Source organism: Camellia sinensis, chromosome 8 (assembly GCF_055761805.1).
Source record: "Camellia sinensis isolate YWXY chromosome 8, ASM5576180v1, whole genome shotgun sequence".
NCBI lineage: Eukaryota > Viridiplantae > Streptophyta > Magnoliopsida > Ericales > Theaceae > Camellia > Camellia sinensis.
The window spans coordinates 140,871,396-140,943,484 of NC_138968.1; the positions used below are offsets into that span (position 1 = coordinate 140,871,396).

At 36.3% G+C, this 72,089-nt stretch overlaps 4 protein-coding genes across 4 annotated transcripts in view; 2 read left to right on the plus strand and 2 right to left on the minus strand.

Annotated features, from left to right (window-relative positions):
- Positions 1-13,557: 13,557 nt before the first annotated feature.
- Positions 13,558-14,997, plus strand: LOC114319296 (uncharacterized). The gene is made up of 3 exons (XM_028266300.2): positions 13,558-13,930; positions 14,453-14,554; positions 14,670-14,997. The coding sequence occupies exons 1-3, from the start codon at positions 13,682-13,684 to the stop codon at positions 14,748-14,750; spliced, it is 432 nt and encodes a 143-aa protein (XP_028122101.1). The 5' UTR covers positions 13,558-13,681; the 3' UTR covers positions 14,751-14,997.
- Positions 14,998-20,104: 5,107 nt separating this feature from the next.
- Positions 20,105-24,188, minus strand: LOC114319297 (large ribosomal subunit protein uL5). The gene is made up of 5 exons (XM_028266301.2): positions 24,010-24,188; positions 23,815-23,922; positions 23,659-23,701; positions 21,933-22,128; positions 20,105-20,486 (listed from the first exon to the last, which is right to left on the minus strand). Exons 1-5 carry the CDS (start codon positions 24,010-24,012, stop codon positions 20,288-20,290), a joined length of 549 nt encoding a protein of 182 aa, XP_028122102.1. The 5' UTR covers positions 24,013-24,188; the 3' UTR covers positions 20,105-20,287.
- A 12,329-nt stretch (positions 24,189-36,517) lies between these two features.
- Positions 36,518-38,295, minus strand: LOC145797156 (uncharacterized). Its single transcript, XM_082883588.1, has 2 exons — positions 36,916-38,295; positions 36,518-36,637 (listed from the first exon to the last, which is right to left on the minus strand). The coding sequence occupies exons 1-2, from the start codon at positions 38,045-38,047 to the stop codon at positions 36,600-36,602; spliced, it is 1,170 nt and encodes a 389-aa protein (XP_082739714.1). The 5' UTR covers positions 38,048-38,295; the 3' UTR covers positions 36,518-36,599.
- A 32,964-nt stretch (positions 38,296-71,259) lies between these two features.
- The window catches only part of LOC114292182 (putative 2-oxoglutarate-dependent dioxygenase AOP1), a 3,995-nt gene continuing 3,165 nt past the window's right edge, over positions 71,260-72,089 (plus strand). The window contains exon 1 of the mRNA XM_028236090.2: positions 71,260-71,779. Within this exon, the coding sequence (XP_028091891.2) occupies positions 71,409-71,779 (371 nt within the window). The 5' untranslated portion in view covers positions 71,260-71,408. The remainder of the gene's footprint in view (positions 71,780-72,089) is intronic.

Consider the following 72,089-nt stretch of genomic DNA (forward strand, 5'->3'; position numbering starts at 1 on the left):
ATTGGCTGAGTGTCAAATAGCCGAAGCAGATTGGCAGCAGAGCAGGTTTGAGGAACTCATGCTCTTTGACGAGAGAAGACTGAAAGCACTGTACCATGTTCAAGGCTATCAGCGCAGAATTGCCCGGGCTTTCAACAAGAAAGTTAAGTCCAGGAATTTAAAGGAAGGAGATTTGGTGCTCAAGGACAACCGAGCTCCCATCTACGACCCAAGGGGCAAGTTCAGACCTAATTGGACTGGTCCCTGCATCATCAAAGCTATCTGGTCAGGTGGAGCTGTGGTTCTGATGGACCTAGATGGCCTGGAATTTTCCCAACCGATCAATATGGACAAGGTGAAGAAATATTACCCCTGAGAGGCTCGCTAGGCCGAAAACCCGAAAGGGCGACCTAGGCAAAAGTTAGAGCACAAAAAATTAGAAAATATAAAAACTGAGCTCGTAAGGTTGAAAACCCGCAAAGGGCGACCTTGGCAAAAGTTAGAGCGTAAAATGAGAGTGAAAATACTCGAGTGAACCTAAGCCTGAACTACGTAAGGCTTGATTCCCATCTTTGGGATACGTAGGCAACTTCATCCTGAAGTTCAGCCATAAACTTTTCCCCAATCAGCTTTGTCCATTTGATCATCTCGGTCATCTTTGTCTATTCAACATTCAAGAGTCCGGTTATGATCTCCGGTACAGTGTTTTTTAGACTAGGGGCAACTTTCCAGTTGCTGGGATCCGGGGTTGTGCATCTCAGTGACAGATTTCAGGCGTGTCCAGTTCTGATCCATATCGAAAATAGTTTTGAAAAGTTTTAATAAAAGTTGACTTTGTTCAAATTAATCTTTTTACAACTAAGACCATCTCTAGACCAAAACGGGAAATTTTCAGTACCATAACCTTCCAAATTCATTGATTTCAGTACAAAGTTCTTCCTACTCTTGAATATAAATTAAAGTTGTTGTTTATTACATTCATAAGGAAAACTTGAAAGTACTAATAAAGCGATAAATTCGGGGCATAGCCAAGTTAGGTGTTCCTGCGCCCCCTCCCAGAGCTAGTCGAAACCCTCGGTGCCAAGCTGGGCCCGATCTGTGCCTCCTCATTAAGCCAATTTATGCATTCATCAGACAAAATACAACTGAAAGTAGGAGCAAGGGCTAGGAGTTCTCTAGTCCTCCACGCTGCGGCCTGCTGAACAAGTTGCGCACCTCGAAATGGAAAGGCAGCTGGATATTCTATCCCCTCTGCGGGGCAAATCTGGTCGTGGCCGAACTGGCGCAGGAACCGGAACGGGAAATAGAACACACAGTGAGTAAAGCCAATCAACTGAATCCCAATCTATCGGGACATGCTGTAGCCCATTGCCGGTAGATTGAGCCAAGGGCACCGCCAAGCAATGCCGTCTGCGGACAGGCTGCACATCCAATCAAACCACCATCCCTCGTCAAGGGCGTTGACCAGACGTTGCCTGAAGAAGTAGTCGCGAGCTGAGTATGCTGGGCAAGAGTCCACAACCTGCAACTTGTCCATCAACCACACCTGGAAAGGGATGAAAAATGAGAGAATAAAGAATAGAGCGAAGTACGATGAGAGAAAAGTGAGAAAAGGGATTTTGTGAGAAAAAATCGAGTTTGAGGGCCGAGCGGTGTGAGCAATACATATGTAAGATTGGGTGGGAAACATTACCTGCAGCAGTAGTGGACTCCCCGCAAATCTGGTCGTCTCTCGATGATAAAAAGCGTCTAAGCCCATCAACGTCTCTGCCAGAGTCATGGCAATGCAGCTCTTGCCCTCCTTTAAGCCTAGGGCAACCTCGATCAATTGAACGCTAGATCCCCCGGAGCCTGAGGAAAATAGAAAATGAGATAGCATGCACAAACAGAGGGCATGTCGCTGGAAGCCTTGCCAATGATGGTCGCCGCGGTCACTAGTATCCGAAAACCGATGAATCAAACTCGGAATATCTAGCATTCCGTCACAAATCAGAGATCGAGCGCCATACATAGTGAGTCCACACATTCGCCCTAAGCTCTGAACATGACCAAAGTTAAGCTGGGGTAAGATCTCCTCGTCACGCTTGGATTCCATTAAAGCTTGAAAATCTTCGAAGGTAGGGCATACCTCTTACCCGCTAAAGCTAAAGACATGAGTCACCGGGTTCCAAAACCTCGTTGCGGCATGAAGAAACGGAAAGTGCAGCGGAGTGCAACTCAGAGTGAATAGTGCATTTATGCCGAAACCCCGGAAATTCAGCTTTTCCGACCCATCCAAGTTGTTAATCCAGGATGAGAGATTCTGGGCAAGGAATCCCTCCATTTCGAGCAAATCAGTGTTGAACTGAGTAGAACTACGAAGCTGAGGCCTTTTGTAGGGGATAAGATTGATTGGAGGGCAGGTGTCAACATTCTGGTGATTCTTTCATTAACGGCCGGACGGCCAAATATAGTGCCGACCGACCACCACTGTTGGCCGGTGACAAGTTATCATGGCCGATGGCCTCCGCCCCTAGCCGGTGGTCTTCCTCCTTGTTCTATGAACTGTTTATGCTGAGAATTTGGAGAATGCCACCACTTCCAAGGCCCTCCGATAATGGATTTTGCGGCGTCACGCCCATTTGCTTATCGAGTTATTGTAAATTTACTTATCGAGTTATATTTCACTCTTTTCAAGTCTTTGTTGCTTGTTGAGTTGTACTCACGCGTGACTAACTTATTGAGTTTCCTTGCTTTGCTTATCGAGTTGTTAGTTAGTTCACTACCTGATTATTACGATGCGAATGCTCAATTTTCAAACCGAGTTCAATTTCATTCACATTGTTATGTGATACCATGCGATGCGATGCATAGGAAGCACAAATGTAACATCATTTTGAATAAAATAGTTGTTTCATTTCCCTTATGTGTTTTGCAAAATACACATTTTCAAAAAGGTAAAACCTGCTTAAGGCAGTGCAATGTGTTTAAACTACTAGTAAAAAGGAAAGTAAAGTAAAAGAAGAGCAGGGCAGCAAGGTATCGGAATTGATGCCAGTAACCTCCCCTTATGAGCAATGCATCTCCCGCGCCCTTGTTCGGGTCAACTATGTGATTTGGCACCTTCATTACTTGAGACAGTGCAAGGAAGTACACTTTCAGAACATTAGTAGGCCTTCCAGTTGACCTCAAGCCGTGTCTTCTATGAGCGATGCTCGGTACGCGCGAGGAACGTCCCTTCCCGTATCCTTTTCGTATCTTGTGAATTCCACAAATCACTTCAATTATACCATGTTACAGTGGTTGGCATTTCAACATCATGAATGACGGGTCCTTACCATATTTCAAGTTTCTATACACATTGCATGCGTAGACCGCATGCTTAGACCGCATGCTTTACTTACATGTGTTCAAGTTCCTTTTATACACATTACATGCGTTGTTGCGTTATGCTTTACTTACATGTGTTCAAGTTCCTTTTATACACATTGCATGCGTAGACCGCATGCTTTACTTACATGTGTTCAAGTTCCTTTTATACACATTGCATGCGTTGTTGCGTTATGCTTTACTTACATGTGTTCAAGTTCCTTTTATACACATTGCATGCGTAGACCGCATGCTTTACTTACATGTGTTCAAGTTCCTTTTATACACATTGCATGCGTTGTTGCGTTATGCTTTACTTACTTGTGTTCAAGTTCCTTTTATACACATTGCATGCGTAGACTGCATGCTTTACTTACATGTGTTCAAGTTCCTTTTATACACATTGCATGCGTTGTTGCGTTATGTTTTACTTACATGCGTTCAAGTTCCTTTTATACACATTGCATGCGTTGTTGCGTTATGCTTTACTTACATGTGTTCAAGTTCCTTTTATACACATTGCATGCGTAGACCGCATGCTTTACTTACATGTGTTCAAGTTCCTTTTATACACATTACATACGTTGTTGCGTTATGCTTTACTTATATGTGTTCAAGTTCCTTTTATACACATTGCATGCGTTGTTGCGTTATGCTTTACTTACATGTGTTCAAGTTCCTTTTATACACATTGCATGCGTAGACCGCATGCTTTACTTACATGTGTTCAAGTTCCTTTTATACACATTGCATGCGTAGACCGCATGCTTTACTTACATGTGTTCAAGTTCCTTTTATACACATTGCATGCGTTGTTGTGTTATGCTTTACTTACATGTGTTCAAGTTCCTTTTATACACATTGCATGCGTTGTTGCGTTATACTTTACTTACATGTGTTCAATTTCAAGTTTCTATACACATTGCTTGTATAAACCGCATGCCTTACTTACATGTGTTCAATTTCAAGTCCCTTTTATACACATTGCATGCGTTGTTGCGTTATGCTTTACTTACATGTGTTCAAATTCCTTTTATACACATTGCATGCGTTGTTGCGTTATGCTTTACTTACATGTGTTCAATTTCAAGTTTCTATACACATTGTGTGCGTAGACCGCACGCTTTGTTTACATGTGTTCAAATTTCTTCATACACATTGTGCATGTTGTCACGTGTTCTTTACTTACATGTGTTTGTGCCTTCACAGCATTGTTATGTGCCCCACCCAACTTGCGTTGTTACGCACTTTCGATTGCATGTTATGCATATTGCTAACGATATCTGTACCTGTTAAGGTTTCGTTCTTTCAGGCACGATGTTGTGTGTACGGTTCATTTGAAACTGGTACAACCAGATGAACCGCGCAGGTATTGTATTCTCCAAGTAAGACGCATCGAGAATTACATAATTCTCTTACATCCTTTCTGCATTGTAGTGTAGTTTGGTATATTCTAGCTTAAAACTGTCACATGTTATGCTTCGTTACAGCTTTCTTTGCATGATCATAAGTTATGTTCGGCTTTGTGCATTGTCTTGCATTTTGCCCCTGCCCTCGGGCGCATATCTTGTCTGTCTTGCATGTTTGTCTAAGTCTTCGGCCTTGTCAAAAATGGGTCGTCTCTGGGCTTTGACATTCACTCCCGTCATTGTTATGACTTTCGAGTTCTGTCAAAGAGGGGCAACTGTAGATACCCCATTTTTGACCGTCCTCAAGACTTGGACGTCACAGCTTGAACACTCGGTGATCATCCATGTTTGTGTTCGTCTTGACTTCCCGGAGGCCTCGGCTGCACGCCTCGCCTCAGAATCTCTCGACTCGACTGCTTTGTGTCTGGTTTTGCACCAAGAGCTTGTGGATGTGTTCCTGAGGACAAGGGGGAGCTTGTCGACCAAGTCTCCTGCATACCGACCACCTAGATTTTCAATCAGCCAAATGTGATGGTCGGCCAGCCAATTTGACTGCCGATCGGCCACTTTGATGGCCGGCCAGCCAAATGTGGTTTTCAACAGATATTTCTGCAGACAGCTGGCAGCTGTCATTCCAGGCCATACCCCAGCCCATGCTTGGACGTGGGAGCTCTGAGGAGCTGCAGACTGATATATCTCTATATCAATCAAGCCTCTTGACAAAAGAGGAGGACAAGGAGAGAAAAAAAGAGAGATACAACTTGGAGAAAGAAATTTTCCTCTCTCTCTAAAAAATTTTTCAGCTCTCTCTTCCTATCTCTCTCCCAAACCCTTCAAATCCTAAGGTTCTTGCACCATTTACCCCACACCTCATAGCACAAGGCTTCCATCCTTCATTCCAGCACTTTGAGATTGTTTTGGAGAGGTTAAAGGCTCAAAAATTTGGTCCAAGGGCTGCTGGTTCATTGGTCTTCAAGGGTAAGTCCTCTTCTCCTCTTTTCTTGCCTTATTTTGCTTTGTATCTAAGCCATACTTGCTAGTTTTTTTGGGCTCCGAACAAAACTGACCAAAACTGTAAATGGTCATATTTTGAGCCCCTTTTCATGTTTGATCAAGGACCTCCTACTGTTTGAGGTCTCCGACTACCACTTGCCTCTTTGTCTCTCTTTTAGGCCAATTTTTGCATAGTATTTTAGGCTTACTTGTGAGCTGTTTTGGACTTTTCCATAAACTATGGAATAACTTTTTTTGATCCCCTCTTCAACATTGTTGAAGGGCTCTCCTCTGTTTGAGGCCTCCTGCTATCATTTGTCTCTTTACCCCTCTTTTAGGCCATTTCTTGCATGATAGTTTGTCCTTATTTTTGATTATTTTCGTGGCTTGATGTAAACTATAAAGTGCCTTTTTTTGAGCCCATCTTCAACTTTGTTGAAGGGCTCTTTGCCATCCGGGGCCAGATGCTGTCCCTTTGTGTTTAATCTCTCTTTTAGGGCCATTTTTGCATGATAGATTAGGCCTATTTGTGTTCATTTTTGAGACTTTTCATAAACTGGAAATATGCATGTTTTGGGACTGTCTTACATCTGTCTTCATGCCTTATGATCAAATAATGCATGCTTTGTATAGCTATAAGCCATCCCATGTGCCTAGTTTCAAGTTACGGGTTTCATCTCATGCATCGGGTGCCATTTTTTCATGTTTTGGGGCTGTTTGGCATCATACTTCAGTGCTGAAATTTGCATGTTCATATGCCATGTTTCATCATTTTCCATGCTTAGTTAGAGTTGCGTGTCGTGTCTTAGGATCGGTCCATGCATTGGACATGTTTGTGTGCATTTCGGTTGCCTCATTTCCATCTTATTGGCCATTGATGTGGGTGTGGCTGAGGTCCACTCACATTGGTATAAGTCCATCCTGCATTATGTATGCCATGTTTCAATGCGTTGTGCATGTTATGTTGTTAGCATTGTGTGTGCCATGTAGTTGCATTGCATGTTCATATGTTTGTTTGCATGCTTAGGTCGCATGTGTATCGTTGTGCATTCCCTTGCCTCTTGATCAACCATGATAGGGGTTGGGGCCCTTTGATGTGTTTCGTGCTTGCATTTCATTTGGTATCAAAGTTGCACACTTGGCTTTTGGGCCATCATGCATCGAAGTACGTGATTGATGGCCTGAGAGTCGAGGGCCATACTCCCTTGAGTCCATTGCATGATAGGGAGTGTATCCATGCTCACATTTGTTTGAATTTCCTTGCCATGCACTGTCTGCCCTCTGCTGCCGTCAAAAACAGGTTCTGCAGGAATATTTGGCCGGCCGGCCACTTATACTGCCGACCGGCTATTTATTATTTGCCGATGGATCCAAAAATGGCCGATAACCATCCGGACATGGCCGGTGAAAATTCCACTTGGTCGGTGATGCTCCCCAGTGTCCAGAGAGTGCACCTTGGGAGTTGCACAATTTTCGGAGGAGCAAGGCAGTGTAAACAGAGGCAACATTGGCATGGTACGGATTTTCGAGCAAGACGAGTCAAGCGTGCATCGTCTACGCATTTCGAGGCGGGGGCTGTGGCCACTTTAATTCTGCGTTTAATTTTTTAATTAATTAAAAATTCTGTAATAATTAATTTAGTATTATTTATTCGGACTGTAATATTTACTCGGACTCTCTGCGCGAGGGCAATGTTGTAATAAGTGTGCATGAGTGTGTGTATGTCTTCCAACCCCACGTCTTTCTTCCCTTTTATTTACCCGCTTATGATGGTAGACTAGGGCATATTTAAATTAGCATACCTTATGCTATGCATGCGTGCATTCATACATTTGTCTTGCATGCACCGGGCTCGGCGCATCATTCTAACTGCATTTGTATTTCAATTCCAAATTGAATACGTGTAAGTTATAGCATTTCACATGTCATTGTAGATTAGCCGAGCCTATCTTAGTTGCATTCTGCATGTGTTGCATTAACCATCTTAATATGAATTAGGATCATGCACATGATTACTAACTAGTTTTTGTTTTGGCTCGGAATACTCGGTAAGCATTTATGCTTTAGCATACCGCATGCGTGTGAATATTGCCATAACAGCATGATTACCATGAGGCTAGCTGCTTATGTGATATAAATGCTTGAATGCCTGTGGATGGAGGTTGAATTACCTAAATTGGAAAAATACATTAAAACTGTGAGTTTTAAGCCCACTAGATAGTGGCAAAACCATCTTTTCTAAAAGCCCACTTGAGGGTGGCAAAACCTACATTTCAGCCTACTTGCGAGTAGCAAACCATTTTCAAAACAAGCATAAATGTTTTGTTCCAATTTAGGCAATTTGGTCTATACGTGTTTGCTGTGCGCATAACATAGTAATTCTAGGCTAATAACCGGAATAAGAACACAAAACGTTTTCAAAAACGGATATCACGGTTAGTAGAGGCCTATCTTCGGATCGGGCGAGAGGGGGTGCTCATAGCTGACCTTCCCCAATCGTACCCAAGCTCCCGAGCAGAGGCAACTTTGGTGATGACGGACACGTGGCCTTTGGCACCGAGTTAGGGTTTCCTAAATTCCCCCATAAAAAAATATTTAGGTGGCGACTCTGTATCTGGCAAAGCAGTCCATATTTGGCACTTCTTTTCTAAAAATCTGTTTTTCAAAACAATTTTCCGGATTTGGACTCTTTGGTTCAGATCAAGAACCGTGACACAAATTGAGCCCGAACTGTAGCATAAAGGCCTCACGCGGGCGCGTCTACATATACTTGGCTTTTTCTTCTCAAAAATCGCTCTGAACTTAAACAGATTTACTATGATTTCTCTGCTATAGTCCGCACTCAGTTTTCTCGTACTATTAAGCTTTTTCGTTCTGATAATGCTAAGGAGTACTTGGATTCTGATTTTCTTTCTTTTCTTCGGGCTCATGGTACTTTCTCTTATCGATCTTGTGCAAGCACTTCCCAGCAAAATAGACGAGCCAAAAGAAAGCACTGTTATATTCTAGACACTACTCAGGCTCTTCTTCTCTCTTCTTCTTGTCTTGAACAATTTTGGGGAGAAGCTTCCCTCACTGCCATCCACACCATCAATCGAGGCCCTACCCCTGTAATAGCTAACACTTCTCCTTACGAGCGCTTGTATGGTTCTCCTCCTAATTATACCACTCTTAAAGTTTTTGGTTCTGCTTGTTTTGTTCTCCTTTAACCTCATGAACACACTAAACTTGAACCTCGTTCTCGTCTTTATTGTTTTCTGGGGTATGGTATAGAACATAAAGGGTATCGTTGTTGGGATCCTATCTCCAACGTCTTCGTATTTCCCGTCATGTGATTTTTTGGGAACACAAAATGTTCTCCACTCTTTCCAAGTTTCACCTACCACAGTCCACCCACTCACCGGTCTTTACTGATATTTCTATAGATCTATTTTCTTATTACTTTGATGCAGATTCTGGCCCCATGCTTCCACAGTTGCCTACACCTATCGTTCATCCTGAGGATTTTGTGTCTGCTGATGGCCCTACGCCTTCTCCAGATCCGGTGGAGGTTTCTCTAAAACCTACTTCCATTGAGGTTCCTCCTCCACGTGAACGTTATTCTACACGGGTAAGGCAACCTTCTGTTCTTCTCCGTGATTATATTGTTGGTTCCATTGCCTTTTGCTCTCATGAACCTACTTCTTATCGAGAAGCTTCTTCTAACCCTCTTTGGCAACAAGCTATGATTGATGAACTGCAGGCTTTCGATCAAACTCATACTTAGGATGTGGTTGATCTTCCTCCTGGAAAGCGTACTGTTAGTTGCAAATGAGTTTACAAGATCAAAACTCATTCTAATGGTTCCATTGAGTGTTACAAAGCTCGCCTTGTCGCCCGGGGATTTAGTCAAGAATATGGGATTGACTATGAGGAAACATTTGCTCTTGTTATCCCAGTTAGGCAACCCAAGAGTGGGGGTGAATTGGGTTATTAAAAATTTCACAATATTAAAAATAACACAATATTCAAAATTTGAATAAATAAAAAAAACAGAATAATAATTATCATTATAAAAGTAGGAAAGATAGGGAGAGAAAATCAAACACTGCGATTTATAGTGGTTCGGCACGCCAGGCCTACGTCCACTCCCCAAGGAACCTCCTTGAGAATTTCTTTGCTATCAATTGAATAAATACACCACCAAGCTTGTGGATTTGGCACAGGACTTACTCTTATCTATTGAGCCTCACTCAACAATAAATGCCTTACCCTTACAAAATCTCTCACAAAAATAAGTAATAAGAATAAGTGGTACTTGAACCCACTGTTACAATAATTCTCTCACAAAGAGTAGATATGAAAGTATAAGAACAAAGGCTAGACTTAGATCTGAAAGTTAAAGAACAGAATACTCAGAATTTTAGAGCTCACAGAAAATTTTTCTCTTCAAGTTCTTGATGTTTTTCTCCATACACAACACTTCTATTTATACACAAAAATATACCCGTTGGACGCTCCTTACTGACGTCATGGCTTACATAAGCACGCTCCTGACGTCATGGCTTACATAAGCACGCTCCTGACGTCATGGCTTACATAAGCACGCTCTTGATGTCATGGCTTACATAAGCGCACTCCTTGATTTGAAATAATCAGCAAATGTTAATAATTAAAAAGATAAAAGTAAGACTAATTTTTTCTTTTCCTTTTGTTATATTATTTTCAAACATGGAGCCACCGTTTTTGTAGACAATTTAATACAAAGTTCACAACTTTTAAACAAACAGATGATTTGCTCCATCTATATATATATATATATATATATAACTCCATCTTTTTTTTCTTGTTTGATTATAATATGATATAATTAATTTAGTGTAGTGTGATATGATATAATCAATATAGTGTAAAAAGTTTAATAGCGCACGCGATGTATTCTATTTATATTATATGCATTATATATATAATGTTCTAATAAAATATTTGCATACAGAAAAATCTCTTTAATAATATTTATGATGGATCTGAAAATATATGCCATCTTTAAAATATTGTATATGTTGTAGAAATTTTAAACTAAATATATCCTACCACTACACATTTGGATATATCACTTTTGTCAAAAGAAGACAACTCATTAATATCATATTTGTCAAGATAATACAACCAATCAATCATTTTAATCAATTTTAATTTTGTCAAAAAGTGAATAGTGATCAGCCTAAATTTTCAAAAAGTGAATAGTAAAGTTTTCAAAAATATTATTATTATAATATTTAACAAATATATATATATATATATATTTTTTTAAAAAGATAATATTTTGTGTCAAATAATATGTATATTAAAAAAATCCAAACTGTTACAAATAATATTTTAGATATCATCAAAATTAAATAATATGATTAAATGTGATTGTAGTTAGTTCAATGTGATTGTAGTTAGTTCAATGGTTCTTTTTTTTAAATGTGATTGTACTTAGTCAATGGTTCTTTTTTTCATTTATTTATTTATTTCATTATGGAAAAAATGTGATGTGATTGTAATTTGTTCAATGGTTCTTTTTTTAATGTGATTTAATCTTTTATTTACTATTTTAATGGTTTTTCTTTACAATTATTTATGAAAAAAATATGATTGTAGTTAGATAGAATAAAAATATTTATGATTTGATTTTATTTTTAAAGTATCAATTATTGATGATGATTAGATTGTATTTTGAAAAAAAAAATTTAATTGATTTTTTTTACTCATTGTGTTTTTTGAAAAAAAATTATTGTGTTTTTTTAACTATCAATTCACTTAATTTGTAATTTGATTTTTAACTCACTGTGTTTTTTGAAAAATAAAATGGATTGTACTCATTAGGGTCGCATAATATACCAATTATTGATGATGATTAGATTGTATTTTGACCCAAAAAAATTGTAATTGATCTTTTTAACTCACTATGTTTTTTGAAAAATAAATTATTGTATTTTTAATTATCAATTGATTTAATTTGTGATTGATTTTTTAAATTATTGATGATTATTAGATAGCATTAAAAAAATTGTGATTTGTATGATTGTAGTTATCTCATTTTCTAATTTTTTGATTTTTTTTAAAAAAAAATTAACCTCAGTATTTATTAACTTCTCTCAATCCACAAGATTTTTTGATTTCTCTCATAATTACTACAATACATTTTCCAAAACAAATAATTTGTATATTAAAAAAAACTTAAAACAAATATAAATATCTATATCTATATCTATCTATTTATCTATCTATCTATCTATATCTATATCTATACTATATATTAAGCAAAAGAGGATTTTTAATCCCAAGCCTTGTGAGAGCTCCAATTTCTCAATCTAAATTTCCTGATTTTTTGATTTAAAAAAAAAAAACCTTAACATTTATTAACTTCTCCCAACCCCCAAGTCTTACCCTCATAATAACACTTTAATGCATTAAAAACAAGTATAAAAAAAATTCTTTGAAATCCAACACATATGAATTCCTTGAAGAGTCCCAATACATATGATTATTATCCCTCATAATAACACTTTAATGCATTAAGAATAAGCATAAAAAAAATTCTTAAAAAGTCCAACACATATGATTGTTATCAAAATATTAAACTTTAATATAATATAATTAAAAAAAAGGCATTTAATTTCTTGAAAAGTCTAATACATATGATTATTATCAAAATATTAAACTTTAATATAATATAAAAAGGAAAAAAAGAAGGCATTTAAAAAAAAAATTTAAAAATCACAATTCACATATATAGATAATTGTAAATATATAAAGGAAAATGGAGTTTCTAAATCCCGAGCCTTACTGGAGCTCCAATCTCTCAATCTTAATTTTCTAAATTTTTGATTTAAAAAAAAAAATCTCTGCATTTATTGATTTGGTCAAAATCCCTTGATCAGCATTTATTAACTTTTTCCAATCAATATGCCTGCATTTATTGATTTAGTCAAAATCCCTGATTAACATTTAAAATTCCCTCATACAAATAATTATAGATACAGCCCGTGCATAGTTACTGCAGTAGCCTTTTTAATTTCTCCTGTACACTATGATTAATGATAAGATTGCTAAATTATTTCTATAAAAAATCTTAAAAAACATAATTTATATATTAAAAAAATTAAAACAAATATAAATATCTATAATTATCTCGTGCATAGTACGGGTGATAGGCTAGTACTATATATTAAGCAAAAGGGGGTTTTTAACCCCAAGGCCTGTGGGAGCTTCAATATCCCAATCTGAATTTTTTAAATTTTTTATTTAAAAAAAAAACTCAGCATTTATTGATTTGGTCAAAATCTCCTGATCAGCATTTATTAACTTTTTTCAATCCATATGTCTTTCCACATGCCTGCATTTATTGATTTGGTTAAAATCTCTTGATTAACATTTAAAATCCCCTCATACAAATAATTATAAATACAACCCTATGTATAGTTATTGCAATACCCTTTTTAACTTCTCTCATACACTATGATTAGTGATAAGATTGTTAAATTATTTTTATAAAAAATCTTGAAAAATAAAATTTATATATTAAAAAAATCTAAAATAAATATAAATATCTATAATTATTTCGTACATAGCACGAGTGATAGACTAGTATATATATAAATATATATATATATATTTTTTAAGTACATATCAAACACATACTTAATTTTTAACTATGGCCTCATTTGGGAACAGACTATTTTAATAATTTTTTGACTTTTTACGAAAAGATATGAAAAAAATAGAGAGATAATATAACTAATTTTAATTGACTTTTTGACTAAAATAATCAGTCCCCAAATGATGCCTATGTTTCCGAATTAGGAAAACGTGTGCACTCTTCACAGTTCGGACCCCCCCCCCCCCTCTTCTCTCTCTCTCTCTCTCTCTGTGTTGACTAAAAAGCCCTAAAACCCTCACTTTCTCTGTCAAACCCCCAAATTCCAATGTCGAGCGATCGCGCCGGCGACGGTGACGACAATGACAAGGATACGGCGGCGGTGGCGAAGACGGCGGGGTTGGTGGTGTTTTCCGGCATCGCAATGAGCATCCTCAAAGCCCTTGTTAACCCTCTTAGCAAACCCAACCTCCACACCAACCACAACTACAACGACAATGAGACCAAACCATTTGGTGAGTCAGCTCAGGCTGTTCAGCAACACCACTCTGTCTCTCCCCAAGAACCCATCATCAAGGTACTTCCAATATTTCTCACACACCCATCATCATCATCATCATCTAAGATACTGCCTAATCCTTTATCAAATTTTAAAATTTGGTGAAAATAAGACCGATCCATTCGTCAAATCAGGTATGAATCAAAATTTTCACCAATTTCCAACAACCCTTTTTGACTTAAGTTTGATGAAATTCTTCAAAAGATGGAAGTTTTGGAAATGGTTTTTTTTTTTTTTAAACTTGAATTGATGAAATGATGTTTTTGGGATAGGTTAATTATTTTTAAAAAGATTTGATGAAAATTTTGATTTGGAGTGAGCTTAAATCAAGTATTTGGTATAAATTCTAGAACAAATTTGATTAAATTTAAAAATAAATAAATAAATAAAAATGGGGTGAAGGGCTGGAGATGCTTATGTTGTTGGATTTGGGTTGTTTGTTTGTTCTGATACGTATGTGTGGGTAATAAATGTATGTAGAGAGTCTATAGACTCACCCATATATGTTGTTGGATTTGGATTATTTGTTTGTTTTGATAGAAACCCATCACTTCTGTGGAGCAAACTGTGCCAGAATCTTCTACGACAACGATAGAGATTGTAAGGGGAGATACCCTTTGGGGTCTTTCTAGAAAATATGGGGTATAATTCATATTTACTTGCATTCATTTCTTTCTACATTTTTATAGATTTCCTGTTTTAATGTTTGATTTTGGGTACTGTTTTGAATGTTGTTTTCATTTTGATTTGAGTGTAGGTTTCTATTGAGGAAATTAAAGAGGCTAATGGGCTTACTGGGGACACCATCTATGCTGGCAAGAAACTTATTATTCCCTGATATGATATATCATCTTGCACTTGATATTTGTCTGTAATTTTATCTTGGCTTTAGGCTGTAACAAATGTGTCTTATGAGAAAGAAAAAAAATTGGTCCCAGAAGTAGTGTTCTTGGTTGATCCACCTGTTTTCAAACTCATATGATGTAGCAAATGGTGATTTTTGAAGTAACACAGATTATCCACAGGATGTCTTGTTGTATATCTTGTGTGATAACATAAATCAAATACATTCATATATTTAACAATCTGAATTTCATGCTGGAAATTATACATAGATAGAATAGAAATTCATAAAAAATAAAATTGCAGAATAAAACAAATCGAAGCCTGCACTAGACACTATCCTTAAAACAGATTCGTCGCCTCATTGGTTGGGTGTTGGAGATTGTTCGACTTCTGTCTCCTAAGATATGACGGTTGGACCAGCTATGCAATGCACCAACTGAATAGTTTTGGCGAACAGAATTTTACAGCACTCTCTCACAAGAAAAATATAAAATAAACTGGAAAACTTTCTAGTGTAGAAAGCTGAAGGAGAGGGTCTCCTTTTATACACATGGAGAGAGAGGAAGAGGCTTCCCTGCAACAAATGCAGGAATTAATTCTGCATTAACCATAATTAATTCTGCAAAACTGATGGGTTTAATTTATCATCAATAGAGGAGACTAGGGTTTGTGTGCATATTTCTGTAGTCCACACATTTGACTTGGCCCAAAAAGATTAAGATGGGTGGGCCAAGCCCAACCTCCACACTCAGTCCATTCGAGCAAGCCCAAGCCCAAGCGCCATGATCCATGGATTAGGGACCAGGCCCCGGTCTGGTCCATTCGGGGACGGGCAACACGCGCACTTGTGACAATTTTTGCATAACTAACTTGGATCATAGTCTTGGCCCAGGTCCATTCTTAAAGCATCTATAACTCCCTTCTTTCAAAAAATTTGGATGCCCCAAAGGGCTTGCACCTTTATGCAAAAAATGAATTTTAAATACCCATCAATGTTCTCCTCTACAATCAATGTGGGATAGAGGTTTTACACATTTTCCAACACTTCTTTCATGAGGCAAATTTAGTGAGTCAATTTCTTATTCAAACCTTAATGATTTTTGGTCATTTTTTTTGTGGTGTAAAGATTTTACTACAAAGAATCTAAACCCGCTTTACTCCACCTCAATTGAGGATTGACACATGCTTTAATATTGCATTAAAGTCACCAAAAAATCATTATTTTTTCAACAAGTTTTAAATTGAGAAGTTAAGGCATTGGTTATGCCATTTGAGATAGGGGATTGAGATGAGTCTACATCATGTCTCACATTAAACAAATTCTTTTTTTTCTTGGCAACAAAGACCTGTTTAGTTTGTATTATTGATATCAGATACTTCAAGAGTGGAAATGAAAGTGCTTGTTATTAGTCTTGTGAAATCTTTTACAAGTAGGAATGGCAACGGGCCGGGGCTGGGCTGGGGATCACACTACCCCATCCCTGATCCCTGATGATGAAAATTTTCCCGTCCTCGACCCCGATCCCCGATAGGGAACCTATTACCAACCCCGTCCCCGTCCCCGCCCCCGCTCCCTAACGGGGATTGGGTTTCTCCGACCCCGAAAATTCCCTCGCTCAAGAAGCTCAATTCCAATTCAAAAACATCAAATGCAACCAAACCCAGTTCAAAAACCTCAAATTCAAACAAACTCAGTTCAAATCCTCCCAAGAAATCCTTAACTGAATGATTTATGGATTTCTTCTCCATTTACAGTCAAAACCCCCAATAAAAAAACAAAAAAAAAAACATACATACATACAGATCCAAAACCAGAGATACAAACTTCATCAAAAAAATGAAAAACGAAGGAACCCAAAAAAGTGTACCTACATACAGATGTACACAACAAATCCAAAACATATATGCATGCCTACATACAAAAAAATGTACGTATGTATACAACAGATCCAAAACCAGAGATAGAGAGTAGTGGCAAGATCTCACGGTGGCGAGGGGTAGCACGGTGGTAGTGGCGTCGGAGGAGGCAACGACATTGGAGGACGTGATGACTTCGGATGCAAGAGAGAGAGAGAGAAAGATCCACACCATAGATCGTGAGAGAGAGATTGTCGCTGTTAGAGAGAGAGGACGCACATCACCACAGTGGTTCATCTCTTTGACATTAGAGAGAGAGAGAGGAGACGAAGAGAAGAGAGAATTGGGCTTGTGAGAGAGAGAGAGAGATGGGTTTGTATCAGCCGTCCCGTGAGTGAAGTGAATAGACACACACACACACACATATATATATATATATATATATATACGGGGCTGTTCGGGGATGATTCGGGGTCGGGGCTGAAGAACCTATACTTGTCCCTGGCCCGAAAATCATTGGGGATTAATTTTTCAATACCATCCCCGGCTCTATGGGAGTGATTTTCGGGAAAACCCAATTTATCAGTGCACTCTAGTTTTGAGTGCCTATTTTGTGTTTTCTTTTGTCATGTTGCCATGCAAGAGGCGTTTGGAATTTTTGATTTTATGTGTGATGGGATAGCTCTTTTTGTTTCTGAATCTGTTCATGGAGAACTAGTTTTGGGATCGATGTTGACCTGTTTGATCCCCATAGTTTCTTCATAGTGGATATTCAAACCTGTCAACCTTGTTATTAGGACCTATATATATATATATATGGCTGTTAATCTTCTTCGATTTCTCAAGGTTCTCCTGTCAGTTTTTGTTGGGGGTTTTCGGAAAGATTAGAGAAAATGGTTTTCTGGTAATCCTATTATTAAATATTATTAAAAGTTGCACTGACTACGTGCCTATATGGAAAGGGAGATAATGATCAAGAGCATGCAAATTAGCATTTCTGGTGTTTCTTTTTATTTGTATTGTAATTTGTAATACCATATTGCACTAATTTTACTTGCTATAAGTTTTCATGGCTCAGTAGAGGAAATGTTGGTTTGCTAATGTCATTCTATCAGTCCATGCAGCATACAGTCTAGCTATTTGTACATCCCTATGACTTTTTGTAGGTGTTGCTTTTTTAGAATAAAGCTTGGTAGCTCGAGATTATCGCAGTTGGATTGCCCCGAATTGCAAAACGACGTCGTTTTGCTTTTTTTTTTCTTCTCCTTTTTCCTTCTTCAAACTAATTTCAGAGAAAGAGGAACAAAGAAGCGAGAGAAAGAGAGGAGGAAGAGAGGAGGAGCAAAAAAGAGAGGGGGAAGCTTGATCTTCGGAGAGGGGGAAGCTTGTTTTGATTTTGATTCTCTCATATCCAACTCTCCTCTCTCCTCTCTCTCTCTCTCTCTCAAACAACGATTGCCACACCACCACCAACAACGATCTAACCACCATCACCAATGATCGACTCTTTCTCCCCGATGTTAACCCTCATCCTACTCACCTTCTCCAGATCTAGTTCATGATTTGGGTGGGCAACGGTTGAGATTCTTCTTCTTTTCTTGCAATATACTTGGCAGAAATTCTTCAAAGAACATGTGTACAAATTTCAATTTTGGGTGATTTATGAGGTGGGTTTATGAAATTTTGGATATTTAAAGTGTTGAAATTGAAACTACCAGCATGAAGAAAAGCAATATTTTCAAATACATGGACCATGTTTGGACCCACACCATTTCCAACCTTCAGCTTTCTCTTTGCTCTCTCCCCTGTTACTCCACTTTTCTTTGCTTTAATGACTCTACCATACTCACAAAGCCATTAAAAAAGTTTCAGACTTCTTATTTTGTTTTATTTTTTTTCTGGGTTTGTGATGATATGCTTGGAATGTTAAGAAACTTGATTTTGATTTGGTTTCAGAAAGAACAAGAAAGAACAGAGGGAGAAAAGGAAGGAAATAGAGAAAGGGGAGGAAAACAAAAAAAAAAAAAAAAAAGAAGTGTCAAAACGACGTTGTTTTGACACTTCGAGCCATTCGGAGCAGAGATAATTCGAGTTACCTAGCAGCTCTGGCTTTTTTAAGTTTCTTCTATATCTAGAGGAGTAGTTTTGATAAATCAAATCAAATCAAATCAAACTAAGTCTTAAATCTCATCAAATAGGGTCGGCTAAAGTTATAGTTTTGATATTATAAGAAATTAGTAATTAATTGATTTTTTTTTTGTGTCAATCTCTCTACTTTTTAGAGAGATTTGAAATAAGGATTGTAAGAGAAACAAGTCTATTTATTCTCATGTCACTCTAGTTCTCCCCTCTTAACTAATCCAAACAAGCGATATAAATCAACATGAATGTGTTTCTTTCTAAATCACCCAATCCAAACAGGTTGTTAGCCGGGTATGATCCGTTCGTGGGAACAGGGTCTGATCCTACAGGTAATGTCTGTTGATGGGAAGACCAGTTGGTTTGTCTGTGGAATTTGGGTAGTTATTTAGACATGTTTATTTTGCCTGGTATTTAGACATGTTTATTCTGCCTGTCGCGCAATGCAACTTTTCCTTCACCTTGTTCTGGCCTCCAACTGATTGTAAAAATATATTCGAAGACAATTTTTGTTAAATGCTGCCAAGTTTTGTGAAATAGGATTTACATTTATATTAACTAGTGATAATAGGACTTCAGCTGAACAACATATTGCTGGAACTGGAGTCATCTGCCTCCATTTATTTATGGTCTGAAACTGAGAATGTTATGGACTCAACCACAACCAACTTCTTTTTCTTTCCTTCATTTTTTTCCCCCCAGAATCTGACTAAATTTTTTTTTCTTTTTTTTTTTTAATTATTATTATATATATAAATGTCCATCAACATTGTGTGTAGCTTTATAGGATTGACAAGCATACTTTCTTTGCAAAAATTCAAAATTGCATTAATAGCTTATGAAACTGTTTTTAGCATGGCATTGTACTCCTGAGCAACAACGTGCACTAACACTCTTTTTAGATCGTACAATGAGAAAAAGAAAAGTAATAATTGAGATCTCTCATCTAGGTGGAAAAGGAAAATAAATAACCATATATAGATGAGTAAAAACAATAAATCATGTGAACGAGAAATACGAGTAAAAATTCTTTTTCTTTTTGATATTAATATTATAAATATTTTATAACCAATTAATTTATTTCTTACCAAATCTCACAACTTTGATAAGAAATAAAATAAACCAAATGAAATAGTTCACTTTCTCACTATTTCTCACCCACCTTGTGAACCAAACATGGAAAAAAAAATTCTCTTTCTCATCATTTCTCACTCAATCACCCCACGTAAAGCTCAAACAAAATTGTGGCTGGCTCTTGGGGAGAAGCAGTTGGCGAATGAGACATTTTCATCATTTTAGTAAATATCTGATTGTTCATACTAGAAAGATTTCAAACATCATTAGCATCCATTCTCAAAACAATACCAATTGGATTCAACATTTGAACAAACATAATAGTACCAACTGAAACAGATCTCTTGAAAATGGCAAAATATATCATGTAGTCTACAGAAAAACATACCCACAACTTCCAAAAACTTAAAACTAGGTTACTTCAAAACTTAGAACTCAACTGATGCCACATGTTTAAGACTAACCCCCAATATTCTGGGACTTGTTGAGGATCACACCCTCATATTTGACCTGGAACCACTTCATGGCATCGTCCTTTGTGACCCTGTGCTGAATTCCAACACGAGACTTGCACCTACGGCGACGCCCAACACGATAGCCCGGGCGTTCTAAGACAACATAGAAATCCATTCCATAAATGCCAGTGGAAGGATCATACCTGGAAAATAAAATTTCGAACTCAAACAAAGAAAGAGAATGCAAAGAAAAATAATAATAACAATAACAGAGAGGTACCAAAGTTCCAATGCCGCATCCCTATTTATGAATAAAAAATGAAAACTTATTTGAAGAAGAACCCTAACTGAATTAAGTGCATAAATACTGACAAGCAAAAAGCATACTAATTTGCAAGACAGAACTAGATGAATGCCTCTAAAATCATAGTCGGATTGAAGAATTCTGTACATTCGCTGCCGTTAATGTGGCAATAATAACAAAATAGTGAGAATATCAATGCACTTCTCATATTCCCATACACATTTACATATTCCATATCTTCACACATTTCTATAGCTTTTTTACTTGGCTTTTTCCTTCAAAAACATATCACCTATGTCATGGTCTATTCCGTCCTTGAGGTTGTCAAGGGTGGCAAGAGATATCACATAAAGCTAACATCTTGTGGTAACGTGGACTCGGAGATTAAATGAACTAGTTTTGTTGACAAGGTATAACTGCATCAGAAACAAAAGGATAAGATAACAAAAACTTTAGCAAATTTTAAAGATCACTACTCATATAAAACATTTCCAAGGAGACATAGTAGTTAGGATAGGTAGAAGTCAGAAGTTTGAATGATTCTACTAGAAAACCTAACTTAAATATTTTTTTTCTTCTAAAACACAACCTGTATTACCCTTTTAAGTGATTGACTGAAACAACTAAAATATAAGCTCTTTTTTTTTATTGTTTTTTTTTTTCCCTTCTATTTTCCTTCCCTCAACAAATACCCTCTCAAATCCTTGATCCAAACATGGGCTAAAAGAAAAAGAACTCCCTATGCATCAGTCCAAATCCAAATAATTAGAAGCGATTAAATTCATCTTCTAGATCATATACACCACAGCTCTACCAAACAAATCCCAAAGTACAAACAAGATTTCTCATTAGTGCACTAATATGAAAACCAAATCAATGCATGAGTACATCATGTACAGCATGGTATGGAGAACACACTACACACATGATCTTATCATTCATAACTTCACTAAAGCCTTCAGTCTTCAACAATTCAATATGAAAATATCAACTGGCAAATCAGACAGTGAGAAAACCATGTAATGAACTTAGTATCTTTCCAATATCTTGCATATGAATAATCGTGGAATATATAGTCAAGTGAAAAGAAAGTAATATATGCCATAAGTTGTATAGTCAAGAATAGATAATAAGACTATAAGACCTTGTCAAGCCTGTCTATTAGTCTGGCACCATCACCTTGTACACCAAATCAATCCAAATACTATATGCTCAGAATCTCAGATATAACTATCAACTACATAACGAGATAACTATGTTTAAATACTTATTCTACGTAGAGAATGACTACAACAAATATTGCTTTATACAGAGAAAATGAAGTTATATAAATATATCGGCTTACTTAATTCCGAGATCAATGTGCTCCTGAATACCAAAGCCAAAACAGCCAGTTTCACTGAAGTTCCTTCGCAGCAGCTCATATTCCTTCACCTTCAATCCACTCTCCAGAAGTTGCATTGCCTTCTCACCTCTGACTGTGACATAGCAAGCAATCTTCTCATTACGCCTGATCCCAAAGGACCTTACAGTATATCTCGCTGTCAACCAGAATAAACCAGATAAGAAAATCACACAACAAATCACATAGCCCACTTATTAGTAGCCAAAAAAATTGAAACATCAATTTCCAGTTTGTTCAATTTAAATAAAATAAACCAATTGAACTGAGTCAAATGCTTTGCTTTAAGCTCTATTAGCAAAGGCTACTAATTTTCATTTCAGATTTGATTAATTTACACATTCAAAAACAAAACAAACAATCAAGTCTTTCTAATTATTATTATTATTATTATTATTATTATTATTATTATTTTCCCTTGGCAATCAAACATATGGTAGAAGCCTAAAGGTGTTATTTAGCTAACCACAATATGAACAAGTTGAAGATTACATTTCATTAGCAAGCAATTAGAAGATAAGCTTAAACTTGTATATTTTATCTAGCTAACCAAATCACGAAAGAGTTCGCCAATTACAGTATAGAAAGCAAGTCCAACAAAAATTGTGCATTTAGTTTTTTAGGTTTCAAATAGTGAAAAAGAAATATAACAAACCATTTTGTAAACTACGTCAGAAACAAAATGATAAGAATATGGTTTCTCACCAAGGTGAAATGATTGGGGTTTCTCACCATTGTGTTTGGATGAACAACAAATAAAATGGACAACTATTTAAAATATAGGTATTTTGATATTATACAGCAACTTCCCTCACCAATTATAGTGAAAAACAAAACACAAGTTTCAGGAGAGTTCTATTTCTCACAATTTCTCTCCATTTCTCATCTATCTGATCATCCAAACAAGTAATCTCTTTCTCTCTATTTATTTTCTTTTTTCACCAAACCCCTCAATTCAAATGGCGGTTAACCATCTCCAATCCTTCACCTTTTCTTTCATCAAATTTAAATTTGATGAAAAAGTGCTTAAAAATCATCTCCAAGCCTTTCATCAAATGTTCATCATATCAAGGGAGGATCATTTTTTTTCATCAAATTGAGAACTAATCAAATTTGATTTTGACAAAAATTTAAAAACATGAAGCATTGGTTGGATATGATTTTTTTTTTTTTTTTGATAAATAAAGCATTGGATATGATTTGTTTCATCAAATTTGATATAAAGTGAAATTTGGGATGAGAAGGTAATTTTTTAAAAGATTTTGATCAAAATTTGACGAATGGATTGGAGTAGTTCATATCATATCAAGTTTTTTACTCAAATTTAAAATCAAATTAGATGAAAATTTTAATGAATAATTGGAGATGGTCTAAGGAGGCTTTTTCTTAAGAACCAAATAAATAATAACTTCTACTTCCCTAAATTTCCTCAGCATATTGCCACAAATAAAAATAAAATCATGCACCAAATCAGAATTGCTAATAACCAATGAAAATAACAAAAGTAAGTAAAAGATGGAAACTAATGCATAACTTTGTCTCCCTCAAGGAAGCCAAACAGATGTATTACGAATCAGACTGGTGGATGTTAACTAAAATCACTTATAAATAAAACGTCAAAATTTTCTTGGCAGCCAAACAAACATAAATTGAAATTTTAGAAGTTCACCTTTGGAGAAAACAGGGGCTTGCCCACTAAGTTGCTCCAACACCTGTAGAGAATGATTAATACGGAATTGAAATTTAAAAAAAAAAATTAAAAAAAAAAAATAAGGTTTCAATCCGCAATTCGAGTCAGCACTGGGAGTGATGAGAATAAAAGTACCTTGGCGGCTCTGGTGAGGCGATCTCCACTTTCGCCAACGGAGATGTTGAGGACGAGCTTCTGAACCTTGATCTCCCTCATCGGGTTCGATAGCTTCCTCTCCGAAGCCTGCTTTTACAAATACATATATCCATACATATGAATGAATAAGAGTGATGTAACAGACAAATAAGAGAGAGAGAGAGAGAGAGAGACCATGGCTTGAGGTTGAGGTTGCAGAGGCAGATGTGGGTAATGCGACGGGGTGAGGCAAAATGAGGAAGAAACCCTAATATGGGATAGAGGGAGTGAACTAGGGTTAGGGTTTTGATCCTCTTGGGTTTCAAAATTACAACAATGCCCTTTTGATGTTGTAATTTAAATATATTCATTTCACATTTTTTTTTATAAGAGTTATGTTGACGATTACATAATAAAATGTCAATAAGAGATATATTATATATTAGGCTAAAAATGATAATTTCAATGTAGCATTTTTCACTTTATTTTTATATATTTTAACACGTTTTTGGAAAATATTTTGTAGTTCGAAACATTTTCTCCCAAATGGCCCGATTTTCGGAAACGACGTCGTTTTGATTTTGATTTTTTTTTTCTTCTTTTCATTCCACTTCTCGTTTCTCTCTTAAAGGTTGAACCAAATCCAGAAAGAAAGAGAGAAATAGAGAAGGAAGAAGAAAGGAAGAGGAGGAAGAAGACGATGATGGCGGAGGAGAAAGATGTTAATGGCGATGATGATGTATTGATAGTGATGATGTTGTTGTTGATGAAGATGTTCGCCGATGATGATGTGTTGATGGTGATGATGTTGATAAAGATGTTGATTATTATTATTATTTCAATTTTTTTTTTTTTGAAAATCAGCACAAAAAAAAACAGATCTGATCTGTTCATCGTCATCAGATTTGTTCCTCATCTTGTTGATCTGTTCATCATCTTGCTTCAATTTTGTGGTGAGTTTGGTAATTTTTAGAGAGAGAAAATAGAGGAAGAAGATGAAGGAGGTTCTGGTTTTGTTTGTTAGAATGAGTTCTTAAATGTTGAGAGAAAAGAGAGGAACGAAAAAAAAAAAAATTGAAAATGACGCCGTTTTTCATATTCGAGCCATTCGAGGTAGCCAAGTTTCGAGTTACCTAGCAGAACCGTACATTTTTTATGAGGTTTTATAACAAATATCTTAGTACATACAAAAAAGACAATATATTATTATAAAATAGATATTTTTACTAATTTTAAAACAAATATCTAAGAACAAATTATTGCTTGGTTAGGTTTTTCAAAAAATACTTTTCAGAAAATTCTACATTTTTATTTTTCATGTTTTTTGTTTTTACTAATTTTTTAAAAATATTTTGACAAGTTTTTTTTAACTTTTTAGACATACCTAACATAAATATACTCAAAAAGTAAAAAAATTGTGAAAAAAACCTTTTAAAAATTCACAAAATGCCAAAAATACAAAAAATATAAGAATTCAGTACATTTTTTTATATTTTTATGTATTTATTAATTTTTTTAAATATTTTTTTATAAATTTTTTACTTTTTGGATACATCTAAGTAAGGTACATATAAAAAAGTAAAAAAAATGTTTAAAATTTTAAAAATATTCACTAAAAACAAAAAAAAAGACAAAAACCAAAAAACTTAATTTTTTAAAAATTTAATCCAAAAAACTCAAACCAATTACACTATTTGCCTATTTTATGTATTAATTGATAATTAATATTATGGAGGGCAAAATTTTCTCATATTTTATAGAGAACAAAATGAGCCTTAAGCTTGAAAATCCTGTAACAACAGTACAATCGCAAGGGCTGCTCCATCGTAGGTTTTCGATCTAGAGACCAATTTGCCGAAAGCAAAAAAAGAAAAAACAAAGCAAGTGTGTTTTTTGTGTAGAGATTAGTGCATACCCCTGTTAGAAATGGTAGAAAAATTTTGAATAAAATCAGAATTTTTTCTCAAGTTTGGTATATTTTTTAGGTGGGTTCCGAGCATCGATTTACTCGAGTCAAAGTGGTAACGCGTTCTATGCCGCGTTGTGATTCACGTGGTATATTTAGTTGCTCAAAACCATTACCGAGTGAATGGGAAATTGAAGTCAAAGTGTGCTACATGGAAATAGAGTTATGGTAGAAATTGCTTAAAGTTGTAAATTGGCTTGTCCCACATTGGTTTGGTGGGAAGTTTTGAAAGGGTTTATAAGGCTTAGGGTGAGATACTTGGGGTGTGCCTCAAGGGGTACCCAAGTGTTTTAGAGGAAGAGGTTATGGGCAAAATGGGCTAGACCCATTGGATCCAAAAATCACCACACGCGCACCGCCGCCGTCCGGTCGGGTGGCCTGGGCGCGGGTGTGTGGTTGGGCTTCTAATTTTTTGGGCAAAAAACATTTGAATTTAATTTTATTATTATTATTTTTTTGGTAAAATAAAATCCAGAATTCAAATTAAACTGATTTGGATTTTCTGTACATCCAAACAGGGCCCTTCCCGTTTTCAAACAGAAATAAACTAGTTTGGAATTAGTGCACACCCAAACAGGGCCCTTCTCGTTTTTTGCTATCTGTTTGAATTATTAACAGATTCAAATCTGTTTGAATTCAAAATCAACAGGTATCATACTTATTCAATTTAAAACCAAGAGTCACCTTTACATCTATAAATAGGACAACCCTCATTTGATGTTAAAAATTCAGAAATTTCATATTTCACCTCTGCTAATTATATTCTTCATCTTGCTGTATTTTATTTCTGAAAGAAAGAGTGTAAACACTTAGTGTGTTCGTAAGGCAAACAATTTGTAGTGCTGCTATTGTTTGTGGTAAGATCATTTCATCCTGGGAGATAGACGTCCAAATTCTGAAAGCACCGTGGAGAGGACGAATCTGCCTTAAGGACACAGTGTCAAACATTGGACTTGATCATAAAATAATTCGAAGAAATTAAATCAAGTAAGTTGTTTAATTTATTTTCAGTATTGTTTTTATTTATTTAAATCAGATTTTAATTTTATTTTTGTAACAAAATAAAATCTGTTTTTATTTATTTATTTATTATTTCGAGTTTGATTTTTGTAATCAAACAAATTCTCTCTTTTTCTTTATTTCTTTAAATTCTAATTGTTGTTGTGTACACAATAGAATTAAATCTTTTAAATACAGTGAAGATTGTCCTACAATCTTAAGACAGACTCCTTTTTGGTATCTTCATTGTATTTAATTTTCTGTGTTTTCAAACTAATATTCTGGTTGAAAAAACAAATAGTGATTTATGCTATTTGACAGATAGTAGTAATATACTGTCTCTTTTCTTTGACAACTAGTAGTAATATACTGGTGTCATTAACAATTGCAGAATATTATTTGGTGTTACAGAAAATTATTTTGGTATTTTATTTTTCTAGTTTTAGTAACAAGGAAAATAAAATTATATTATTTTCTAGTTTTAGTAACAAAGAAAATAAAATTATTTTGTGTTTTAATTTATTTTCTGATTTTGGTAACTAGAAAATTATATTGTGTTTGTTCTGATTTTTGTAATCAGATAGTTTTGTGGTATTTTATTTTCAAGTTTCAGTAACAAGGAAAACAAAATTACAGTATTTTCTAGTTTTAGTAACAAGAAAAATAAAATGATTTTGTGTTATAATTTATTTTCTGGTTTAAGTAACTAGAAAATTAAATTGTGGTTTGGTTTTCTGATTTTTGTAATCAGATATTATTTCGGTATTTTATTTTACTAGTTTTAGTATCAAGGAAAATAAAATTATTTTGTATTGTAATTTATTTTCTGGTTTTAGTAACTGGAAAATTAATTTTGTTAATCAATCATGTAACTTTGTGACTCGGTCACAATCTGTTAATTTTGTAAGTAGCTTATGGTTTCGTTTGGTAGACCATTTTTTTTTTTGAACCCTTTGTGAAAATGTGTTAATTATTTTGACTTTATCATAGTTTATCGTGAGTATACATGGAAGAATTTGTTTCTAGAGTAAAATATTAGTTTTACAAACTAATTTTATTTTTATTACAATGTGGATTCATAGTCTTAAATTGTTTCTGCACTTGAGTCGGAAAATATATATATATATATATATATATATTCACAAGAACATTTTAATGCATATTTAATTTATTTATTTATGTACAAATCAAACTTATTAAATGAAGGTATGTTTTGTCATTTTGAAGTTTAAAGTTTAAATGCGTTGGATTTTATTTATGAGTTGAGAATCCTTTTATTTCATGATGCAAGTGATGGGATCATGCATGATTAATTTATTTTGTTAATTCATTATTTTTAGTTGATGCGCTTGATATGCATGTATGATATCAACTCAAGTTATTTCTTAACAATAATTTCAAGTGATTTGGAATGATAAATTGTTATGTCGACTTAGGACATAAGCAGGTTAATTTGAATATTTCTAATCAATTTTGAATGGGTGTTTAAACACCAGAGAAATTTAAACATGAAGATGTATGTAGTTATATCGTTCCATTTAATTGGGAAGTAATTTAAGAAATCTTTTATGTTGATTATTGAATTATGTGACATGAGATGTCATTAATAATTATTTTACTTACGTAGTAGAATTTGTTAAACCATGAACCATTTTATTAATATGGGGGTGTATTTCTTGCATTGTTTGAGATAATTTAATTTTCTTCTGTCACAAATATTTTTATAACAGTGACATTTATTTGTTATTGAGTTGCAAGAATGTATACAATCAAATGGGTTTTTGAATTGTTTGATTCTTAGGCAAATTTTTTTATGAGGATATGATTTTGTCAAAACATTAATTCTGACTTGAGTAGTCATAATTATTTTGGTTTTTTCTTGAATTTGTTTTAAAATACATTGATTTATATTAGAAGTGATAGGGGTGGTGAATATGATGCACCATTAAATGAATTTTGTGCATAACATGGCATTATTCACCAAACTACAGCCCCTTATTCTCCACAGCAAAATGGAATTGCTGAAAGGAAGAATAAAACCCTAAAAGAAATAATGAATGACATGTTACTAAGTTCAGGTTTACCACAGAACTTGTGGGGGGAAACAATATTGTCTGCTAATTATGTTCTTAATAGAATACTCCACAAGAAAACCAACAGCACTTCTCATGAATTGTGGAAAGGTCGACCGCCTTCCTACAAATACTTAAAAGTGTGGAGGTGTTTGGCAAAAGTTGAAGTTCCTGTTCCTGTTCCTAAAAAGACTAAGATTGAACCAAAAACAGTAGACTGTGTGTTTATTGGTTATTCTCAGAATAGTAGTGCATATCGGTTTCTGACTTATAAATCAGAAATACCTGATATAAATGTGAACACTATTATAGAGTCAAGGAATGCTATGTTTTTTGAACATGTCTTTCCTTACAAGAAATGACGGGAATTAAGTTCACAGAAAAGAACTTATGATTGTACACAAAGTCAAGAGACTAATGACAATCAAACACAAGAGACTAGTAATAGTCTCGTCCAACAGGATTTACCTAATGATGAACCAAGACGAAGTAAAAGAGCGAGAACATCAAAATCCTTTGGTCCAGATTTTCTGACATACTTGTTAGAAAATGAACCTCAAAGCTTTAAGGCAGCAATGACAGGTCCTGAAGCACCTTTGTGGAAAGAGGCTGTTAATAATGAAATTGAATCCATTATGCAAAATCATACTTGGGAATTGGTGAATCTTCCACCAGGTTCTAAACCTCTTGGATATAAATGGATATTCAAGAGAAAAATGAAAGCAGATGGTTCAATTGACAAGTATAAAGCAAGACTTGTAGTTAAAGGTTACAGACAAAAAGAAGGTCTGGATTATTTTGACACATATTCTCCTATGACAAGAATAACATCCATCCGCATGTTTATTGCTATAGCAGCGTTGTTTAATTTAGAAATACATCAAATGGATGTTAAGACAGCTTTCTTAAGCAGTGATCTAAATAAAGAGATCTATATGGAACAACCCGAAGGGTTTGTAGTATCAGGGTAAGAAAAGAAAGTTTGTCGACTTGTAAAATCCCTTTATGGATTAAAACAAGCACCTAAGCAATGGCATGAAAAATTTGATCATGCAATGCTTACTAATGGGTTTAAGATAAACGAATGTGACAAATGCGTCTATGTTAAAAACACTGACCAAGGATATGTCATAGTTTGTCTTTATGTGGATGACATGCTTATCATTGGAAGCAGTCAAAACATGATCAAATCAACTAAGCAGATGCTTAACAAAAGATTTGATATGAAAGATATGGGGTCGCAGATGTTATACTAGGAATGGAAATTACTAAAACATCTGACGGATATGCATTATCTCAATCTCATTATATTGAGAAAATTCTTGATAAATTTATCAAGGATGATTTGAATTTAGTTAGAACACCTGTAGACATCAGTCTTTATTTATCAAAAAATAAAGGTGATGCAGTGTCTCAGTTAAAATACTCCCAAATCATTGGAAGCCTAATGTACCTAATGAATTGTACTCGTCCTGATATAGCTTATGCTATCAGTAAATTGAGTAGGTACACTAGTAACCCTGGAGAAGACCATTGGAAAGCGATCATTCGGGTTCTTAGATATCTAAGATTTACTTGTGATCATGGTTTGAACTTTACTCGATATCCAGCAGTACTCGAAGGTTATTGTGATGCCAATTGGATATCGGATACTAAAGATTCAAAATCCACTAGTGGATATGTCTTTACTCTAGGAGGCGCTGCTGTTTCTTGGAAGTCCACGAAACAAACTTGCATCGCACGATCCACAATGGAATCCGAGTTCATTACTTTAGACAAAGCAGGTGAAGAAGCAGAATGGCTTCATCACTTCTTAGAAGACATTCCAATGTGGCCAAAACCTGTGCCAGCTATTTGCATTCATTGTGATAGTCAATCTGCAATAGGCAGGGCACAGAATCACATGTATAACGGTAAGTCATGACATATTCGTCGTCGACATAATACCGTAAGGCAATTGTTGTCAAACGGAATAATCTCAATAGATTATATAAAATCTAAAGAGAATATTGCGGATCCGTTAACAAAAGGTTTGACAAAAAAGCTAGTGTATAGTTCATCGAAGGGGATGGAATTAAAGCCTATTACATAAGAGTCGTCATAATGGTAACCGTACTTATATGACTGGAGATCCCAAGAACTAAGTTCAAAGGGACAACTAAGTTATGTATGGCACACCAGAAATCATCAAGGGATTAAAAATTCCCTACCCATTCCTATGGTGAGAGTGATATCTGCAACATATGTTGTATGCAGGGATATAAGGATAAGTTTTGCTTTTAATGATTACTTATATCTTGATTAAGGTATAAAATCAAGACGAGTATAAGGAGATACTCACAATAAGAATCACCTATATGAGTGTTGAACTGGGGCCGGTTCTATGAGAATGAAAGGGCTAAATTCTCTAGAAACACTTATGAAAATCAGGCGCGTTCAAGGCCAAAATGAACACAACAGTGAGAACCACAATGTGTTAGAAGATATTTTGTGTGAAATCTATTGTCTTGGCTTACACAAACGGCTAACAATTCAAGGCATCGCGTCCATTGGTAAAATAAAATCTGTTGTCATCAAATTCCATTCATGTGGGGGATTGTTGGAAATGGTAGAAAAATTATGGGTAAAACCAGAATTTTTTCTCAAGTTTGGTCTATTTTTTAGGTGGACCCCGAGCATCGATTTACTCGGGTCAAAGTGGTAACGCGTTCTATACCGCGTTGTGATTCACGTGGTATATTTGGTTGCTCAAAACCATTACCGAGTGAATGGGAAATTGAAGCCAAAGTGTGCTCCATGGAAATGGAGTTATGGTGGAAATTCCTTAAAGTTGTAAATTGGCTTGTCCCACATTGATTTGGTGGGAAGTTTTGAAAGGGTTTATAAAGGGGTACTCAAGTGTTTTAGAGGGAGAGGTTATGGGCAAAATGGGCTAGACCCATTGGACCAAAAAATCACCACACGCGCGCGCGCGCCGCCGCCGTCCGTCCGGTCGGGCGGGCTGGGCCTGGGCGCGGGTGCGTGGTGTGTGGTTGGGTTGGGCTTCTAATCTTTTTGGGCCAAAAATATTTGAATTTAATTTATTTTTTATTTTTATTTTTTTTGGTAAAATAAAATCCAGAATTCAAATTAAACTGATTTGGATTTTCTGTACATCCAAATAGGGCCCTTCCCGTTTTCAAACAGAAATAAACTAGTTTGGAATTAGTGTACACCCAAATAGGACCCTTCCCGTTTTTTGCTATCTGTTTGAATTATTAACAGATTCAAATCTGTTTGAATTCAAAACCAACAGGTATCATACCTGTTCAATTTAAAACTAAGAGTCAGCTTTACATCTATAAATAGGACCACCCTCATTTGATGTTAAAAATTCAGAAATTTCGTATTTCACCTCTGCTAATTATATTCTTCATTTTGCTGCATTTTATTTCTGAAAGAAAGAGTGTAAACACTTAGTGTGTTCGTAAGGCAAACAATTTGTAGTGCTGCTATTGTTTGTGGTAAGATCATTTCATCCTGGGAGATAGACATCCAAATTCTGAAAGCACCGTGGAGAGGACGAATCTGTCTTAAGGACACAGTGTTAAACACTGGACTTGATCAGAAAATAATTCGAAGAAATTAAATCAAGTAAGTTGTTTAATTTATTTTCAGTGTTGTTTTTATTTATTTAAATCAGATTTTAATTTTGTTTTTGTAACAAAATAAAATCTGTTTTTATTTATTTATTTATTATTTTGAGTTTAATTTTTGTAATCAAACAAATTCTCTCTTTTTCTTTATTTCTTTAAATTCTAATTGTTTTTGTGTACACAATAGAATTAAATCTTTTAAATACAGTGAAAATTGTCCTACAACCCCCCGCCCTTTTTCTTTTCTTTTTTTTATATAATTTTTTTATAATTTTGTTGGATATGATCATTAGCTATCATCCTTCCACTTACTCTCAATGTTGAAATAGCGATCTAGTTGTGACTGCATAGTGTTACTTTGTCGATCGTTACTTTATTTGATTCAATCGATGCTATGTCTTTCCTTTCTTGAATATTAGCTCCCTTTGATCGGGAAAATGATATTTTCCTTCGGAAGAGCTTTGTGTTGCACCATTTCCATTCCAAAGTTGGCGCTGGTTAGACTTTTTGTTGTAAACCCTCTATTTGGACCCATTTGGGCATAGTTTAGTCCAAGTAGTTTTTTGTTTTTTTTTTTTTGGCCCCCCACAAATATTAGTGAGAATATTTAAGCAATCATTATTATCATTTTCTTCCAATAATATATATTTAGTTGAATAATTAAATTATTTTTTATTTTTTTAATACATGCAACAGTTAATTATGTTAATAGGGAAAGTGGAATGGTGATAGCGAGCTTATAATCTCCATTGAGAGGAGGCCAAATAGGCACTTTGATTGTTAGTGTAGTGATATTAAGTTGAATATGTAAAATAAATAGTATTTATTTGTATACAATCGTGGTGGTAGTAATTTATTGAGATTAAATATATAAATTTATGTAAAAATCTTCACTAAATATAATGTGATTTTATTCTTTTGTAAAATAGGTGTACAAGGATATTATCATCTTTAATCGCATGAGATTAGATTTTGAATACTACTAATTCCCTGTGATAAACAAATATTGAAAGACAAATTATAAATTGAGAGAGTAATATTGAAAGAGAATTGTAATGTAAATTCTCAGTTATGAATTCAGTCTGCGAGGCTCCTTAATATAGGAGTTTGTTACAAACATGATGATGATACCTTTGAATATAATAAGGAAAAAAGTGGCCGAAAGATGGCGCACCACCGAAAGGGCCGAAAGGGAATCCTATGCTGTCATTATAATATATTACTAACTTATATTGTAATTATATACAATTATATTTATATATTAACAGCCCCCCTCAAACTCAAGGAGGACAAACATCAACCAACTGGAGTTTGGAGACAAGTTCAACGAAGCGGCCAGGAGAATGGGCTTTGGTGAAGATATCAGCAGGTTGATCAGCAGAGGAGATGGGATGGAGATGGACAGTACCATGAGTAACGTGTTGACGAACAAAATGGCAGTCAATCTCAATATGCTTGGTGCGATCATGAAAAACATCATTGTGAGCAATTTGAAGAGCACTGTGATTGTCACAAAAGAGGGCAGTAGCACCAGAGGGAGAAGCACCCATGTCAGCAAGAAGCCAACGAAGCCAGAGAAGTTCCTGAGTAGTATCAGCAAGAGCACGATATTCAGCCTCAGTACTGGAGCGAGCAGTAAGAGACTGTTTCTTACTGCGCCAAGAAATAAGAGAATCACCCAAGAAAAAGCAGAACCCGGTAGTAGAGCGCCGGTCAGTAGGATCCCCAGCCCAATCAGCATCAGAAAAAGCACGAAGCTGGAGAGAGGAGCGGGCGGAATAATGAAGTCCATGAAACAAGGTACCTTTGAGATAACGAAGGATACGAACTAATGCAGCATAATGAGGGGTCCGAGGAGCGGACATAAACTGGCTGACAATATGAACGGCATAGGCAATATCAGGACGAGTAACAGTGAGATAGACAAGGCTGCCAACCAGCTGACGATATAGGGTAGCATCAGAGAGAAGAGTGCCATCAAGAGGAGTAAGACGACTCTGAGGCTCCAGGGGAGTGGAGGCAGTCTTGCAATCCGTAAGACCAGCGCGGGTGAGAAGATCAGAGGTATACTTAGCCTGAGAGAGAAAAGACCCCGTGGAATCATGGAAGATTTCAAGACCCAGGAAATAGCTGAGAGGACCAAGGTCTTTCATCTCGAAATGATGGCTAAGAAACTGTTTAAGGCAGACAATACCATTCAGATCGTCACCGGTGATAATCATATCATCCACATAAAGGAGAAGCAAGGTGGTCCCTTGAGCAGTTTTCCGGATAAAAAGAGCAGTATCATAAGGACTGGAGGTGAAACCACAGTCATGAATAGTAGAGCTGAACTTGGCAAACCAAGCGCGCGGAGCTTGTTTGAGACCATATAGAGCACGCTGAAGTTTGCAAACTTTATGAGGTGGACAAGTAGACCCAGGGGGAGGTTGCATGTAGACTTCCTCAAGAAGAACACCATTAAGAAAAGCATTTTTCACGTCCATTTGATAAAGATCCCAGTGTCGGGTGGTAGCAACCGCAATCAGGCTGCGAACAGAGGTGAGACGAGCAACAGGAGCAAATGTCTCCTCATAGTCAATACCATATTCTTGGTTGAAGCCTTTTGCAACAAGGCGGGCTTTGTAGCGTTCAATAGTACCATCAGAACAAGTTTTGATTTTGTAGACCCATTTGCAACCAATGGCAGTTTTGCCAGGAGGAAGATCAACAATGTCCCAAGTGTGAGTTTTGTCTAAAGCCTGCAATTCATCAGTCATAGCTTGCTGCCAAAGAGGATTAGAGCGAGCCTCACGATAGGAGGTTGGTTCATAAGTAGAAAAAGCAGTAGAACCAACAATAAAGTCACGAAGACGAGTGGAAGGTTGTATTACCCGGTGTGGTCGAGTAGAGGCAGGAGGAGCCAGAGGGAGAGACTCACCAGGAGGAGAGGATCCCGAGGGAGCAAGAGCAGGACCATCAGAGGGAGCAGGTGCATGGGACAGACCAGAAGGCACGGCAGTCGTGAGAGGTGGTGGAGTAAGCTCAACAGAGGACTCGAGAGGGGCCGGCAAGGGCGGTGAAGTAAGCTCATCTGAGAACAGATCCGTGGAGGGGTCAGTAAAAAACAGAGAAGGTGAGGGAACGGACAATCGGAAGAGAGAGAGAGAGGAAAACATTTTGTGTTCCCAAAAGATGACATGACGAGAGATACGGAGGCGCTGGGAGAGAGGATCCCAACAACGATACCCCTTGTGTTCAATACCATACCCTAAGAAGCAACAAAGGCGAGAATGGGGTTCAAGTTTGGTACGTTCATGAGGTTGAAGAAGAACAAAACAGGCAGATCCAAAGACCCTAAGGTTGGTGTAAGGGGGACGGGTGCCATGCAGACGTTCATAAGGAGTGTGATTATGAATGACGGGGGAAGGAATACAATTGATAGTGTAAGCAGCAGTGAGAGCTGCCTCTCCCCAAAAATGTTCCGGACAAGAGGAAGACAAAAGGAGAGCTCGAGTAGTGTCAAGAATATGTCGATGTTTCCGTTCAGCACGTCCATTTTGTTGAGACGTACCGGGACAGGAACGATGAGGTTGAGTACCATGACTCTGAAGAAAGGAAAGAAAGTCAAAATCTTTATATTCCATGGCATTGTCGGAGCGAAAAAGTTTAATGGTTTTAGAAAATTGTGTTTTAACCATTGTAGCAAAATTATAATAAAGTTGTTTGAGCTCAGAGCGATTTTTCATAAGAAACAACCAGGTAAAACGGGAAAAATCATCTATAAAAACAACAAAATAGCGTGCACCTCCCATAGTAGGAGTAGGAGAAGGTCCCCAAATATCAGAATGAATGAGATCAAATGGTGCAAGAGAAACAGATTCACTTTTATTAAACGACAAAGCAGGTTGTTTGGCAAGTTGACAAGACACACAATCTAAAACATCAGAACTTACATGACCTAAATGACCACTGGAAATTAGAGATTTTAAACGACCAACAGAAAGATGGCCTAAACGACAATGCCAAAGCTGAAAAGGAGATAATGGAGGAGCAGTGGTAGCAGTGGTAGGAGCTGTGATCTGAGAGGAATCTGGAACATGAAGATGGATGAGTTCGTAGAGACGTCCATGCTTACGGCCTATCCCAAGAGTTTTCCCCGTCCGAGGGTCCTGCACCAAACAACCAGTACGGGAAAAGGTAACAGTTAGACCATGCTCACATAATTGACTAATGGAGATAAGATTTAAAGTAAGAGCAGGCATAAGATAGACATGGGATAAAGATAAGTGAGAGGTGGAAACAGAACCAACATGACTGACAGACAGAAGAGACCCATCAGCAGTATGGATAGAAGGAATATGAGGCGTAGAAGAAAGAGGAGTAAAAATAGTAGGGTCAAAGGTCATGTGATTACAACAAGCGGAGTCAAAGTACCAAGAAGTGTTACCTGCGGTGACAGATAAAGCAGTAGATGGAGGAGTACCGGAATTCTGCCAAAAATGTTGAAACATGGCTGCGACGTCAGTTTGAGAGAAAACTGGAGTGGAAGGGTCTATAGGGACAGATGAAGGTAAATCCTCCGAGGCAGCAGCAGCAGTGCGTTGGGCAGGCATTGGTTTAAACGGAGTCCCAGAACGGTGAGAGTGGCTGCGAGAAAAATTCCCAGTGGAAGGTCCATTGCGAGAGGCACGGGCTGGATTGCGGAAGCAATCTTGCTGGAGATGACCAGGGCCAGTCTTGTTGCAAAACCGACAAAGACGAACTGGACAATTAACCAGAAGATGAGTCGACGGAAGATTGCGGTTGTGACAGTAATTGCAGGCATTGGACCTCTGTGGTGATGGTGAGGAAGGAGAACTTCGAATCTGGGGAGTGGCAAGAACAGAGTCCACAGGGTGTGGATGGAGAGTACCAAATCTGGTTTCCTCGGACAAGAGTTCAGAAATTGCTTGCTCAAGAGTGGGTAAAGGAGTGCGATGAAGGAGAGATGCGCGGACTGGCTCAAATCGGGGAGTGAGAGCCATGAGAAACTGAACTAAGCGCTGTTGGTCACGGTAGGCAGTAAACAAGGTAGCATCCTTAGTACAATCCCACGAAGGTTCAGAAAGAGCGAGCTGATCCCAAGCATAATACATTTGAGAGAGAAAATCATTAATGGTTTGAGTTGTTTCTTGACGCATACCGTGAAGATGACTCAGAAGCTGATATTGGTGAGCAAGGCTAGTAGTCCGATAGCGTTCTTGTAAAAAATCCCAGATGGCTTTGGCAGGAGAGGAAGCAGAGTCAAGTTGGAACCGACCAAACTGAAGGCTGATAGATGTAATAGAAGTGTTGCGAAACCAAGTGATGATCTGATAGTTTTTACTATCCCAATCTTCCAGTCGATCGACATATTTGGCAGCAGAGTCCGTGGTAGCAGAATCTATGGTCCCTTGAACGGGTTTGCACACATCCCCAGTGATGATGCGCCAAAGTTTCTTTCCTTTGAGGAAGCCAGACATAGCTTGTGCCCATAAGACATAATTAGTCCCGTCAAGAATAACAGAAATAGGTTGGGTAGAGGAGTCCAAGCGATCCATGAGCGAAAAATAGCACAAATGAGGGAGAATCGGAAAAAACCGAGAGTACCAGTGAATTCAGAGGGTCAAAATTAGTCAGAAAATGAGTGAACGGACCAAAAATATGACCAGAAAGGCTGAAAATGGAGTAGTCAACGCTGCTGGTCAAACAGGATGGCGCGGCGCACGTTAGCAGAGAGTGGCGCGGCGCACGTTAGCAGGTGAAGACACACGGCGCACGGAAGCAGTCAGGGCTGACGTCAGCTGACGTCAGAACACGCGGCTCACAATAGCACAGGACAGTGTAGGAAGCGCGTGGAGCGCGTCTGGAACGATTAGGCGCGTGGCCGAATGTTCTGGTGGCGCGTTAGGGCGCGTGTGACGTCAAATGAGGATGAATCTGGTGGCGTTGGCTTCGTCGTGGAGAGACGAAGGTGTTGGTACTCTCCAATCTGTGTATGAGGTAAGGGAGATGTACGCAGCAATCTGCCACGAAAGATGTGATGTAGAGACTTAGGAAAAATACCTATGCTCTGATACCATGATAAACAAATATTGAAAGACAAATTATAAATTGAGAGAGTAATATTGAAAGAGAATTGTAATGTAAATTCTCAGTTATGAATTCAGTCTGCGAGGCTCCTTAATATAGGAGTTTGTTACAAACATGATGATGATACCTTTGAATATAATAAGGAAAAAAGTGGCCGAAAGATGGCGCACCACCGAAAGGGCCGAAAGGGAATCCTATGCTGTTATTATAATATATTACTAACTTATATTGTAATTATATACAATTATATTTATATATTAACATACGATTGCTAATCACCCCTTTGGGGGATTTGTAGTCCTATGAGAATTTTTAATCTCAAAGCATGTTTTTGCAAATAAACATGATTTATGTAGACTTACAGGATTACAAATAAAATCCCGCTACCTAGAGTGAAACAAACATAGTCATAGTGTGATGGTATTTTTTTTGGTTTAGAGGAATTGGTAGTGTGATGGTATTAATTAGTTAAAATTAAATTCATAAAATTTTATAAAAACTTTCATTATATAAAATATGAATTTGTTATTTTGGTAACGTACGGGGCAAAAATAATATTAGCCTATTTTAAGAAATGGATTACAAGTCACTTTTCTCTCTCACAAAAATACTAAAAAAAACCTAAAAAACAGCTTTAAATAGTCTATTGTACATCCAAACAAGTCTGGCCCTGGGAGTAGGCAGCCACCTACGCAACAAACTGCCTTTTTTTTTTTTTAATTGAACTGAGGCAACTGCCCCCCCCCCATTTTGTGTCACAACAAGGGCCCCCAATTCAGTAAGCCTTCATAGTATTAGAAAAAAAAAGGGCCCAATCTAATTACTAATTGAGCCCAACCTAACTACTTAAGTATTTAAAAAAAAAAAAATTGTATATAAGTCTATTTTTTAGATTCATTTTTTAAATTTAATGATGTATAAGTGATATAAGCGATTAACGATTGAGAAGATATCAGAAAGAGTGTTGAATAATTATATTTTCACCCAAATAATAATTTAGTACGCTCAATTAAAATTTTTAAATTTTAATTCTTATTATATCCTATCATAAATTTACTAATAATGACCATATACATTAAATTCTAAAATAAAATATTATTTTTTTTCTTATGGTATACCCAAATCACTTATACATATTTTTCATATTCAACTATTTTTATCTTCTTCTCCACGTTTCAATTTTTCTTTTTTCATCTTCTTCCTCATTCCAAAATTCTAATTCACCCTACTAAAATTCACTATTATTATTAATATCATTGTTTCTTATTATGCTATTATTTGTAAATAAAAAAAAAAATTGAGAAAATTAAACAATGAATAAAAAAAATAATATATATATATATATGTATATTTTGGTTAGAATGATAATGAAGATATTATATACAGTCGAAGCACAATACATAGCACCACCCTCACTCCTTAGAGGACCTAACAATCACGAACGAGGGACACTCTCCTCAGTACAACACCCACTTCCATTAATCCCAAACTTAGCCATCAAATGAGCAACCTTATTCCGATCCCTGCTGCCATAGCACACATGGTACTCTGCGAACAACATTCCTAATTGAAGCTGTGTGGGTGATTTTCTGACCACACTGCCAACTTAGTACTCAATTGGAGAACACCGGCAGAATAGATTAAGCCCGAACGACCTGCAACAGAAAGATGAGAATCCCGCGGTGGCTCGTCCACCCGGGGGCACTCCGACGATCAAGTCAGTACTCAATATCTCTCAAAGATAACCAATAGTGCTTAACTCATTAGACAGAATATCAAAAACATAAAAGACATACCTTAAACCCATGAGGGTGCCTCTCTTTTATAGCCAACATAATCCTAGTCCCAATAGAAGCCTAGCTCCAATGGACTTAGGATTACTGCTAATCTTGGACTCCCAGTTGAATTAGGATAAACTCTCTAAGAGTCTCATCTTTACCCAAACTGAAGTCTTCTCTCATTTTAGGACTCTTGTCCCTTATCCGCTTTATCTCAGATTCCGACATCTTCACAGATAACCTCAGTTTAGCCGAGATCATCTCGGCATCATAACCATGGCACGTGGCACGTGGCACCTCGGCCGGCACTCCGGTGACACCTCGGCCACGTGTCGTCATTCAAAAAATATGTCCCCACAACTGCCCTCTAGGTTCTATTACCTCGGCATCCTGAGGTGATGGAACATATATCATTCCTTCCTTTAATCATGACCCCGGTTTAACTTCAACTTGTAAACTTTTCTCAAGTTTCAACAAGTGTTAAACATCATCTCGAGTATTAAACATAATCTCGGTTTAACTTCAACATGTAAATTGTCCACAAATTTCAACAAGTGTTAAACAATGATTTCGGTTTAACTTCAACTTGTAAATTGTCCACAAATTTCAACAAGTGTTAAACAATGATCTCGGTTTAACTTCCACTTGTAAATTGTCCACAAATTTCAATAAGTGTTAAACATAATCTTGGCAAGCTCTTTTCTTCTCGGACTTAATCATCTTAGGCCGAGATCTTGTCTTCTGGGATCTCGGATCCGAGATCTGGAATCTGAGATCGGCTTACTTGGGCTGAGCTCTTGTCTGCTCATATCCAGTGTTATCTCAGCTTGACAGGTAAGGTCACCTCGGCATCTTGTCGCTTTCTCTGGAGGTAATCCCTCAGATCCTCCTTGGTTCATCCAGGAGCTCGGCTATCTCCGGATTTCAGCCTCTTTGGTGCACTACTTCTTGTGTCATTGCGAGTCCTTTTGGACCTCCCTCCATTGGTCGCGTTGAAACAGAGGTCCTTCCCCTGAACATGCCGATGTTCTTTAGAGTCAGCTTCCTTGGTGCGACGTGTCCTCTGTGAATCTCCCCATCTTGATCCTCTTTGTCTGACCTCCCTTGAAGGCCGGTGAGAATGTTCCTTGGTCCTATCGTGCTGAGGAGTCGTAGGAGTTGTCTTCTGCCCCTCTGCTTGGGCATCTTTCTTGGCTGCTGGAATCAGCGTATCTTGAGACAGGAACGGTGGCTGGAGGTCGTCCTCGTTATAATACTTGCTTCGGTCTGATTTCTTCGGCACGTCGCCCTCCTGGCCGACGTCTTCTTCTCCATGATTCTTATCACGAGTTTCTTTGTTGTAATTGTTTTCTTTGACGCCAAGGTCAATATGTTTCCCACTTTCAGTAGGGGCGTCGTCCCCAACCTTCTCTTTCGGTCTGTCGTTGGCCATCTATTCTCCTTTCGTTCCCACAGACGGCGCCAAATTGTGTGGGTGATTTTCTGACCACACTGCCAACTTAGTACTCAAGTGAAGAACACCGGCAGAATAGATTAAGCCCGAACGACCTACAACAGAAAGATGAGAATCCCGCGGTGGCTCGTCCACCCGGGGGCACTCCAACGATCAAGTCAGTACTCAATATCTCTCAAAGATAACCGATAGTGCTTAACTCACTAGACAGAATATCAAAAGCATAAAAGACATACCTTAGACCCATGAGGGTGCCTCTCTTTTATAGCCAACATAATCCTAGTCCCAATAGAAGCCTAGCTCCAATGGACTTAGGATTACTGCTAATCTTGGACTCCCGATTGAATTAGGATAAACTCTCTAAGAGTCTCATCTTTACCTAAATTGAAGTCTTCTCTCATTCTAAGACTCTTGTCCCTTATCCACTTTATCTCGGATTCCGGCATCTTCGCAGATTACCTCGACTTAGCCGAGATCATCTCGGCATCATGACCATGACATGTGGCACCTCGGCTGGCACTCCGGTGACACCTTGGCCACGTGTCGTCATTCAAAAAATATGTCCCCACAGAAGCAAATCATGAATAAGCATACCCATACTCTGCTCCACCTCCTTGACCCCATTTACCATATCTACAGTTAATATTATTAATTGATATTGACATAATAGGGGCACCGTGCTTTTAAAGTGGTGTAATTTAAGATTTTTGTTTTGTTTATTATTTGGATGTAATTTAAAAAATAATTTGAAAAAAGACATAAGGTGTATTAAGAGTAAATTATAATCTTAAATAATTTAATAGAGTGTATTAAGAAATGAGGCATACTTTTAATAATTTTTTAAGTACAAATATAATCACCTTAAATATTCTAATCGATTATCACATCATTGAATTTAAAAATTAGGTCTAATATTTGGACTTATATAGCAATGTCAAAAAAAAAAAAGCCCAAAAGTTACTTAGTGCAGCCGAATCTGATTTTGTATGAATTAAAGCCCCCAATTTGTTTTTGTATAATTTAAAAACCCAACAAATCAAAATATTAAGGTTTAAATATACAATATTCAAAATTTATTGAGAAAATTTGTGATAAATCCAATCTAAGGAGAGTATAAGACATTAGGTCTAGTGGATATTTTTTATTGGTGAGAGATCTACACTTTATGAAATAATTTCATGAGAATTCCTGAAAGATATTTTGTTTATAATTTTATCCCTTGATTTTTTTATTTGTTTGACTTTTTGTTGACTCTCTGTTCAAATTTATGTCTATCTGTTCATTTTTTTATTATCTTTTCAATTTTTCCCTAAATTCTATCTATTTGTTCAATTTTTTCCTTAAATTCTATCTATCTATTAAATTTTTTTTGCATGTTAAAATAACAATTTCTTATTTATTCACTACAAGAAAAAATACATTTTGCGACTAAATTTTTAGTCGCCAAAAGTCAATTTTTAGTCGCCAAAAGTCGGTTTTTAAGTTTTCTCGACTAAATTTTTTAGTCGCCGGTTTGGTCGCCGGAAGACGGTCGGTAAAGGTATTGGTGACTAAAAAACTTTTAGTCGTCAAAAAGCAAGTCTTTACCGACCAAAACTTGGTCGCCAATAGTCAATTATATTTTTTAAAATTATACATTTACCGACCAATGTTTTAGTCGCTAATACTCAAGGAATCGGTAACCAAACCTTTTAGAAAAATACACTCACTAGCTTCTCATCTGCTCTTGTGAAGATTCGAACCATCAACCTCCCACACCATAAACCTTATACAACACACTCTTTCGACTGCACCTCTATAACACTATATGATTATATATGTAACATATATTATTTATATAGTACATAGACCCGTATTAATATAAAAGTATATATATAAAGATAATTATTTTTTATTGAACATAATTTATGTAAAAATAAATTATTTACTAGAAAAAAAAGACCACTTTTGGCGACTAAACGTAATTTTAGTCGCCAATTCTGTACTTTTGGCTACTACTTATTTTTTAGTCGTTAAAAAATTTAATTCCCGTGCTAAAATTACCACTTTGGGCTCTAGGATTTGAGAAAAGAAGATTGTGAGGTGATGGAGAGATCCAAATCTGTAGAGAGAGAAGAGAGAAGATAAATGAAAAGATGTTGTCGGAATGAGAGCCGGCGGCAGTGATGAAGTGATCGTTGGAGTGGAAAAAGGCAGAGGTGGCAGTGTGGGAGAGTGAAGAGATGGTGGATTTGGGTTTTTGGGTTTTTGGGTTTTAGAAGTGAGAAATCAGAGAGATTGATGAGAGAAGAGAGAGACCTGAATATATATAGAGAGATAAGAGGGAACAGTGAGGGTAAAGTTGGCATTTTTTTAATAAAATAGAAAACAAATGATGTAAGGGACCTTATCTAACATAAAAAAATTATGGACCTCTTCGACTATCCAAATTATAGAGGAATGTTAGATAAATTGTCCCTATAATTTATGCCCCCTCCAAAAAAAAAAAAAAAAATGACAACTAACGACCATCTTTATAAAGTTTGTTCATTAATGAATGATTTAAAAAATAATCAGTTTGTTTGGTTTCATAACTTAAGATTAACTTTTTAGAAAATTAATAATTTTTTTTTGTTTTTTGTATTTTTTTTGTCCTTACTGATTTTTTTTAATATTCTAAGTAATTTTTAAAATTTTTAGATACACCTAACATAAATATACTTAAAAAGTATAATATTTGTAAAAAAAATCTTTAAAAAATTCACTAAATACAAAAAATATATAAAAAAATATAAAAATTCAATATATTTTTCATATTCTTGTGTATGTAAAAAAAATTAATTTTTTTTACAAATATTTTACTTTTTAAAAACATCTAAGTAGGGAGTATTTAAAATTTTAAAAATATTTACTAAGAAAAATATAAAAAATAATAAACATAATTTTTAAAAAATTAAACACAAAAAATTAAAAGAATGGTAACATGTTTTCAGTTTTCTGTTTATATTTACAAAAATTTAAAAAACTCAAATAAAAACTTGTTTGGTAAATTTTTTATTTATAAATCAGTGGTCTCAGTTTATAAATTTGGCTAAAAAATGTAAACTCAAAAAATGTGTTTCTGTTTTGAGTTTTGAGTTTTTTTTTTTACCACCCAACACTAGCCACCACCCGCTACCATTTTTCACCACCGTCTTCCGCCACCACCCCCCGCCACCACCTGCCACCACCACTCACTACCCACCTGCCACCACTACCCGCCACCACCACCCACCTGCCACCCACCAGCCACCACCCACTTACCACCCACCTGCCACCACCAACCACCTGCCACCACCCACCTGCCACCCACTCGCCACACCACCCACCCCTCGTCGCCACCACCACTACCACCACCACCACCCCCCACCACCCACCTGCCATCTACCTGCCACCACCCACCACGCGCCACTACCATCCATCGCCGGCCACCACCACCCGCCACTTACCCACCACCACCGCTCACCACCCATCTGCCACCACCAGCCACCCACCTGTCGCCCACCCGCCACCACTACTACCACCCACCACCCACCCGCCATCCACCACCCACCACCACCGCCCCCACCCACTCGCTACCACCCACCACCTGCCACCGTCACCCACCCACCCGCCACCACCACAACCCGCCATCACTTACCACCACCCACCATCCGCCACCCACCTGCCATCGCCACCCACCACCCGCCACTACCACCACCGCCACCCACTTGCCACCACCTACCACCTACCACCGTCACCGACTCACCCACCATCACTACCCGCCACCACCATCACCACTACCACCACCACCACCCACTCGCTACCACACACCACCCGCCACCGTCACCCACCCACTCGCTACCACCCACTACGCGCCACCGTCACCCGCCACCACCATCCCCCATCTACCCGTCACCACCCGCTATCTGCCACCCACCCACCTGCCACCACCACCCGCCACCCACCACCGCCGCCGCCACCACCGCCACCCACTCGCTACCTTTACCCACCCACCCACCCTCACCACCTACCCGCCATCACCCGCTACCCACCACCTACCGTCACTACTTTCCACCACTGTCTTCTGTCGCCACTTGCCACCACTTGCCATTTCTCACTCTTTTTTATATTTTTAAATTTTTTAAACATTTTGTCAATTACCAAACGCGTTTGTAGTTTATGTTTTTCTAAAAATAAACAAAAATCAGTTTATAAAATTTTTGTAAATATAAACTGAAAACGTAAACGTTACCAAATAGACAATGAATAATTTTCATGGAAAATTGTGTGATTTTTATCTCTGTACCATCTGCACGTAACATTTTGCGCCTTACATTACATCATTCTAATACTATGATGGAGTGACAACAAAGAGAGTTGCCCTACCACGGTAAATGAATTGAGCTAAAAACAAGTTTTGCTGAGTTTGATTTCGGTTCATTTACTTATTAAGCTAGTTTATTGAATTTGTACTCGGCTCAATAAGGAACTCGGCTCGGCTTGACTCAATAATTTTTTTAATATTATTTATATTATTTAAATAAAAAATATTATTTAATAAATAAATAATGTATTTATATATATATTTATGTATTATTGAATATATAAATAATATATTTATTATATAATTTAAATAAAGATAAACGAGCTGAGCTTATGCAAGCTCGAGCTCGGCTCGTTTATTAAACGAGCCTAATTTTCGAGCTCGAGCTTAGCTCGTTTACTAAATGAGCAGAGCCAAGCTAAGCTTATTCATGAACAGTTCGGTTTATTTGCAGCCCTAAATTGCCCCTACCCATTTCATTATTTTCAATTGTAAAATTAATGAGGTGATAAATAATAATAATTAATCAATTTTAATTTTTTTTTCTCTTTTTAAACGCTGGTACTAAATGCATTAATTAATGTAGACACTAGTATATCAAATAGTGTTATGTCATTATTACTGACCTCACCTCTTATACAGATTACAAATACTCAAAACCTTTAAAATTATACCATATCATCTATTAGTGAGAGGGTAATTTGTAAACAAATTGGGCCGAGCTAGGAAAAGTCTTCTTTAGAAGTTGGGCCGCGCAATGGGCCAAGGTAAGGGCTGGTATAGCTCGGTCTTAGGCCAAGAAGACATCTCATATTTCGGATTTAGGCCGAACTATGGGCCGAGGTTTTGGGCTTCGCAAGTTGGACCTCGTTCTTGTTAGTTCAGTCAGAGACTGCTGCAGTTACCTTGGTCTAAACAGACAAAACCGAGGTAACATCAATAGCGAGAGCCGAGCTGTGTATAGCTCGGTAGGGTGGCATTTGATTGATCGGATTTCGATCACACGGTCCGAATGACAGGGGACCGAGATAAGGCAGTTCGGTCAGAAATGTATAACCGAGGTAAAGGGTTCAGCCATCTCACTTGACTTGCAGTGATGAGACTCCTAGTAGGGCTTTGCTAAGGAGAGTTAGAGTCCTACTGGGATTGTGTAAACCATCTCACTTGGTTGGCAGTGAGTAGGAGTATGACTCCTAGGAGGACTTTGCTAAGGAGAGTAGAGTCCTACTAGGATTGTGCAAAACCATCTCACTTGGTTGGTAGTCAGTAGGGTGTGTGATTCCTAGGAGAACTCTCATAGGGAGAGTTGGAATCCTACTAGGATTGTGCCAAAGTAAAGTCTATAAAAGCTCATGACCAGACCTATGAACAGGTATCCCAATTCTTACTCTAGAATACACAGAGCTTATTGTCTATTGTCTAGTTGCTGACTTAGGCATCGGAGGGGTTTCTGGCACACACCCGCCGGTTAGCTCACGTTTGTGTTTTTAGGTGGCAAAGCAACATTGTTTGGAGGAGCGCAAACTTGATCAACAGGATCATACGAGAAGAATTATTTCATGCTCGTACAGTTAATATACTAATTAATATATATAGTATTATTTATTTTTTAAATTAATTATTACCTCATTAAAGATATAATGAAAGACAATAAAATAGAGAAGGCAACAAAGGAAAAGGCCAGACATCATGGAAAATACTTCATGAAAATGATCATGAATAAATTTTCATCTTTGTATTACACACTTTGTAACTTATTATATATCTAATCTAAGAATCAAAAAATTTTCATGATTATTTTCATGAAATATTTTTCATAATACCTAACATTGCTCGGCAAGAAAACTTGATAACAAAATAAGATATGGTTGGTAAAAGATGAAGGCTGGTAAACGATGAAGACACTGGGTCCCGTTTGTTTTCAGAAGTAGAATAGAGGGAATTGATAGTGAGGGGATTAAGTAAAATTATGTTTGTTTTGATGATAGTTGCTAGTGTGGAGATTGTTAAATTATTTTTATATAAAATAAATATAAAATAATAAAACAAATAAAAAAAAAATACAAAAACATTAAACATTAATGTTTTAAAAAAAATGCCCAACATGTAAAAAATTTATAAAAAAATAAAAAAAATTCAAAAAAAATAAAATAAATAAAATAATAATTTTTACTTAACAAAAAATACAAAAAATTAAACATTAATGTTCCAAAAAAAAAAAAAACCTAACATGTAAAAAATAAATAAAAATAAAAAATTTCTAGTCTGCCGGACTATTTTTCTAATACCAAGTCCTACAGGCCAATCCTGTAACAATCCAGATTTTTAATTATTCTGTAGAATTTATACTAATATTATTTAATCACAGTTAGGAAAATATATAATTTATTATATATTATTATGTGTAATTTTGTAAAATAATATAATTATTAAAAGTTTAGGGGTCAAAATATAAATAATGATAATAATAATAATAATAATGGGTGTGGTAGTAAAATAAATAATTAATTTTCTATTGGTATACGATAAAGTGTAGTTTAATTAAAAATTAAATTATTTATATAATTATATTAAAATATTAAGTCAAAGAATAATTATCTTAAATATCTATTAAGAATAAAAATGAACCTATATAATTAAATCTAAGCGAAAGCCACGTCTAGCCACGTAGAGGCCACGTACGCGTCTCTCCTCCCTATAAAAGGGGGAAGGCGTTTCACCTGAAGAAAGGAAAAGAAGGGAAAGAAAAGAAAGGAGGAAGAAAAAAAAGGAAAGAAATAAATGAAAAAAAGGAAAAAATAGTGGAATTTGAAAAGGTCTGTGATAGTGGAAAGAAAGAGTAAAGTATTAAAATTAAGGTGAGTTATATTATACTTTGAGTCACCAAAATGTATTTTACGTATGTTTTGACTTACCAAAATCTGTTTTATACAAGTTATGTTTTATTAGTATATTAATAAAAGTTATATTTTATAAATATTTCAGTTACGTGGTTTTATTTCTGAACCCTATTTGCTTAAAAAGAAACTCATGGATATGTTTGTTTATATTTTAAAGAATATTTGGCTATGACCTTATATACAATTATGTTTTGTAAGTACCACCACGGGAGTCTCATGCCTTGGGGGACTTAAATAACTATTGCCCTCTGTTTTGTTACTTTGTGGCCCTCTGATCCATTGACCTCTGTTTTGTGCGGACCAAAGTGTTGTGCGGAGCTAAGTGCTACACTGTTGTAGGAGCCACCTCTAGAATCCATACGAGCCACTTCTTGAATCCATACTTCTGTTCTGTGCGGACCAAAGTGCTACACTATTGTGGGAGCCACCTCTAGAATCCGTAGGAGCCACCTCTTGAATCCGTACCTCTATTCTGATTGTCACCCCTGTGACCTCTGTTCTGTTCAGTTCTGTTCAGTACCGTGGTTATAGTCATTTACTTACATAATTTTTGTATTTCAATTCTACTACTTAAATGAGCAGTTTCTACCACTTGAATGATTTGTTTGCTAGGTTTTGTTACTTAAACGATTATTTTACCAAACTGAGTTATGTAAATGTTTTGGCCTAACTAACTATCCATGGTTATTTCGTGTCCCTTATACTCTTGGTATAATATTTCTCACTCTGCTATGTGCTTATAGTTGTTTACAAATTTTCAGGAACCAATGCAATTCAGAAATATCCTTTGGAAAGTCTTAGATGCGGGACTGCAGAATAGATACACACAGCACTTTTATAATATTTTTCTATGTAAATATCGACCTTTTTTGTCAATAATTTTGTAATAAAAATAGAAGCTCCAATAATTATTTTGGTACGCTTATTTAAATATTACTTCCGCTCACATTATTTGATTTGTTTAAGAATTGGCCGTAGGTAACCTCAGTTATTGGCCATCACGATACTTAACCTTTGGGTACGGGGAGCGGGTCGTGACATATCCTAATCCCCTCCCCAAGGGGATTCGTAGTCTGGAGGGGATTACGAATTCCCTCTCTATTTCTCAAAATAAAGATGATATTAGTGAGTTCTACCTCATTATAAATCTCAATTCCCTCCCTATAACTCAAAACAAACGGGCCTAGAGTCTTCCATTACTTATAAGAGAATCTTCCATTACTTATAAGAGAATAATTGTTTAGTCCTGTGAGGTAGATACACCACAGTTTTATCTTAATAATTTAAATGGTTTGTTTTTAAAATTATAATGTGCAGATTACTTATAATAAAAAATTAGATTAATTTAATAACTGTAATCATATTAATTTATAATATTTATTTATAAAAAATGAACAAAAGTTATTATTTAAAAATTTAATTATTAATCTTTTGAAAAACAAATGTAATAAATTAACTTTGATACAATATATTTTAATGAAACCCACTACATGTTCAGTGTTGATGATTCGAATTATTCATTTAAATTTTTTATTATATTTCTTTTATGTAAAAAAATTAAATAAATTTAATAATAATTATAATATTTTTATTTTATTATATTTATTTCTGAACAAATAAACAATAAATATATATTTACAAATAGACTAAATTATTTAAAAACGGCACAATTAAAAAATATATATATAATTAGTAAATGGACCGTATGATGAACATGTGGGTCATCAAGTTGAAAAAAAAAATAGTAAAAAACTAAAATGAAACATTTTACTATGGGCGGCATCCCACCACTCCCCGCGTGTAGAGCAAGGACATCCCAACCAATCAAAATAATCAAATTTAAATTTATAAAATTTAAAATATATTTTATTACAATAAATAAAATTTTTTATGTCCTCGAAAAACTAAAAATAATCTCATATTCAATTGATGACAAAAGCTACTATCTAATATAGGGGAGTTTTGGCAAATTGGTCAATTTTTTAGTTTTTTGATTTTTTTGAGTCACATTATCTCTTTATTTTTTTCATTAAAAAAACTAAAACGCTACAAAAAAGTCAAAAAATCAGCTTCTGACTATCTTTCCAAAACATCACATAATAAAAAAGAATAAATTATACTAATCTTTCTTAAGATTTGATAAAAATACTACTAATTCTAAAATTTTGACATAATTATATCAATTTAGTTTTTAATAAAATTAAAGTGATCAAAGTTAATGCAAAAGATAGGTATTCAAATAAACATAAATAAATATATTTTAGTATATGAAATGATGATAATATTATATTTTCATTCATACGATTTACGAAATATTGATAAAAATAATTTAAGTATTATGTAAATTAAAATCTCAAGGGAGTGTGATATAATTATATTAAAAATATATAATTAATTATATATATTTTAAATATGAAGGCTTTTTTTGATAATTAGTTATTTTTTAATTTTTTATGAAAAAATTAATACAAAAATAGAGAATTGTTTTTATTTTATTTTAATAATGACCTTTTATTTTTAATTTAAAAAAATTAATTTCCAAACTTGTTCTAAGAAAGATGAGTATAATTTATCCTACCGACCAACTCTATAAAGTTGGTTCATTAATGAATAATTTAAAAAAAAAAAAAACAATTTTATGGAAGATGAAGACACCGGAGCATTCCATTAATTATACACAACAATGTGTTCCATTGAAACTTCTTTTGAAATGTTGATTAAAAGAATTTTTTAATTTTTTTTAAAAAATGTGTAAAAAAAAGTAGAAAAGTAATATAATTAAAAATAGATTAAAAATCAAAAATTAACTTTCAGTAAAATTCCTAAATTAGGCGGACAACAATTGTCCTGTGAGTTAGGTTGACGGAGGATGATTTAAATCGTTTATTTTCTATATTATAATATATATTAATTATAAAAAAATAAATCAATTCAATTATTGTAATTATGTTAGTTTATGATAATGATAAATATTATTTGAAAATTAAATTAATAATTTTTTAGGAAACAAATGTAATAAACTAACTTAGGTACAATATATTTTAGTGAAACATATTATGGGTTCTACTTTAATAATTAAAATTGTTTATTTTATAATTTTTTTTGTATATTTCATTTATAAAAAAATAAACCAATCTAATAATTATAATATTTTTATTTTATTGTGTTTATTTTTTAAAAAATAAATGACAAATGTATTTTTAAAAATAAATTAATTATTAAAAAAACAATTAAATAACAATTATAGTTATTAAATTAACCCTACGATGAACCCTATGGCTCATCAAGTTGGAAAAAAATATATAAAATAACACCGCCCCCCGCGTGTAGAGCAAGGGCCACGTTGCACAAGCCACGCGGTACACGAGCACCCATCTGTTTCTACATTTTCTTCTCTCTTTCTCTGGCTCCACCCATACAATATGGATGTAATATTATTTTAGTCGTTCACAAAAAACAAAAAACAAAAAAAAAGAAAAAAGTGATAATATTTTAGTGATATCATTTCTTCGAGCATCTCCAACGTTGACTCAAATTTTTCATCAAATTTGAGTAAAAAATGACCTATTTCACTAATTTGATACCACTCGCTCCAACGGTTCATCTTTCACCAAATCTATCCTGGGACAACCGGGTGGTCGACCGGCCGGTTGACCGGTTAGGCAAAATTTTTTATTTTTTATTTTTGGCGAATTGTCTGAACTTTTTTTTGAACTTTTTGAACTTTTTCGGGACGACCGGGGTGGTCGACCGGCCGGTTGACCGGTTAGGCAAAATTTTTTTTTTTTAACGGTTTGAACTTTTTTTCCTGAACTGTTTGAATCTTTTACTGGTTGACCGGTGTACCTCTTTCAACGGTCAGTAACAGTGATTTGGTAAAATCTGTGTCTCGTTCTCAGTTTGATGCTTTTTTTGCTGAAATCTCATTTTGATATCAATCTGGTGCAACGGTTGGAGCTTGAAAAAGTAAGTTTTTCATCAAAATTTGAATTTGATGCTGGGTTTGGTTCACCGTTAGAGATGGTCTTCTAGATAATTACATTTAGAAAAAATATATAAATTTATATAATTATATTAATTTTTTAGTAAGATTAAAACTTTTAGAATTAATGCAAATGATTTGGAGAGATAGAAATAAACACTACAACGTGGATGTTTGAAAATTTATTATTTTAGTAGGTTATTTTAATTTTTGATTATTTTAATAGGTTAAAATTTTTGCATTTAAGAAGATGATTGAATTTTTTATAGTTGAATGCGATATTTGTGAAAAAAAAAAATAATTATAAATTTAATGTGATATTTTATCTTATTAACTATTTTAAGTTGTTTTATTCTTTTATAGATTTTAACCTAAATTAGGTTAAAATTCCACTTCTTGTTGCTTTTTTGTGACACCCAAATATACATAGACATATGAGAGAAGTAACTATTGATTTGATGCAAAGGAAAGTAAGACAAACATTGAGACATTAACAAATAAACCCAATTATTTACCAACGCTATAACGTCACGTTTGTTTGGCGAAATAGGTTGAATGAAATTATTAGTAAGATGATAGTTAGTAAAAAGATTGTTAATGTGGAGATTGTTAGTAAGGAGATTACGTAAAAGTGTGTTTGTTTTGATGATAGTACTGAAGATGGTTAGTGACGGGATTATTAAATTATTTTATATAAATAAATAAATAAATTATTTATAGATTAAAGAAAACTAAAACAAATATTAAAATAAACAAGTGTATTTGATTAAAAATAAATAAAATTAAAAAAATAATATTTTTATATAAAATAAGTCAAATCACTTAGTATTTTTCTAATCTCATTCAAAATCCAATCAACCTAATCCACCCACATGGGGGGATTAGGAATCCACTTGGGTTATGTTTGTTTGGGAGATTAGGAGGTGGGACTAGAGTAGTAAGGAAGTGGGTCCCACTAACCCTTGTTTGGTGACTTCTTTACAGAGGGGGATTAGCCAGGATTGTTACTCCAAGCGGCTTGCTAATAGCTTGGGTAAATTTTGAGTGGGATTAGGAAAATAGTAAGGAGATTGAGTTTATTTTATATAAAAATTTTATTTTTTTATTTTTATTTATTTTTGACCAAGTGCACCTGTTTGTTTTAATATTTGTTTTTAGTTTTTTTAATATAAAAAAATTTATTTATTTATTTTATATAAAAATAATTTATCAATCCCATCATTAACCATCTTCCACACTATCATCAAAACAAACACACTTTTACTTAATCCCCTTATTAATAATCCTCATATTAACAATCTTTTCACTAACAATCTTCTCACTAACAATCTCATCCAACCTAATCCGCCAAACAAACATGGCCTTGGAGTCTTAATCTTCTAGTGTATGCCCAAACCAAACAGGAATTGGGGTCACTGTTGTGCCTTCGACACAACAATGACTGTTTTGCCTCATTTTAAGATGCATTATGGGCTTATTTTTATAATTTAAACCGTTCATTTTGTAGAATTTGTTAAGTACTTCATGGCTACCAAAAATTATATTAATCGGATATCAATAACTATATGATCGGATTGCATATTTTTATATTATTTTTCAAAAGAAAAACTTCTGGTTTATTTTTTTGGTTCAATCATATAGTTATTGATATCCGATTAATATGATTTTTTGTAGGCATGAAGTACTCAACAAACTCTACAACATCAACGATTCAGATTATAAAACTAAATTCATAATGCACCACAAAATGAGGTACAACAGTCACTATTGTGCCAAAAGTACATATGTGACCCCAATTCCAACCAAACATGCCATTGGTGGACCCCACATCATACACAATCCAATCCCTTCCTTTATGCTGCCAAACAAACGTGCCCTAAGTTCATTCTTCAATATACATGGCTATTCCATGAAAATCTAATATCAAAAAATCATTTCATGTAATACCAAAGTTTTTCTAATTTTTCTCAAAAAAAATAAAAGGTTTTTACTTTATTTTATTTTATTTTATTTTTTATTTTTCAAAAAAACTCAATGACTGCAATAGGTCATATTATAGGAGATTTTTTTTGTCAGTCTTAAATATTTTCCTTAGCAAAAATATAATAAGTCTTAAAATTTTGACATAATAACATCAACATTCATTTTAAGAAATCCAAAAGGATTGAAATTATAACAAATAAAAATATAAAATAAATGACATCATTTTTTTAATATGTACAATTATCGAATTATGAACGAAAAAGAGATCAAGTATTATATAAATTAAAATAGAACTCGTAATAGACCTCACGAATCCAATAACATTGAAGTGGGGCTGGTGCACAACATCCTGTTGTAAACCCCATAGGGCATGTCCTAAACTTATTTTGATGAACCGAACAATTCATATCGTAAGATTCGTCGAATATATATTCATATAAAAAAATAACAATTATTTTTTAAAAAAATAAACAATTAATATGATTTTGATAACTTTTTAAAAAACAAATTAACGTTTGATCATCTAATTTTTTTTATGAATTATATTATTAATGAACCTTATTAATCAAAATAAATTTGAAATAAATTTTATAATTGTGTTTGAATTATAAATTTATGTAGAAATTAAAAAAATAAATAAATGTATCACTTATTTTTTTTCTCTTTTTTTTTTCCCTTCAAATTTCTATTAAAATTCACCGACATATAGGGTTACAAACGAGCCGAGCCGAACTTTTGAATGTTCAAGCTCGTTTATTAAGAATTAGTTGAACTCGAGCTCAAGCCGAGCTCTAGTTGAACTTCAAAAATCGAGTTAGAGTTCGGCTTGTCAAATATTTGTTGAATTTGAGCTCACTTGATTACATAAACGAATCGAGTTCGAATTCGAGCTCATGCTTGAAACAAAATTAAATTTAAATTGATTTACGTATTAAGATAAAAAATGCAAAATTATGAGTAAAATATATAATAATACTTATATTAATAATAAATTTCATCAATCAAATATGTAAATTTACATAAACACCAAATATAAATAAAAAATAAAATAAATTATTGAAAATTTATTTAAGGTATTATTAAAAATAAATATTAATTTATTTATTTTTATGCTTACGAACCTTATCCAGCCGAACTTGGGGCTACTTAAGCTCAGCTCGATTAATAAACGAACTTAAAAATCGAGCTCGACCTCGAGTTCATCCATTAATAAATGAGTCGAGCTCAAATGAGTTTTAAACGAATCGTACTCGAATTGTTCATGGATCGCTCGGTTTGTTTGTAGGGCTACCGACGTATGTGAGCACAAGTGGTGTAACAACACTCTTCATGTCCCGCTGCCAACAACTTGTATTTATTGTACGTGAATGGTTTCCCTTCAATCCGTGATCCGACTGGAGGGTATTGTTGGGCCCGTGGGGGTCCATCATGGGTCCTATTTCGATAATCCAACTGTTTAATGTGTAGAACTTGTCGAATATTATATGCTTGTAAAAAATCACGTTGATCGGATATTGATAGCTATGTGATCAAATCAGATTTTTGTAAGTCGTATATTTTTCATCGTCCATTTTTTTCATACAAAATTGATTTGATCACATAACTATTGATATCCGATCAAAGTGATTGTTTATAGACATATAGTACTTGACGAGTTCTACACATTAAACGGTTCGAATTATCGAAACGAGACCCGTGATAGTCTCTACGAGCCCAACAATACCCTCCAACACGTGATTAGACTCGAAAGAAGCCATTTACTTATTATACAAGTGAAATATAGATGAAAATAATAATAATAATAATTATAAAAGTACAATTTTTTTTTGAACTATTGTAAATGTAAATTGGTGCAATTTAGGAAGATTAGTTTTTTTTAATTTTTTTATTTATAATTTTTTTTATATTTTTTTAGGTCACATAATTTTCTTATTTTTTTATATAAAAAATTTAAAAAAAAAAGTCAAAAAAAATAATTTTTTACTATTTTTTTAAAATACCACATTGTGAAAAAACGTTATTTTGGCTATGTTTGACATGAATGGTTTTTGTTAAAATAGTCATAAAAAGGTAAAATAAATTAAAAAGTTAATAACATAAAATGTCATATTTAAATTATAAATATTTCATTTTTTTTATACAAAATAAAAAAATTTATTCTAAACAAGACTTTTTAATCTTAAACTAAAATAATTAAAAAAGTTAAAAAATCAAAAAATTAACTCACGTTCTAAACGAAGGATTCACTTTGCTTGGTTAAAGTTTTCTAAAAATATTTTTCAGAAAATTCTACTTTTTTATTTTTTGTATTTTTTTGTATTTACTGAATTTTTTAAATATTTTAAGCATGTGGAGAAGTGGTTTAGAAATACTCTTCAGATCCTGGGAGACGCTAGTGATCCTCAGCTAGTCACCTGAAAAGATACAAACACTCCGATCGGGGGTGCCGGGATTAGCACTCCGACGGATAAGTTAGTTCAAACACTCAGGATAGCTTGTTTGCTAAGTTTTGTGAAGTGATTCTTACATACCTTTCTATAACCGTTGTTCCTGTATTTATACCTGTTCTTTTTGATCCTCGGGGCCAGGGCCTACTTTTTAATCATTGTCCTTTCTTTTATTCAGCCCTAAGGACTTACACTTATTCGGCACATATATTATATTCGGCTCCCCACTCTCGTAGGATATAGCCGATTAATATCAGTCTTCCAATGGTACGCACCATCTGATTTTTCCATATATTTGGCCCCCATAATTGCCCCCCGAACTCCCCATTGACGGAAGTTAATCGGCGTGTTTGGTCTTGAATTGGAAAGGTTAAAATAGGTCAAGCGGCTTCGCGTACCCCAATATAGATGTCAAGATGCGCACACCTTTTTGTTCATCATTACGCTTTCCCGCCTTAATCGTGCGTCTCGTATTTATTGTGATTTGAAATTTTAGTCCTTTCGAATGCACAGTTCGTCGAGTATTCGAGACTCTTGGACCACCAACAGGTATCCCTTCTCTGACTCGCATTCTCTGCAACTGTTCTCCGTCTACCCTCGTTTCCCTTGCTCCTCGTAAGTCTTCTTCTCTTTTCTTTGCAATCTTACTTTTTGTTTATTATTTTCATTTTGGTGAACCCTTTATTCCCTGTGAAAATGACCAAACACTTGAAAGACCTCCTTTCTAAGGGTCGTGTCTCCGGATTCTGGCGACACTTTTCCATCCCCAATGATGTTCATCTATCTCTAGTGACGGACAACACTCTGGATATGGAGAGAAAGGATCAAAATTCAATCGTCTTTCCTCTCCTATCCATTGCAGAGGGCGGGGTCCATTTTTCCCTACATCCATTCCTCAGGGCCGTCCTCCGCTATTAGGGTCTAATTCCTTCTCAGCCCAACGTGAACTTTTTTCAAATCGTAATGGGGATCGTAGAGTTAAACCGGCGCCTTAGGATCGATCTTGGGATTCTGGCCATTCGGCACTGCTATGCTTTAGCCAAATCTTCCGGTCGGCTTGGGCAGTTCTTTCTTAGGGCTAAGGATACTGACCATTATTTGGTAACCATGCTCGCCAGTTTTGGCAAGCGTGTAGATGACGTAATGGTCAATATCCGAGGGAACTGGGAATTTGGCGAAAGCGAGGATCACCTAGACCCTATTCCCAGACGGAGGGGTGAACCAGGTTGCCGTGTGTCTCCTTGTGTTTACTGAACTTTTCTTTTACTCGGCTGTGTCTAACCCTTTGCCTTTGCAGGCAGTAATTTGAAGAAGACCCTGGTTTCTACCGACGACGCGGTCCTTGCGCAGGTTGCGACTGCATTCGGATACTTCGGCCATCCAAACTTACAGAAGCAAGGGAGAGCGGCCCACATACTTTTTCGATACAAGCCTACTTACACTACTTTTTCGGCCGCTGATAATATTCCAATTCCATCCGGCGATCGACAACTTGTGGCTCTTATCTTCCCTAGCTTCAAGAGTCTCAGACAAGTTGGTCTCGAAGCCTCTGACTCGGGGCAAGACGTCGAGCCGGTGGTAGAGGTAGTCACCGAACCAGACAGAGAGTTCGTTGAGGAGGCCGAAGAGGTTGACGAGGCCCTAAACCCGGCGTTTGAGGCAGCCAGACGTAGTCAGCCTACCTTGCCGTCCATTTCGGGTCGGGCAGAGTTTTCTTTTGGAGATAATTTTGGAGGTTTAGGAGACTTACCCGGCGATTTTTTTGAAGCTATGGCTGGGGAAAGCCTCACGTAGATGGCTCGAAAGAAAAATACCGAGCGTATGGCCGCCCAAAAAAAGGCCGAGGCCGCCCGTTCTGGACCTGCCTTGGTTGAGTCTTTCGAACTCGTTATTGAAGAGCCGGCTAAGATTGTTGCGGCCGAAACGGCGAAAGAGGTTGAACAATCGGTCATTGATGAACGGTTGATTCCGGAAGAGCGGGGCAAGAAGCGTAGCGCCGAGGGAGAGGCCGGTTCAGAAGATAGTCTTGCCGACAAAAGGCCTCACTTAGAAGAATCGAACGTGGTTGTTCCTTTTATTGTTCAGCCAAAGATTAGAGACATGCCGATTCCTTCGGACGCATCCATCATTACTGACCCGGCGGTAGCCTTGAGCCTGGCGGTGTCAGTCTCTCTACCAGCTAATAAGGCAACATTTCATGCCGTGCTGGATTTGGTGGCCATAGCCCTATCTGCGTAGTTGGCCCTTTTGGTAGGTGAACTTTGACTTGTTTTGATTTTGGTTGCCTATGGCATCTAACGATCCCAACTCGTTTTGCAGACGGTCCGCAGGATCGCCGACTTGGGTCGCCGCCTACACGATGCCCTTGAGAGGATTGACCGTTTGTAGTCAGAAGTGGTCGATCAAAAGAGCAGGGCCGAGTTTGAGATGATGAGGGTTACTATGGAGACTGCGCGAGCCGAAGTCAAAGTGAAAAAGGCTCGGGCTGCTGATCAGCACCGTTTTGATACCGAAGATAGGGCGAACGCAAGAAAAGAATCGCTTAGGCTAGCCGAGGAGGCGCTTAACAGAATGGAGACTGAGTTAGCAGAGTTGAAGGCGGTCAAGGAAAAGGCAGAATCTGAGGCTTCTGCCGCATTCGAAATAGGAAAAGGCGCCGCCTTCAAACAATACGTAGATGAAGTCCCCAAGTTTGAGAATCGGGGGTTCAAACACGGGTGGCTCAAGGCCCTTGATGCCGCTGGGGTTACATTGGCCTTGCCAATTCCTTATGAGCAGGTGGACGTTGAGCCACTTGAGTCTGACCCCGAGGATTGATCTGGGAGTCATTCGAATTTTATGAAATACTTTTCCTTTTAATGTATGTTTTTGTTTTTAGGACTTTTGTTGGTTCCGAGTAGTTTTCATGTATAAATTGGCTACTGTCTACGCTCAATTTATTAATGAAAATTATCTTCTTGTTTCACTACTAATGCGCAGTTTGTGATGTTATGTTGGTGTAGAATGTTTGCCTTTTATTACTTTAGTTAGAATGACTACTCTGTTGACCTTTCTATGATTGAATATCATGGCAATCTTATCATTCGTATGCCGAATAGTTCGTTGGTATTATGCTAAAACGATTTATGGGCCGGCTGGGGCATTTAATTCGAATAGATTGATTAATCTGCCCTTGCCCCAGGCGGTGCATGAACATTCGGGCGCCGGGGGAGGCGAACTTAGTTTTGTTGTCGATTCATGGGCCGGCTAGGGCACTTAAGTCGAATGTATTGATAAATCTATCACGCCCTTGCCCCAGGCGGCGCATGATAATTCTGAAGTCGATTCATGAGCCGACTGGGGCACCTAAGCTGAATATATTGATTAATCTATCACGCCCTTGCCCCAGGCGGCGCATGACTATTTTGAAGTCGATTCATGAGCCGGCTGGGGCACCTAAGCCGAATAGATTGATTAACCTATAACGCCCTTCTCCCAGGTGGTGCATGATCATTCTGAAGTCGATTCATGAGCCGACTGGGGCACGTAAGCCGCATAGGTTGATAAATCTATCACGCCCTTGCCCCAGGCGGCGCATGATCATTCTGAAGTCGATTCATGAGCCAGCTGGGGCACCTGAGCTGAATAGATTGATTAAACTATCACGCCCTTGCCCCAGGCGGTGTATGATCATTCGGGCGCCGGTAGGTTTATCCAGTCGGCTCTGGGCGATTGAGGTTTTCATAATTAATGAAATTGCCTCGAGGGTGCTGCCTCTGTAAAGGATAAATGATTAAGGGTACAACTTTTATGAATACAGTAAACAACTGACTCCAGCTTTTGAAGGTATCGTGTGAATGTCGAACAGACTTTTCTTTAACAGCAGAGGGGAAGCGATGACGCTAGCTGAGCTGGGTGGAGACATGCATCGAGGTGGTGACCCTTTGCGCACAGGGGATAGGAGTTCCGGGGATCGAGAGGGGCGTCAGTCTCCTCGACGTCGAAGTAGGTCGCCCAGGCGGGACAAGCAGTCGCAGGGAAGATCTTCTCAACCTCGAGTCGAGAAGAGATCTAACTCGAATCCATGCCTATTAAGCTTTGCGGTATTTGTGGGGAATAGACCCATGACAGAGGCGGACTCGATCGTTCGGGACCCAAATGTAGCGGTCGAGTTTGCTCGACTAATTTTTCCTCTTGAGGTTCAGCAATCGATGGTAGGTCGTCAGGACTACGAAGTATTTCGCGAAGGCATTCACGGGGCGGTGAAGGGGCTTTACACTGCCTATGAAATCGACATACGGTTGCGCGTTGCCCGCAGAGAAATGGAGAAGAAAGAGGAACGTATTCGAAGTTTGGAAGCTTGCGCGGAGGCGGATGAGCGCGAGTTAAAGAAGACCAAGGCAGCCCGAGCACAACCCGCCGGGCACGGAAACCCAATCGTGGAAGAAATGGTTACCAGTCGGCTCATCAGTTCTGCGCTTGCTGATCGTGAGACGGCGAGTATGTTCGTAATGGAGAACGCGAAGGGGAGGGCCTATGAGAAAGGTTTTCATGACGGCCGAAAAGTTAGAATAAAAAAGACCAAGGAAAAACTTGCCGAAGAAGTTTGCCGATGTGAAAATCGTGGATTTAGGCACGGTTGGATCAAGGCATCTCAAGCCGCAGAAGCTCTTCAAGCGTCGGGCATTGATTCGGCATCGCCACTCTACCACAATAAACATTTTCTGTTTTCTACTTTTGAAGTCGAGAAGAGTGAGGATGAGGGTGATGCGGTATAAGTATACTAATTGTAAGGTTGAAACGCAGATCGCTTTCAAAACAATGTAATATATTGCTTGTTTTATCGAATAAAAAACGTTCTACGATAAATATTTTGTTGCAGTTCGTATTTGGTATGTATGCGTTTCGTTTTACTGTATATGTTTGAATGAATGTATAAACGTTGATCGGCGGGGTCGACCCATACGTGATAGCCATTTATCCCTGAATGAGGCTATTGTAACTTGAGGAAGCCGAAAGCTAGTGGGTAGAGTGGCTGCGGCAAATTCAACTCGGCTCGGGGCCTAGATTTTCGGCCAGTGCACGTGCTTCAAAAAGTCGTTTAGATAACTACGCCGTGCTGAATGTCAACCGACGTTTTTCTCATGGAGTTTAGTGTTAGTGAAATCGGCTCGGGATTGGGGCCTTGAGATCGCTACCAGTATTGAAAATAAAAGGAGTGGGCGCTTCGCGCAGATAAACAATCACTCATGTGTGGTGGGATAAGTAGGGATGTTAGTTAGAGAGACTGGAGTTCAGTCGATCTTGGTGTTGCCATGGAGCGCGGCAGATGACCCATCCGTATAGGAAGTAGGGCGTCTAAAAGTTGGCATGAATCTTCAAGTCGTCGAAGTAGATCACCCCGAAAGGAAAGGCAACGACCGTTGGGTTTTTATCCTTCCTTGTCCTGGATCTTTGCCTTGACATTGTCAATGGTATCAGGGGAGGACTTGGGAACAGTTGGCTCAAGGCATTGTAAACCTCGGAGGACTTCCGGGTGACGGGAGTTGATTCGGCGCTGCCACTTTACCAATGCGTCTTCTCTCTTTTTTAGCTTTTGAGTTTGGAAATGGGTATTGTAATGCTCAAATGCGAGTTGCGTTTATGTAACAACTGTGTGATTAAATAAAAAGCTTTATTTCGAACATTTGCGTCTTATTCTGAATTTTTTATATGCTTAGTTAAGCACTTTATTTGCGTCTTATTCTGAATTTTCTATGTGCTCAGTTAAGCACCTTATTTTTGATGTTGGCGAGTTTTGTTTTGTTCGTGCCAAAGGGTACTCCGAATCCGGAGGCTAAATCGGCCCTTAGGTGTCATGCACCAAAGGGGGCTCCGAATCCAGAGACTTTAATCGGCCCTAAGGTGTCATGCACCCAAGGGGGCTCTGAATCCGGAGACTTAGTTTGGCCAATCGTGATATCCACGAAGGGCGCTCCAAATCCGGAGTCGTAGTGGGCCCTAAGATGTCATGCACAAAAGGGGGGCTTCGAATCCAGAGACTTTAATCGGCCCTAAGGTGTCATGCACCCAAGGGGGGCTCCGGATCCGGAGACTTTAATCGGCTCAAAGGTGTCATGCACCCAAGGGGGCTCCGGATCCGGAGACTTTAATCGGCCCTAAGGTGTCATGCACTAAGGGGGCTCCGAACCCGGAGACTTTAATCGGCCCTAAGGTGTCATGCACCCAAGGGGCTCCGAATCCGGAGACTTAGTTTGGCCAATCGTGATATCTACGAAGGGCGCTCCGAATCCGGAGTCTTAGTCACCCTAAGATGTCATTCACTAAAGGGGGCTCCGAATCCGGAGACTTTAATCGGCCCTAAGGTGTCATGCACCCAAGGGGGCTCCGAATCCGGAGACTTAGTTTGGCCAATCGTGATATCCACGAAGGGCGCTCCGAATCCGGAGTCTTAGTCGGCCCTAAGATGTCATGCACCAAAGGGGGCTCTGAATCCGGAGACTTTAATTGGCCCTAAGGTGTCATGCACCCAAGAGGGCTCCGAATTCGGAGACTTAGTTTGGCCAATCGTGATATCCACGAAGGGCGCTCCGAATCTGGAGTCTTAGTCGGCCCTAAGATGTCATGCACCAAAGGGGGCTCCGAATCTGGAGACTTTGTTTGGCTAATCGTGATATCCATGAAGGGCGCTCCGAATCCGGAGTCTTAGTCGGCCCTAAGATGTCATGCACCAAAGGGGGGGCTACGAATCCGGAGACTTTAATCGGCCCTAAGGTGTCATGCACCCAATGGGGCTCCGAATCTAGAGACTTAGTTTGGCTAATCGTGATATCCACAAAGGACGCTCCGAATCTGGAGACTTTAATCAGCCCTAAGGTGTCATGCACCAAAGAGGGCTCCGAATCCGGAGACTTAGTTCGGCCAATCATGATATCCACGAAGGGCGCTTCGAATCCAGAGTCTTAGTCGGCTCTAAGATGTCATGCACCAAAGGGGGCTCCAAATCCAGAGACTTTAATCAGCCCTAAGGTGTCATGCACCCAAGGGGGGCTTTGAGAAATGAATGGAGCAATGAAGAAAAATGGTTTGCATTGCAGAAGTGATATATATACAAGTATCAAAGGCCACAGGTCGGGTCAGTGATAGGGTTTTCATTAAATCTCTACTTGTGCTGATTAGGGGGAGCCACGGATCTCTTCAATGCCATGGGCCGTCGGGAAGCGCACAAGCTAATGATAAGTGCTTGGAACGGTCTTCATAATATGTATCCCGGTTTGCCCCATGATGACGTTATACGGCGAAGGGAGCTTCACCACTAGGAATTCTACTTTGACCGTTCTGGAGCCCACTCGAACAGGTAGTATGATCTTCCCTAACGGGTATTCAGGATTCATATTAAAACCGAACAATGGGTGAGGCGCCGGAGACAGATCTGACTCGTTGAGGCCGAGTTTGATGAAAGTTTGGTAGTACATAACCTCTGAAGTACTCACCGAGTCTATGAGAATGCGTTCAATGGTGAACCGATTTATGCATAATTTAATGACCAACGGATCGTTGTGGGAAGCTGTTGCGCCGCTAAGATCGGAGTCATTGTAAGTAATTGTCGGAGCTTCTTTGGGCCATTCAGTCGGAATACGTTGCTTTTGGGGGATTGGATGCGACTAAATTGTGTGCACGGTTGGGGGTGCAGGCAGGCTGTAGATCATATGGATCACGCCAAGTAGAGGTGAGTCCTGCCTCAAGGCCAGTGCCTTGGTTGGCTTTCCCATTCTCACATACTGTTGTAGTCGGCCGTCTTGCACCAGTTCTTCCAGGTGATCTTTTAATGCGTAACAACTTTCCGTTTCGTGGCCGTGATCTTTGTGATATTCGCACCGCCTATCCCTTCTTCGCATGTCAGGCGGCCCCACCATCTTTGACGGCCATTTGAAGAATGGAAGGTGTTGGACTTTGGTCATTATTGCAGCAATTGGTTCTGACAACTCTGTGTACTTCTTGTCGGCACGCCTCGAACGCCTGTTGTCGACTTGTAGTTGTTCATTCGTCTAGTGGGAGCATTGATCGCTTGATCGGCGAGTATCCCGTCTTTTGTCTCGTTTAGTGCGTTGCCGAGGCTCTGGGTTAGGAGGTGGCGCAGAACTTATTGGTTGAGCAATTTCAGGGGGGGCCGTTTTGTTGGACATTTGGCCGGCTTTTATTCTTAAGGCATCATCTTCCACTTTGCAATACTCTTCAACTTTCTTCATCAACGCCCAGACTGTTTTTGGGGGTCTTCTGGTCCGGGAACTGTGAAGAGGACTGTCAGAATGTAGTCTCATTTTGAAGGCGGTGATGGCCATGGAGTCGTTGCAAGCATCGTCGACGAGGTTGAAACACTTCCAATAGCGCGCCGAATACGCTCTGAGCGTTTCTCCTGACTGAATCTGCATAGCCCAGAGAGAGTCGGCCTGTTTCGGCTGCACCTCGTTGGTGATGAACCTGACCCTGAAGGATTTCTGTAATTGATGGAAGCTTTTGATTGAGGCCGGCTCCAACTTGTAATACCACCTGACAGCTAATGGCCCCAGGCTGCTGGGGAATATTCGGCACATGAGGGCTTCGTTGTCTGCACGCAATGTCATGGCCTGCTTGTAGTGACGGACATGATCAGTGGGGTCTGATTTTCCATTGTAGAGAGTGGATGACGGAGCTTTGAACTTCTTAGGCAGGGTCGCCCTTGCAATCCGTCGGACAAAAGGATCGTGCTGGTCCTCTTCGTCTGAACTGCTCCTCCTACGCTCTTGTATGTAGACTCTTTTCGGAGGAGCTGGAAGTTTCGGATCGTCCCTTCTTGTTGAGCTCCGTGGTTAGTGAGTTGGAGTCGCTATCGGTACCCTTTGGTCTGGCTCAAGGTCGTTGTCCGCCGACCCTCGGAGGTCGTTCGGGATCTTGGCGCATGGCTTCTCTCGATTTTGCGACTTCGAGGGCCAAATCTTGACGGAGACGTTCATTTTCAGCGATCATGTTCTCTAGCCTTTGTTTATTCTGCTTTGCTTGTTCGATGATCGCTTGCATTGTCTCTTGCGCTGAGGTCGTTGGTGAGTCGAAGTTCAAGGCGCGTCTTGCAACGATGGGTTCTTTTCCGAGCATATTTGCTGGAGTGAGGTCATCTCTCCGTGCGGTTTCATCAATGGCTACCGGAGGATCTTCAGTCACGCCTGCCATGGATGTATTTTAGTATGCCCACAGACGGCGCGCAATTGTGAAGAAGTGGTTTAGAAATACTCTTTAGATCTTGGGAGACGCTAGTGATCCTCAGCTGGTCACCTGAAAAGATACAAACACTCCGGTCAGGGGTGCAGGGATTAGCACTCCGACGGATAAGTTAGTTCAGACACTCAGGATAGCTTGTTTACTAAGTTTTGTAAAGTGATTCTTACATACCTTTCTATAACCGTTGTTTCTGTATTTATACCTGCTCTTTTTGATCCTCGAGGCCAGGTCTTACTTTTTAATCATTGTCCTTTCTTTTATTCGGCCCTAAGGACTTACACGTATTCGGCATATATATTATATTCGGCTCCCCACTCTCGTAGGATATAGCCGATTAATATCAGTCTTCCAATGGTACGCACCATCTGATTTTTCCATATATTCGGCCCCCACAAAGCAATTTTTTAAAATTTTTAGACATACATAACATAAATATCCCTAAAAAGTTAAAAAATTGTGAAAAAAACCTTTTAAAAATTCACAAAATATCCAAAAATACAAAAAAATATGAGAATTTAATACATTTTTTGTATTTTTATTTATTTATTAATTTTTAAAAATATTTTTTCACAAATATTCTAAAAAATAAAAAAATATTTAAAATTTTAAAAATATTTAGTACTAAAAATTAAAAAACTTAGGGTGTGTTTGGTTTGTGTTTACAGAATAGTTTTTGAGATAAAAAGTACGAAAATTTGTTTGATTTGCCTTTTTTCAGAAATGACTTTGAAAAATTATTTTGAGAAGAGAGTTTTAAAAGAAGTGATTGATTTGATGTATATGAGAGAGAGAGCGATTTTGGAAGGTAGATAATCAAACAAAATTTTGAAATTTTTTTTAGAAAAATTTGTTTAATTTGATCACTCTTGAAAATTTGTTTGTAGAGAATTTTTTTTTAAATTTTTTTTGAAAAACAAACTAGACAAGCCGTTAATTTTTAAAAGAAAAATGCTCCGTAGCTTGAGAAAGCGAGGCTTGAATGACCCGAATGATATGAAAAATATTATCTTACCGGTAAAAAATCAAAAAATATCTTAAAATAACATCGTTTTAAGATTTCAAACCATTATGAATCGGAATCGTTTTTAAAAAATTTAATTCAAATAATTCAAACCATACACTTTATTTATTAAACAATTGAAATATGTGAGCAGAGTTGATGTGACAACACTGCAACACGGCCCATGTCCGCCGCCAACAATCCGTATTTATTATACAAGTGCAATACAGATGGAAAAAATAAGTAATCGTTATAAAAGTACAAATTTTTTTTATAATGATGGTGTTTGGGAAGTGGGTTTTTATGTAGGTTTTTTTAGTTGTAGGTTTTTATTGGATAAAAAATTTTTGGTGTTTGGGAAGATAGTTGGGTTTTTATTGATGTGATGTTTGTGAGAGAAAAAGTGAAATGATTATAGGGTTGGATGTGATATTTTGTTTGGATGTGTTTTTTTTGATTTTGTAAAAAGTTTGTCTTTTAATGAAAAAAATGAGAAAAAAATTTGGAACCTAGGTGCAAGTGCAATTTTTTGGGTCTCTCATAAACGTAGGACTTTGATGACAGCTCTAGCAGAATTATTCCAAAAGCAGTTCCAGCTGGCACATTTAAAAAAAAGAAAAGAAAAAAAAGCAAAATATAAGAAAGAAAAAGACAAATTAAATTATTTTAAAACTTCAAAACATTTTTTATAAATGTATATTGGCCTATTTTAAAAATTATTTTTTAATTTATTTTAGATTATGTTATCTATCATATTTTTTATATGTTTGTCTAAAAATAGCCCAAAAAAAATAAAATAAAAAGTCAATTTTTAATTATTTTTTAAAAATAATCCAATGTAAAAAAATGTTACTCATTCCGTCTCAAAATATTAGTATCTTATTTAATTTGTTATTCCAAAATATTAATCCATTTTAAAAAATGAAGGACTAAATTAATATGAATTTTTTTATTTTACCATTCTTTTAAATTCATTAACAATATAAAAAGTACAATTATAACAATTGATATTTTTAAAAAAGTACTATTAAAGAGTAATTTTGAAAAATTAATATTTTTAAAGTGTAATAATTATACTACTAAAAAAATTCAATTTTCCAAAAATGACTATTATTATGGTTTGGAGGGAATAGTTATTTTGACTTATATTTCCAGGTTGATTAAAAATCATTTTTTTTATGGTTGAAAGTTTTTTTTTTTTTGATTATTTTAATTTGTTTAAAAGAGTTAGGTTTAGAAAGATAGTTTTTTTTAAGATTTGATGGTTGTGAGAGAAAAAATGAAATAATTATAAGTTAGATATGACATTTTATTTTATTTTATTATTTTAATTTAATTTGTCTTTATTAACCATTCTAGTCCAAATAACTCTTTCCAAACAAGGCTTAAATTTCATTTTTGCATTTGGAAAGCTCAATGGAAATCTCTATTTGATTTAGGTGGTGTTTGGCAAGTTGGGTTGGGGCTAAAATAGCCACAAAAGACAAAACAGGTTATTTTAGCCACAACAAACAAAACATCACATCCAACCCATAATCATTACACTCTTCTCTCACAAAAAAAATCAAAAAAGTCAAAAAGCCATAAAGCCCTTCCCAAACTAAACTTTTTAGCCCAGGCTAAAATAGCCAAAAAAGCCAAAAAGCCAAAAAACCAACCCACTTCCCAAACGGAGGCTTAGTTTGGAAAGTGATTTTTTTAAAAAGAGTTTTTAAAATTTTAAAATTTGTTTGGTTCTACATTTTGAAAATAATTTTATAGTTTGAGATGATTTTAACTTTTTTTTTATTTTATTTTATAATTGAATGGATAGTTGTGAGAGAAAAATTAATTAATTGATAGGTAGTATATGAGAGGATGAGAAAATAGATAGAAAAAGTGATTAAAAATAATTTTCAAAAAATTGTAAGGCTCCGTTTGCGATACTAAGGCCTTGTTTGTCATCTACTATATAATCCATATTTTTATCTTTTTATCTTTTTTCCATCACATCACCTCTCTACTTTTCTGCACATCTTTTCGTAAAAAGACAAAAAGTGCACTTTTTTAGTACACCCCAAACCAACCCTAATTTGGGCTAAAATAGCCATATAGGATAAAATTGGTTATTTTAGTCAAACATGACAAAATATCACATCTAATTCATAATTATTTTATTTTTTCTCTTACAAAAGTAAAAAAAAAAGTCAAAAAATCAATCTCAAATGAGACTTTTTAGCCTCAGGCTAAAATAACAAAAAAATTAGAAACAAAAAAGTCAACTCATATCTCAAACGAACCCTAGGTTTTCATTTGGCAGTGACTCTTTTAGCTGACTTTTTTGTGTTGGACTTTTTTAGCCTGGCTTTTTGAGTCTTCGTTTGGTTTGATTTTTTTGGTTTTCTTGAATTTTGTGAGAGATAAAATATAATGATTATGGTTTGAATGTGACATTTTATCTTATTGATTTATGTAGCCAAGTTTGTGGTTTTATGTTTTTTTAGCAAAAAATCTAAAATCAAACCAAGCTTAAATCAAACAAATTTTAGGTTTTAAACTCTCAAAAATTATTTTTAAAACTAAACCAAACACAACCATCACTGCAAAAAAATTAAGGTTTTAGAGATCAAAATTTAGGAATAAATTTTTTTTTAAGAACCAAATATTTTTGTTTCGAAAAGTGCTGTTTTTTATTTTTAGCAACAAAAATTAGTGATTAGTGATGAATTATTATCTTTTTGGGATAAAATTTTTTGTCTCAAAAAATAAATTATTTTGAGACTAAGGCCTCGTTTGGGTACCCTCATTTTTAGTCAAAAAGTCAAAAAGTTACTAAATTAGCCAAAAAACCAACAACTCATACCAAAAAGTTAAAGATTCTCTTTTCTCTCTACTTTTTGCACATCTTTTCGTAAAAAACCAAAAAGTCATCCCAAACATACTAATTTTTTTTTAGCTCATATTTTAGCCAAATAGCTAAAAAGTTACTAAATTAGTCTGTTTCCAAACAAGGCCTAAGTTATTTTATCCCTAAAAGTCTATTTATTAGTAACATTTTCAAATTTTTGTTGCTAAAAACCTTGTTTTGAATTTTTCTAGACGACCTTTTAGCGACTATTCTCATAACAATAAAAATTGGTCCGTAAATGTCTTTTGTAACAAAATTTGTACTTTTAAAAATTAAGTGGGTGTTTGGGAAGTTACTATTTTAGTAGGCTATTTTAGTATTTGACTATTTTAGGAGGCTAAAATTTTTGTATTTGAGAAGATAGTTGAATTTTTTTAGTTAGATGTGATATTTGTCAGAAAAAGTGAAATAATTATGAGTTTGATGTGATATTTTATCTTATTAATTATTTTAATCTATTTTGTTTTTTAGTACTATTTTAGTTAAAAAAGTTAAAAAAACTACTTCCCAAACGCTCGTAAAACATCTAGTTTCTAAAATTCTTATTTGTTAAAATACAGGTCTCTTGAAAAAAAAAATAAAAAAAAAATGTTATGTACGAAATATTGTAATCAAATTTTAAAATTTTGCAATATTAATTCTCAAATTTTAAATATTTTATTAACTCAATTTAGAATAAAATTACGTATTTTATAATTGGCATCTGAATCACACAGGTCTATAAGGAGATACATAAGATTTGTCCTCTCTATAAATAGGTACTTTAACGGGTCAATTTCCACATTCTCTCTCAGACGATAGAAAAACAAAATACAAAAGAGAGAAAAAGAGAGAGAGAGATATGGGTGAGGCTGCTGAAATGATCCCCTCAATTTCTCTTACAAATGAGGTATTGAGTTTGGATAGACACAGCGAAGAATGGAAAGCGATGACTGGAAAGGTGAGAGAGGCCTGCGAAGCATATGGTTGCTTTATGCTTGATTATGAGAAGATCCCATTAGAGCTTCAACAAATGCTGTTCAAGACCACCGCCGAGATGTTCGATCTCCCAGTGGAGACCAAGTTGCAGTACAAAAAACCTACTCCTAAAGATGGTGGTTACGTTCTCAGCAACCCGTTTATCCCTCTCTACGAGAGCTTTGGAGTCTATGGCGAAGAAGAGGTTCGAGCTTTCGAGAGGCTTATGTGGCCTCAAGGCAATCCTCAATTCTGGTACTCATACTTATGCACAATTTGGAATGAGTAATATTAGGCATCATGAAAAAAATATCATGAAATGTATTAAAATTTTTTTTTATTTTTTGATTAATGTGTGGTATTTTATTATACGTATAATTTAAAAATAAAGAATTTTTTATGATTATCCTCATCTTCATGACACTTTTTTTCATAATCTCTACCATTACTCATTTGGAATTAAGGAGAACGGAAGGTAATCATAATTTATTAGACTTTTTTTTTAAAATAATCATTCCTTTAAAATGTAAAAGCTGATTATATTTGTGATGTATTTTTTATTATT

Bases quoted from the DNA above. Each gene is read 5' to 3' on its own strand.
- LOC145797156 (XM_082883588.1), bottom strand. From the start codon at position 38,047: ATGGATCGCTTGGACTCCTCTACCCAACCTATTTCTGTTATTCTTGAC. The intron at 36,638-36,915 runs GTAACACTTCTT...TGTTTGGTGCAG, and splicing joins TGCTTTATCTGTCACCGCAG to GACCCTCGGACGGGGAAAAC.
- LOC114319296 (XM_028266300.2), top strand. From the start codon at position 13,682: ATGTCGAGCGATCGCGCCGGCGACGGTGACGACAATGACAAGGATACG. The intron at 13,931-14,452 runs GTACTTCCAATA...TTGTTTTGATAG, and splicing joins CCCAAGAACCCATCATCAAG to AAACCCATCACTTCTGTGGA. The intron at 14,555-14,669 runs GTATAATTCATA...ATTTGAGTGTAG, and splicing joins GTCTTTCTAGAAAATATGGG to GTTTCTATTGAGGAAATTAA.
- LOC114319297 (XM_028266301.2), bottom strand. The intron at 23,702-23,814 runs GTACTTTTATTC...CATTCTCTACAG, and splicing joins GCCTCACCAGAGCCGCCAAG to GTGTTGGAGCAACTTAGTGG. The intron at 22,129-23,658 runs GTGAACTTCTAA...TCTGGTTGACAG, and splicing joins AGCCCCTGTTTTCTCCAAAG to CGAGATATACTGTAAGGTCC.